This window comes from Ixodes scapularis, unplaced genomic scaffold (genome assembly GCF_016920785.2).
Source record: "Ixodes scapularis isolate PalLabHiFi unplaced genomic scaffold, ASM1692078v2 PGA_scaffold1__304_contigs__length_218370807, whole genome shotgun sequence".
Lineage (NCBI taxonomy): Eukaryota > Metazoa > Arthropoda > Arachnida > Ixodida > Ixodidae > Ixodes > Ixodes scapularis.
The window spans coordinates 44095469-44167557 of NW_024609846.1; the positions used below are offsets into that span (position 1 = coordinate 44095469).

General features: G+C 44.9%; 2 protein-coding genes across 2 annotated transcripts; both read right to left on the reverse strand.

Moving 5' to 3' along the window:
• Positions 1-17880: 17880 nt before the first annotated feature.
• LOC121046641 lies at positions 17881-40559 on the reverse strand. The gene is made up of 5 exons (XM_040501113.1): positions 40532-40559; positions 40214-40337; positions 37221-37363; positions 20478-20619; positions 17881-18172 (listed from the first exon to the last, which is right to left on the reverse strand). The coding sequence occupies exons 1-5, from the start codon at positions 40557-40559 to the stop codon at positions 17881-17883; spliced, it is 729 nt and encodes a 242-aa protein (XP_040357047.1).
• Positions 40560-45284: 4725 nt separating this feature from the next.
• On the reverse strand, positions 45285-47185 carry LOC120840396 (the record flags this gene model as incomplete). Its single annotated transcript, XM_042290496.1, has 1 exon — positions 45285-47185. A coding segment is annotated over one exon (1728 nt), but the record flags the coding sequence as incomplete, so codon positions are not given.
• Positions 47186-72089: the final 24904 nt, after the last annotated feature.

The following is a 72089-nucleotide window of genomic DNA, read 5'->3' on the forward strand; positions in this document are numbered from 1 at the left end:
TGACCCAAGGAGCGGCCAGGCTGTTTAAATCGACCGCAAAATTCGGTTTCTTAACCTATCGCGCTACGATATTGTGCCTTGCCCACAGATGGTGAACTTTGTTTGTAAAATTCGCAAAGAGCAAACTTATTTAAGGAAAAAGTAAAGAAAGATAAATGCTTAGCTCCTATGGAAACGCAGCGAAGCCACCGGTTTTCAAACTATACGGCGCCGCTTCGCACGAGAGACAAGAGATGGCACAAGCGGTCGCGATGTGAACTGCCGCCAACGAACGAGCATAAGCTGCCGAGAGCCGGCGTCTTTAGCAGACGATCGTTTCGACTCAAAAATGGCGCACGTTCCGCAGGCGGTGACAGTCACAGAAACAAAAACAGGCGCGGTAACAAGAAGGAACTGCAAAGCAGACGACATCAGTACCCCGAAAAAAACATTCAAAATATCCCAACAAACCGTTTTTTAATCGATTATCTGTCCATTCAATATGTTTTATTAGTAAGAGCGATAAAATAATGCATTGGCAACTGATATCAGAAAAGCTCGCGCCGCTTTTGAGTCGAAACGATCGTCTGCTTAAGACGCTGGCTCTCGGCGCCGTATGCTCGTTCGTTGGGGGCAGTTGGCATCGCTACCGCTTGCGCCATCTCTTCTCTCCCGTACGAAGCGGCGCCGTATTGTTTGAAGACCGGTGGCTTCGCTGCGTTTCCGTAGGAGCTAACCTTTTTTTCTTTCTTTACTCTTTCCTCAGGTAAGTTTGCTTTTTGTAAATTTTACAAAAAGAAATGCACCATCTGTGGGCATCGCTGCACAAAATCGTAGCGCGATAGTTTAAGAAACAGAATTTTGCAGTCGATTTAAAGAGTCTGGCCGCCCCTTGGGTCACCCAGTACAGAGGTTCCCCATTTTTGCACCCGCAATGCAGAGAAAAACATTAATTACAGAATTAATTCGACCCTCCCGCTTGTGTATATATTTAGACCAAGTCAGAGATTGATCCAGTAAAACACCAAAAAACTTATACGATTCAAATGGTTGAATAGAGTCACCATTTAAATTAAGTTCAAAACGAGGAAGCGTTTTTGCTGATAAATGGCATTAATGCCGATTTCGTAACAGATGGCTACATTACGCGTTCTCTTAAGGAGTTCTTTGTCGTGTCTAAGGCTATCTATAACTGATTATTTCAAATATTTAGGGACAACATTGAGATTTAGACGCAAATATCGGACATTCGTAAAGGTGGCTAGAGTTCCTGCACTAACTGCGCCATTATGACATTGAGAAGAGTAAGGTTCAACGCGCTACCTTGGGGCACCCCATGATGCAGTTCATGATGCATGGGGTCTCTACCATTTGTACACACTACGATGTTTCTCTATCGAAAAAGAACACTTGTATCCAGCGAAGGATACGTCCATGTACATCTTGTCGGGGAATGTTAAGAAGAGTTTGTTGTTCGAAAATGGGAAAATGGGCTCTAACTCGTGTTTCTTTTTCTGGGATCAACGTCACTTGAGGTGGAGTGTCTGAAGAACATCGAGTCAGGTCGAAACAGCTGCAGTAGGCAGGGCCAGAGACAAAGGTTGGTGCTCCGACGTTGAGGACGCGTATGTTGTAATTGTCCATGTACTCGGCATTGACATCTACACGTCGATCGCAATGGTCACTCTTCCAGAATGTGTGGTGTCCATTGAAGTCTCTACATATAATAAAAGGAGCAGCTACGTGGCGAAATATTTCAGCGAACCCAAATTAATTTATTGGAGTTTGAGGTCGATGTACACACCTACAAAAGTGAGTGAAGGCTTACCACACTGTATCCAACAGGCGACTAATTCTGGCATCTCGTTTGTCGAAGAGATTAGGTGTTTCGAAATCAGATTCTTCCGTACAGTTAGCATCGCTCGATTTTTACTTTTCTGTCGAGATGATTTGTACTGCACGTAGTTTGAAAGGCGAAAGTCATCGTCCACGCGTGCATCGGTTATTCCTATAATTGGTATAGCGATAATGCAATTATTGCAGAGGTGCAAGCGAGCTGGACAAGAAGGACGATAATCGTTCTCTGAATATTATTATTGTGATAGGTGTAGTATTCTGTTCAAGAAATCGACAAATATCACCAGACTTTTGGCGTAATCTGTTCGCATTGCACTGAAATATTTCTATATGGCTGCTCAAATAAGGCAGTGAAATACTCTTCATTCATGAATCTTCGAGAGGCCTTAAGTAATATTTCCATGGTGATTATGGCTCTTACCTGTGGAAGGTTGTTGGCTGCGAGCACGGCGCTGAGTATGACGCTTAAAGCTGTAAAAAACATCGGTACCAGTGAACGTGTGACGTCGATCGATTGCAGTGTCTCAAACTGATCCTCATGATGATCGCGTTGGCACATATTACTCTTCTGTGTTCGGGGTACTCGTATAGGCTGCTTTACTAAAATATGGCAAGAGAGAAAAGGGCAAAGGGCTACCGGCACTTTCCTCCTTACACTGAGTGGCTAGGAACGAGCGAAAGACCCGGATGAGCGCTTTGGACGCGTGTGTTTTTCCAAGTTCGGTTGTTTTCTTCCTAGTTTCCTCTATGTTATTTTACTTTCAGATGTAATTATACTAGCGGAATGAATGACACAATTCCCTGATCATCGGGACATAATTGTTCGGTTTTAGGCTTCAGAATTAATAACCAAAAGCGCAGAATATTATCGAAGAAAATATGTATCGCGCGCGAGATCCGACAAGGCAACTGCGGCTGCAATGTCGTCAAACTCCATCGCCTTCCAAATCACCAAAACCTCCGGCGGCAGTGGGGTGGGTCCGTAAATCGAAAATACATTTCCCCGACGGCATCCTATCGAGTGTGCTCGGAAAGTTTCGTAAATTGAGCGCGCACCGAATTTACCGCTGGTACGTCGATGAACATGAATGAGCTACACTCGCAAGGCGGGTGCAAGTTTTCTCGGGATAATCGCTGTTTTAGCTTGAAACTTTGCGTAACTTAATTTGTCTTAATTCTGATAGCTTGCGGTCGTGACATTGGCTCGATTTTATCAACTACAACGCTTAGTTCAAGGCTCATTTCCGCCGCCGGGTGTAGTTGGAAATTGTCGAAAAGTTAGTTCTATCGATTTTCCTGCATCGACATCTCCTGCGCGATGTCAGAGATCCGTGAACGTATTTTGACCATCACAACGCGACTGGGTTCCTATTTTGCAAATTCGTGCATAACGTAGATGGAAATAAAACTTCAATTTATATCGCTGAAACCTGCTTATGCATTGATTTCGAAACTTTGAATCATTGATCGACTCGCTCCGGCAATGGGCCAACCTCGACTTCGCTGTTTTCAGTTCTATGCAAGGGACACACTTGTCAGTACGGGACCCTCAATTAAAACTTTAATGACCATCTGCTAGCCGGAAGGCAGATGCCTTCGATCGCTCCTGCAATGATCTCATCACGCGCGTCCTTGTTTAGATCATATTTCACTGTTGGGGAAAACACGGAACGGCAAAACTATTATCGGTGTACTGCATCTAAAGCGACAAAGGACCTGAAGAGAAATTCAATCGCTGTAGACGTAAACGATATTTTGAGTACTCACCCCCGATTCCTATCGGCGGCGCCTTCAGTGCCGCTCTTCTTGGCAACGCCGCACTGGCGGTTGCCATAATGCGTGGCGAGCAACTTCCCCAATGAGTTGAAAAACATCATCCGCTGCCCACAGGACACAACGAGTCCTAAGTGGGATGCCCAGCACTTTAGAGCACCTAATCAGAAGATCCAACACAGGAAGGACGCCCCGATGAGCACTTTCACCAACGTCTGAACAACTGTAGCGCCATCGAGCGAGTGTCATGCATGTTACGGGGTCATGCTGAGTGGTTAGTGACCACTCAGCATGGCCACGGAACCTGACTCTCTCTAGCTGGCGCTACAGTATTAAAAATGGCGCTACCCACGACAAAATGGTCTATAGGACAGAGGTCTGATGTTCGGTCGCCTGGAGGTGCTCGACCAGGAACCATCGAGTTTAGGTGCGATGGAGTCTTAAATTTGATCTGGGCGTTTAGTTGGCGTTTTACCACGTCGGAATTCTGCGACCGGTGAGGTTGTTGAGACGCTTGTGCCTGCTTTGTTGATGTCGAGGGACGAGAAGGTGGTAGAGGTGGCAGCGGGCAGTGGCGGGTTACCTCCCGATTCAGGAAAGGATAACCAATGTTCTAAATTGGTCCATATAGGATTTCATAATTTTTGGCTGCAGCTGCTGAATTTTTGTTAGGACAGCCTGAAAACGAAGCGCAGTGATTGGCTCGACAGTTTACACTTTGGATTAGTCTTTTCCATGCAGTCCTTATAGCTATGTGCTCCAGCGCACACCTTGCATCTCTTTTGGCCGCGATAGTGTCTTGCGAGGTGCTCATGTTGTTTGCATTCAAAGCACTGTACCGGGGTCCCAAAGTACTTTATCACATAATGACTGGTGAAGCCCAAGAGGACCCGTGCAGTCATTGGGTGATTTTGTGGAAAGTGAAGCCGGACACATTCTGTTAGTTGTAGCCCCATGCTGCCGTCTTCTTCGTTTGAATATGCAACTTGTCGCTGGACTTCGATGGCGTTCTTCAGGTAGTCTAGCAGTTCGTAGTTCTAGTACTGGACGGGAATGTTGCTGACCTTGCCAACATTACGTGTGTATGACTCGGACACGGTCACTGTCACGTCGATTCCGACATGAGACTTCATCATAAAGAGTCCGTTCGTTCAGTTCAGCGTCGCCGTGTTGACCATGATTGTACCATCTTTTCTTATGTGGGGTGCTAGTAAATTTTCTTGTGATACTGTCGCAATTTCTTTCCCTCTTCTGTTAGAATTGATTTCTAGACAAAACAAAAAAAATAAAGAGGTTTTCTATTTTTTTGGTTTGATATGATCAGTGGGATTCCGGCGGGGCGAAGTTTCCGCTCTGTGACTTCAGTGGTCTCTTTTATCTGCAGGGGTGCCGTCATGGAAACTTATAGTTGGATGTTTTCTCCTCGTTTATTTGTTCCGGGGGGAGATTCACGCACTGTTTCTTCCATGTAACCTTGTCACTGAGGTCTTTAGTCGGCCATTGCGGTATTTGTAGTGATTGACCCGCTTCCACTGCCGAAATGTGGCTCGTGGACTGGTCAAGATTTGGTGCACCGGGTCATCGAACCGGGGTAACTCTGCCCAAGGTGGTCGCATTTTAGGCGGCAAGGTTGTGCCCGGTAAGAGCCCCGTACGGTCCAGTGACTAAAGAAAATGTTGAGGTAGTCAAATTGAGCAGAATAGCATAAAATTTCAAGCATGCAGGAAGAGCGGCAGAAAATTGTGCTGGCTCATCCAATTGTCGCTGTCGCTTTTCCACCTTGAAATTTAATTGTATAAAATAGGTTTACACGTTCCAGCTTCCAGGTGGGGCATACACATAACGCAGGGGAAATCGAAAAATTAACTTCTTGACGGAGGAAATTATAATAGGGCTGCGAAACTGAATAACTAAACGTTCGATTGGTTCGTTATTTCGCACGCTGTTCACTTATTTCTTAATTGAATGATCGGTTACAGTAGGCCTTTTTATGGAGCTGTCGCGAGCATGATGATCGTAGGGTAATTCATATTTTTAAACACATTTTATTTTTACGGTTTTTGCGGATTGAATGTTGCGTTTTAACAAAGAAGAACTTGTATTTAGGCTAGTTGGTGATTGTTGAAAATCATGGTGTAAGGTTCTCCCTTTTTTCCGTTGTTTTTTGCGCCTGACACCCTGATTTCCTACGTTTTAAACATTAGTGAATTTGGAACTAGCTCAGTTTCTTAGCTTCGAGCTATGTTATGATTGTGTAGTGGCAGTCTCGGTTTGTTCCAGACTCGACTCGGACGTTAAACTTGTCTGGAACGGTTGGTAAGAACACTAACGTTTTATTAACTTAAGATATGCCCAAATTAAGAATAATGATGAAGAGGCGATGTCGGCGTATATCCAGGCCGCTGGTCCCAAGTTATCTCGTCTCCGACTCGGCTTCCTGTGTCGTCCTGCGCCGCATTCTTTTGTACCCTTGCAGCGAGGGCTACCTCGCGGTGGCGTGAAGTGGTACTACCGAGAGGCAACACCGCAGCCGGCCGAGAGAGTAGTGTTTGCTGTGGATGGTGAGATTGCTATAGTCGGTTACAGGTTAAGAAGGTAGCGGGCCAAATGCCCCTTAAAGGGAATCATATATCCCTCCGCCACCTCTTCATCTCATAGCGTCCCATCGTTTCCGTGACGTCGCGGCCAACGCGCGAGGAGGGTCTTGCCTTTCTGTACATATTGGCTTTATCTTTCGACTTTGACTTAGCATTGTGTAAGCCACGAGTGGGAGATTACAGTTTTCCCCCTCCGATGGAAAGAAATACGACTTTCGGGGATTAGCTTCCCCCTCCGATCCATACAAGGGCTGATTTCAGGGGCTCGGTTCCCCCTCCAATGAATACAAAGGTCGCTTTCCTAAGAAGTGGGATCGGAGACAAGTTGGAATTCATTGAAGCGGAACAAGGAGCGTTTCCAGTGAACTCTTCTTTCGACCGCGGAGGGATTTGAAGCGGGCGCATCACGCTTGTGGGAGGAGCTTCTCCTACCTTCTTGACTTGTAACCGACTATAGGATATTATCCAACGTTATGCAATGGATATTGCGCGGAGCCGTGTAAGCGTGCGGCAAGGTCTGCCGACGATGCTGCGCCTGAGCCAAGTAACGTAACTCGAAGGTTCCGGAGGCGATCCAGTCGAGCGGAGAGGCGTTCTCCTGGAAGCCGCCGGATATCGGTGTGTACGTGAACACAAATGTATATAAGGGTGATTTCGGATAAGACCGACCAAAGGGTGGCTGGTCGACATTTTTAAATCAACTGATGTTTTTATATGCCATTGTCTAGTGTCTGGTATAAACGAATCCACACTCAGTTTTGACAAGAAAAAAGTTTGGAGACAGGAAAAATCGTAAGGCATGAAGAGGTGGACAGTTGCATTAACGCGCACTGATGGAGGGGGCACGTTTGAAAGTGCATAACTAAAAGAATAATGTTAGAAATATTCTAATACCTTTTTTTAAAAAAAAACTATGGCTACAGCTTACTTGTAATATGAAGTAATAATATTTATTTAAATTTTATTTATTTTTCTAAAAATGACCAAACATGCCTGTTCGAACGACAAATGGCAAGATTTGGAGGCATGTATCTCATAAAATAATTTAATCATTATGATATAATTTTCATGTAGTATTTCAATTATATATGGCTAATATTGAAAAAATAAAAATAAATAAGGTATCTGAGTGATACAATAGCCGGGATATATTTAGGCAAACATAGGAAAAAGTTAAACAACAAAAACCTCCAATGCAAATTAAAAAAGAAAACTCCAGTTTCGATTTTTTTTAGAATTTGGGTACCCGGTCATACTCTATTTTGCCATTCATTTCGATTAAAAATGTTGCATTATTTTATTGAAAAGGAAGACACAACTCCCCAAAGTAGGGTCCTTTTTCAAAGCCTACACTGAGCAGTGCCCTATACGAGGAGTGACTCTGAGTTCCAGTTTTGGGAAACTAACACACCTCTTTCATACGTTTTTATTCAGATGAGGTCACTGACAACTAGAGCAATCGGTCACACACTAAGAGTGAGGAGAAACTATATACAGGATTTTGCATACAGCGTACAAAGAGGTATCATGTTAGAGACTAGTGATTCGAGAAAAGGTGATGCAGTGTGAAGTTTTACTTTCCGGTATAATTTATATTTAAAATAAAAGAAAGAACTTTACTTCCACACGAAAAAATAAAAATAGAATACTAAAATAGTTTAGGTTAGTTATGTATTTCCGGGGACCAATCATTTCAGGTGAGCAGTGCCACCGCGCCGGACTGTAAGAGCTTCGATACTCTCGGTGTACGAATGGATCGTGGCAAGCCGAGATATTTTATCCTGCGCGAGGATAACGTTTCGTGATTCTCATATGGTGATCAGATAAAGATTATAAGCTATCACCAAGTAAAATAGTAGGTTAAATACCCCCGAACAAAACTGAGATAAATAAGATAACCCTGCATTCAAAATGAGCAGTCCTTGGGGCATCGAATTCGGCACTTTACACTAAGGCTTCTCTTGATGTACCCATTTAATAAAGTTTCTTCTAACCAGGTCCGACTGTCCGTGATACATATATGTCACAGGTTTCATCTGCTGATGACTTGCACAGCCGCCACGCGTGCCAAGACTGAATGCCAGGAAAGGCGCGCACCATAAGCCACTCTTCTTTTTTTTCTTTTTTTTTTTTGACGATACCGAACAAGTTTATTTTCGTCCAGATACGCAAAATGTAGCCAGTTTCTCGGATATAACGCTCACCATTGTCCTGGCCGTCTGAATTGCATTTATTGAACGTTCTCTCAGGTTGTTCAGCATGGCCTGGTGCTTCACGAGTCCGCCAACTCCGTCGCATGCATTTTCCCATGTCCAGATGCTAAAAATAACCACTGGGCTTGTGGCAATCGTTCTGTGCAAACTTGTGAAGCTGGTAGCGATTCTTAAAATGACTGGCGGCCCCGTCACTTACGTACGTCACGCGCGAGTATACCGACGTTGTCTTCAACCCACTCTGACTTTTTCTAGAGCCAAGCACATGAAAGCGACGTCGTCGCACAGATCTTCACTGATGATATCAACGCTGTTTGTAGATTTTCTTGTCGTCACTACACATGTAAATATGGTAACTTTTTTTTCTTTAATGATATGCTTTAACTTTGTCAGCAAGCACGATGTTCCAGTTTTCAGCAAAATCAAAATGAAAGACAATGCTCCCGCGCTGCATGCAGCTGCTTTTCATCGTAGCTCGCATTTATCTTGCATTTGTCGGATATGGTTGTGAAATATCCAACTTTCAACCGTTACTTGAACGACTTTTAGGCAAATCTTAAAGTCCAATGTTTTTTTTTTTTGTTGTTTTTTTTTTTTACAGGGTCGTCGAACTGCCATGTTGTAAGCACAATCTCTTCATCCTCTGGGATATGAAGTTCCACGAGTGTAAGACACTGTCCTTTTTGGAAGTGATCACAGTCTCCTTAAAGACACAGACTTGTTAGTGGTCGCACAGAAATGCTGAGCTCATTTCACCAGTGTTCAATGCTGAGCCTGTAACGTCCTCTACAGCGGCAATACAAAGGTAATAATTTGCGCAGCGCACACAAACGCACACTTCCTCATGTGGAATACATTTGACCCGTCTAGGGCGCAAGGAATAAAGTTTCGTTAGCCCAACGCCGGAATCAGGATGATTGTGTTTGCATATACGAAAGGCCTTTTGGGGATTGAGCGTGTCAGGAAGCGCTTTGACACGAACGTTTTCTCCCCGTTGAGCATGACAGAGATCATGTCCTTCTGGTTGGGACCTTGGCGCGAACATTGTAGTACGTTTTTCGTGAAGTACTCTAGGGCAGCAGACAGGCTCTCAGGGCTCCCGGCTCATACGACACGCCATTCTTTTCCTTACCTAAAACGTAAACACTGTCGCCATGTTAATCTTTCGTAGGTTAACATCAAGACAATGTTTACTCTCTATTGTATTTAGGCGGGGCTCGAGTAATTAGGGGTTCTGCTTTATGTCGGTGTGCCTCTTTGTGCCTGAGAGTATTGCCCGCGAAGCCAGCGTGTGGGATGACGACAGACACTACTGCTCAGAAAGCAGGCTTCGGTGGTCATATTTTGCTGGTTGAAGCGAACCCCCTCATCCTTGACAGCGAGTGGGGAAATGCGAAAAAATATTGTATCGACCGTTTTGCCAGAACTAGCGACGAATGTCGCCTCCTACTTCCGTCATCTCTTGCGCCATAATCGTGACTTTCGTGAGAAAATGATTGTTGCTAGCCATAGAACACTACCACGAAGAAAGGGAATGCTTGAATATGTTTTTATTCTAGATATAAGTCATGGATATATATATATATATATATATATATATATATATATATATATATATATATAAGATAGAGAGATGGAGATAGAGGGCAAGAGAGAGGAGCATATAGTGCCGTAGGAAAATAAAGTAAACAGTTCCCAGTGGCCGATGGCTGCAGGATCTTTTCTCGGATCAATGGTTCGTAATATGGTAGCTCTTTGTACACAGTAGTTTCTCCTAAATTTTAGTGTGTGAATGATTTCTATCGTTATCAATGGCCTCATCTGAATAAAAATATACAAAAGATGTGTTAGTGTTATGAACCTGAAACTCAGAGTCACTTCTTGTATAGGGCACTGCTAAGTGCAGGCTTTGAAAAAGGACCCTACTTTGGGGAGTTGTTTCTTCTTTCTCAATAAAATAATGCAACATGTTTTTAATAGAATGAATGCTGAAATAGAGTATGACAGGATACCCAAATTCTAAACAAATCGAGGGTGGTGTTTTTTTTGTTTTTTTTAATTTGCATCGGAATATTTCTTTGTTTGATTATTTTCCCATGTTTGCCTAAATATATCCTGACTATTGTATCACTCAGATACCTCATTTATTTTTTAAATAATAGCCGTATATAAGTATAATACTAGCTGCAAATTATATAATAATGATCAAAATATTTGATGAGATACATGCCTCCAAATTTTGCCATTTGTCGTTTGAGCAGGCATGTTTGGCAATATTTAGAAAAATAAATAAAAGTTAAATAAATATCATTACTTTACATTCCCAGCAAGTTGCACCCATAGCTTGCGTCTAAAAAGTGTTAGAATTCTACTAATGTTATCGTTTAGTTATTCACTCTCAAACCTGCCCCCTCCATCAGTGCGCGTTAATGCAACTGTCCACCTCTCCATGCGTTACGATTTTTCCTGTCCCCAAATAGTTTTTCTCGTCAAAACTAAGTTTGGATTCGTTTATACCAGACACTCGACAATAGCATATAAAAACATCAGTTGATTTAAAAATGTCGACCAACCACCTTTTGGTCGATCTTATCTGAAATCACCCATAATCAGTTTGCTTTAAATTTATTATACTCCTGACGAAATGTTTTCCGGTGTGGTTTCGACAGCAGTTCACATGCCTGCGGTCCACTAAGCAATGTCGGGTTCAACACTTAAAAAAATAAAAAAACACAGGAAACACTTTGCCCTTAATATTTTCGGTATGATAATTGTTCTCCTAAAATGATATATTCGTCGCTTTTTTTGGGTTTCAGGTTTAAGCGAAGTTGCACATAAGAGCAGAAGAACACAACCTTGGACAGGTGGTGATTCAGAATAGTGGAAACTACATTAAACTGATAATCAATGCTCAGACTCATTTTTTATGCAAACGTAGAAACGCGGCTCTACAACGCTGACGAACGAAATCCTTCTTTTAACTTCCGAAGGAATAAGCGCAATCGCAGTAGTCAGTATGGAAAATAGGCAAGAACAACGAGACATTTTCCTTCCGTGGCCAAAGTTTTAGAACAAGCGGGAAACTTCTCAAGTTTGCATTCCTCCCCAAAAAGTTGATCTATTTTTGTCGGAAGGCTTTTCAAACACTCATTCGTTTCCCTTGCTGTGTGCATATCTGAATATCCACCCCATGGGATCCTTTCGACCTCAGCAAAACAGTATATTTATATATAAATATTTAAAATACACCTCGAAACTTCATTGAGAGTCTCGATGTTTTGCAGGTATCGCTTCAAGAAAGCAAACAAAAAACACACCTAAAAAAAAATAAGTCGGCGGGGCTCATGGAAAGCTTCAGCGTATGCAAACAGCCTTGTTCTATGGGGCAGAGGCCGAGAGCTTCTTGGTCCCCTTGTGGGCGTGCCTCTGTGTTCCGCCCGGGTGCCGTGTTTGTCCTTTTATACTTTTGCTAAGTTTGTGTTTATAATGTTTTTGCCTGCCCCGTGCTTCACCGGAGATGGACAGCCAAAACAAATGCGGTAAAACCCCCTTTTTCTTTCAGGAGTCGTGCAATTTCCTTTCTGATTGCTTTCTTCGGTGGTCCGTGGTAGAATTTCTGTGGATTGGATGACAGTTCTGTATTCCAGGAACGTCCCGGCGTCGAGACAACAAGAAACGAAAAGAAAAAGCAGATCGAATGTCATGGAAAGGAGTGACCGTACAATTACACTGAAGGGTAGATTGCAGCCTGGCTTAAGGCGCTTTTGTGAGTTCAATTCTGTGAATGTTAAGCATTGTTGTGCGTCCTGAGTACATAGTTGTAAGTAGAATGCCGGCAAGGTAGCGCTTTCGATTTCTTTAAGAAACACTGCACACATGACACAGAGAGAAACGAATCTGGGAAGCCAATAAATACACCATGTTTAAGTTATGTTGTTTTAATGAGGGGACTTGCGGTTCTTAGTACCGTTATTTTATTATCTCTTCAACACAAGTCTCTATTTTTCTAGCTATCAAGCGAGCTTGGAACTTAGTATTCAGTCAATGGCGATTACGTTTAAGGCGCTACAACGAAGTGTTGCGTAATAAAAAACAGAAAACATTTTCTCGCAAACTCGGCTTAGAGTTAGAGTATAGCCGTGTGTAGAAAACAAACATTCCGCTGTGAGCCCGAGTTTGTTTTATTACTACAACAAATCTTTAATGTATATATTGAAGGAAGAAATGCACCTATTCTAAATCACGCAAAATCCAATAGAACAAATCAGTGAAGACGGCGTTTTTGGGAGAAACTTTCTGTGCCAGTTCTCGGAATTAAGATCGTGGTCGCGTAAGAAAGATCGCAGTTATTGCATTTCGAATTTGCAAAGAATTTTTACTCCCAAATCAATTTTATGCCCCGGATGACACAACACGCCTAATAAAATGCTATTCGAACATTACCCCCGAAAATAACTTTTGAAACAGGACGAGTTCCAGCCACACCGGTTTTTGATTGAGTGCACGTTTCTGCTCTCTGAATGCCTAGAAGTGCGACCCCAGCTATTACGTCGGTTAATTAATTCAAAGAAAGTTAATATAACTCCAGCTATTTCGCGTAAAATATTTACGCTGATGTAATTTTCATTGCATCACTTTAACTCATAAATAACCTATTGTTTACATATTACTTGATAGGCTGATGGCCAAACATTCGGGACGCGGACCTCGTGAAGTCAACAAAGTGTGGATTTGCACATGTCTCCAGCATCTGTATATGCAAATGCAAAAAAAAAAAGAAAAAAAGAAAAAACACGCTTCGAATTGATAGCAATAATTCGTTATTCAGCATGTATGAGAACTATTCCATATACGCGAAATATGGGTTAACATTACTGCGTAGCGAATCACAAATGAGTTAGCACATTACTTAACAAGATTTTGGTGCTTCTAAATCACAAACTGCAACTCAGAAAAAGAGGTAGCTCGGACACAAAATCGTCTTTATGTCGCGACATTCTCAGTCAAGTTAGCCTCAAACACCGACCTTTAGCATACATCTTAGTGTCTCACATCAACACATTTCAATATACTGATGGTTTTGATGGCAGCAATTCAGCGGCGTGAAAAAAAACATGGTGATTGCGTGTCTGTGCTTTGAAGAGTCATTGAGGGCTTACACAACGTTTGCACGGTTAAGTTTATAGCACACACATATGGCACACACAATCCGCTCAAGAAATAGTTTTTTTGCCGTAACGTGCGGAGTTGAGACTCCACAAAGCCTCGCAAGCGCTACTGAGACGTGTGAAGCCGACAAGCCTCTGCTTTAAAGGGACACTGACAGGGTATTTATGCTCGCCGAGGTTTTTAGTTGTACGTGACATATGAGAGCTCAACTACCCAGAACAGAATTTGCGGCTCGAAATTCGGTTTCTTTCCGCCCGAAAACCGCCGATCAAGAATTGGCCGGTTCGAGTCTCGCTCACTCTCTTTTTTTGCGGTCACGGGCCGTTTTCTAAGGTATCGATGCGACCACCAAATTTAATCAAAGTCGTGGGTCACTGAAGGCACACACTCAATATTAAAAATAGAAAAAAAATATGAAACCCATTTTTTGTGGCTTCTAAAAAGCTGTAATTACGTTGATTGAAAAAAAAAGTTCCACAGACAACCGGAAGCATTCTGTGCGTTCGTCGTTTCGCGTATCGTGGGACTCGCGGGGACGGCGATGGCAGCGGACGACGGGCGTGGGACCTCTATTTCAGAACTGTCGTTCGCGGTACCGGCGAATTCTGTCTACCGTTAAAAGAGAAATTTGGGACTGATCAAAAGAATTGGTATTCATCCCGTACGACACGCCCGGCCACCAAGCCGATTTGCACGAAGACGTCGCCGAGCCGTCGCTCCCTTCTCGTGGCTGAAGACAACGCTCGCGCAAACGTCAAGCACGACGTGTCTACTTCGAGTTGAATATGCACGCGTACGATTTCTTTACTAGGTGCGAATGTCCCCAAAGCGTGGTGCTGCCCGACTTCGACCCGGGAGTGCTTTTGCTAGAGAAAAATCGACAGCAAACTTTCCAACTTACTGTTTACCGGCTGAATTATTACTAAGGAAAGAGATCCACCAGAAACGAGATGACCCAGTAGCTCAGTGGGAAAGACGTCCGGTTCACACGCGGTAGGACCGGGTTCGATCCCCCGTGAATTTTTTTTTTTTTTTCAAGCATTTTTCGATGTTTACATATCTTTTTCTTTTTTACAATCATCACTGAAGAAACGAACAACAAAAAACAAACAACAAATGTTGTGGACGATACTTCGCTGAATTAAACGGTATGGGATTTCCGTTTTGACACCTGCGAACTCAATGTAATCACTTACCACAAAATGCAAGGAGCATATAAATCAGGTAGCGTCCGCTTTCCCAGGTGCCCGTAAATGTTCTACAGGAATTGTAGAACATTTTCCACTTTTTTTCGGATGCAGGACATGTGAGCCAGCTCTTCACGCAACATCTTGGGTTTATTCTTTTCGGACCCGATCATGGAAATTCACCACGGGCACTCACTACTCATTTCGAACTCCTTAATGTACAATACAACTCATCTTGGAGTACAGAACAACAATCGGAACAAACATAACTGCAAAAGAATCGCACGGCAAGCAGTTCCCGCACGCCGCATCGCACGCCGCATGTCGCGTCGTCTGCTACCGGAGAGGAGAAAAACAAAAAACAAAAAAAAAAAAACCGCACGGTCGGGTGTAGCCACGTGACTTCCTCCAGTCACTCTCTTCTCTCCACTTCTCCGACCTCCGTCGGGTTTCGGTTTCGGTTTCGAGCAGTTGCGTCTTTTGGCTTTATTAAAGAAATACGCTACTCTGTTGCAAAATATTAATTGGGTAGTCCTCCGACACCATAATGAAGCGCCTGGCAAAAAATAAAAATTTTTTTTTGGGGGGTGTCAGTGTCCCTTTAAGCTGAGGGGAAGCGAAATAAGACGAAACCTCCACAATAAGTTGAACCAGCAGAAGCTTTATTTACAACAACTAAAGACCAAGGTTTGTTCAATACCTGCGTCACTTCTCAGTGATCGTCCCACGCCCAAATGGAAAGCGTGGTAAGGACCCCTATATATATATATATATATATATATATATATATATATATATATATATATATATATATATATATATATATATGCTTCCTGACGAAGGCCGGACTCCGGCCGAAACGTCGAAGATTAAATCGTCCGTTGTTGCTGTTTTTCACTAAGGGTTTTTTTCTTCTCAGTTTTATACCCACGCCTTCGGCCTCCCGCCACCATGCCCGTTACATATATATATATATATATAGGGTGTTTTTTTAAGCTTAAGAGATTTGTTTAAAAAAAGCCGTGGAAGTTACACTTATGCCGCTTGTGGATGGGAGTTATACGGCCAGGGGTACATATTATAGTGGGCTAATCGTAACGATCAGTTGTCTAATTAATTAAAATTTGTTAATTAAATTCTTGATTAATGAAAATAGACATATGGTTCCAATTAGAAACTTGCTCAGCGTCATCGAAAACCACTAAATTAGTCATTTTCAGAAAGACGTTCGGCGCGTGAGAAGCGTAGGATTGTACTGAAGTAACCACTCGTGGAGCAGGTACAAGGCTGGGGCTAGATAAGAGACGGAAAAATCGAGCAGGCGCCTTTATCGCAACCGCTAGCATTTGTACCTGCTCCACGAGTGGTAACTTTGGTGCGCTACTACACTTCTCACGCGCTCAAAGTCTTTCTGAAAATGACTGATTTAGTGGTTTTCGATGACGCTGAGCAAGTTTCTAGTGGGAACAATATGTCTATTTTCATTAATTAAAAAGTTAATCAAAGAATTTTAATTAATTAGATGACGTACTGATTGTTACGATTAGCCCCTATAATATGTCTCCATGGCCGTATAGCTCACCCTCACAAGCGGCATAAGTGTAACTTTCACAACGTATTTTCAACAAATCTGTTAAGCTTAAAAAAAAACACCCTGTATATATATATATATAAGGGTTTTTTTCTTCTCAGTTTTATATATATATATATATATATATATATATATATTTGTTTTATACGCACGGAGAATTACATAAATTTAATTCCTAATATTTATTTTGATCTACGTTTCGTAAAACGCAGCCAAGTTTCTCACTCATGGACTATCTCCTGTTTCTGGCTGTTTTTGTGACCTACACATAATTGTAAGCAAGCGCACTTTACGCAAAAAAAAAAAGAAAGAAGTCCGATGAAGGTATTGTCTTGCGTTAAAAGCGATATCTTTTTTGTCGCAAAATAGACCGAATGCCGCGGTCAGGGCAGCCTATTGGTGCGACGCTGGCGGTGAAACCACGTAACATTTGAAGCATGATTTGTCTATGGTGTGCACCAATCACACTGTAGGTATGGCTTAGTCTCCAGACAATCTACCTCCTTTACATTATTGGTTTTTTATCTTATTTATATTCTCTAGTTGATGATGCCGCAGTCTCATTATTTTCGGAGTGACAATGAAATTTCCAACAATAATTTGTTGAACACTGTTATTTGACACCCACAACGCAGCTGTGTTCAACATGCTGCAGCAATATTTTAAAGATAAATAGAGGTCGTGAAACGTATTTATTCCACCCCAACAGCGTCGATTACTGTGAAGCAAGCTGGTGTAGGCATTTCAACGATCGGGAACAGAAGCGGAATTTGACATTGGGAGTTTACCGTTCGCAAGTCTCAAAGTCAGTGGAGAGGTGAAAAGTTAGGTGTGTTCGCTGCTCTACTGGGAACTCTTAGTTGTTATAAACAAGAACCATCCGTGCTTGCTTACCTTTTAGATATGTCACGTCTCTAACCTATGCCCTATTACTTATATATATTTTTTTTTAAATTATGGAGACAAGAAGACATGTGACGACTCTTTAGTGCCTTTTAGTCACAATAATCTCTCCAATGTATGTTAACGCAGATGCGCTTATTAGTAAGCGATAACTTGCTTTTAAGTAAGCAATCCCTCACTCGTATGTAAGCAGTCACGTGCTTATAAGTGAGCAATCACTTGCTTATAAGTGAGCAATCAATTATAAGTAAGCAATCACTTACTTATAAGTAAGCAGCCACTTGCTTACGAATTAGCGCCTTGTGGTGAGGGCAATTATCCTGTCGTGACAAAACAACGGCTCGAACATTCTGCTTTGCGTCAGGTTCGGTACAAGTTCTGTGTCCTCAGAAATCGCGATGTCCTCAAGGAGACTTCATAAGCACACGATTCGCTTCAGCTCGCCACGGACAGCACCCATGACTCATCATACTGCCTTACAATGAACTTCTCTTCACTCGAGCGCAGCCCCTCGCACGGAGGCCCGGTGAATTCGAAATCAACGTCAAACGGGAGGCTCCGTCTTCAGCAAACAGTTGGGGATTCTCTCAGAGCAAGTTGATGCAACCACGTCACGGCCAGCTGCCGCAGGAATTCCTAGGGCAGGGGTAACCGGCAGTGTACACGACGGATGTCAGGACAAGAAGGATAGTGGATAAAGTTCCGTAAGAACCGCGCATGCTGGCGGGTGTGGCGGCATCCGTGGCAGCAGATACGCAGGCTCCGTGGGCGTATGGTCCGCAGTGGTCCTCGATCAAAGGCCCCGAGATGCGTTCCATGTGCCTGGCAAAGAACTCGCTCGCCCGTTCTCCGCAGTCCCGACTCACGTGGAAGCTCTTGCACTCCACGAACTCACTGAAAGCGCTGTGCCAAGGAAGTATGGGAAACATGAAAAATGCTTTATCTTATAAGTATTAACACGTTGTTCGTATTTATTTAAATAGTATTCAATACGCCTCGCAAGTGGGCTCATTTTCGTCTTCTGCGCATGAGAAAGGAAGTAGCGCTGTCGTCAGAACGCCGAGCCCTGATTGGCTGATCGCGACCCCCTATCTCAGCGTTGTCTGCTCCTTTGCAACGTCGTCTGCTCGCAACGTCGTCTGCGCCTGTCTTACCTTTCCTGCGACTTTCGGAGCGAACTCGACTTCGCCTTTAAGAGAGGGCAGACGAAATAACTCGAGCAGTACGTTGTTTTTGTCTGAAACTAGCAGACGCGCATCAAGGAGGGAAGTCAAAGGACTCACTGGCGGGGTGTCCCTTTGCGCCGAGGTTTGTTTGCTTAGAACCGAGAGTGAGCGTGTTAGTGTCCGCAAGTTCCCTCCCAAATACTTTTTCCCCCCATTCGTGTGCGGCGAGACCCCTCACTCTTTAACGGCGTCGGCGGGTTGGCGCAGTTAACGTCGTCTGCTTTACGTCTGCTAGTCAAAGCGATGGCTGCTTTACCTTTCCTGCGTCTGTCGGAGATTCACCGCTTTTTCACCGGCGAGAGTCACCGTTGCCTCGGGAAACAAGGAGATAACAAGAGGAAGAAATTGACCTCTTAATCTAAAAGTGAGGTCAGCGATCAAAGTATAATACGGGAAGGGTTCACAAGGGTCGCGCGGGCATATTCCATTCAGCACGCCAGCCGGTCGTGGGCAGACGGTCGCCGAGTCGCGGAGCGCCTGTTAGGCCTAACTGCCCAGCTCGTTTGGTCGCGTTCGGTGGAATCGAGGCCGTTGGAGCTTTTCCCGGGTGTTTGTGGATCCAGCGTTCTTGTTCGTCGTGGTCTGTATCAAGTACTTTTTAATTTTTTCTTGCTGCTTGAAGTCGGGACGCGTCAGAAGCGCAGGTAGAAAAATAAACGTCCGTGGGTCGTCGCGACCGCGACGCTGTCGGCCATGCTGATTTGATCGTAAGAAATGCGTAAGACAGCTTCGGAGCTGCCGTAGGATTTCGTCGTAACCTGCGCAAAACTTACAAAATTTCGCTTCGTGAATACGAATTTGTTCTTAAGTTTTGTCTTACGCACATTTTTGGCGTAAGATCATTTCTTGAATCTGGCCTCTGCACTTTCGAAAGTCGCAGGAAAGGTAAGACAGACGCAGACGACGTTGCAAAGGAGCAGACGACGCACAGATAGGGGGTCGCGATCAGCCAATCAGGGCTCGGCGTTCTGACGTCACCACTACCCCCTGCGCCAGAAGCAGACGAACTTGCCTTCCGCATAGCGCAGAACCGACCAAGCACATATAGCGAGAGGTTAGGCGTATGTTTTTCCACGCAACCTCTAATTGAAGTGTACTATCTTGCGTCGGTTCTGTTTACCGTGTGCCCACGGCTTAAAGCCGCGATAACACCGCAAGTAGATTATGCAAAATACAGTCCGCAGGCAATGGCTGAGTCGTGTTTCCTTTTGTATAGGGTCACACTTCTCATACACCATACAAAAGACAGTCTGCAAATACGAGTCACCGCATTATTCGTATTTAGAATTCCGCGTGCCAAGTTTATCGATGAACTCATTGCCATGCGGCAGTCGAAGCATGGATCTTGCTCTGACTCGCGTTCGAATCTGTATGCACACTTTCTTTTGTACTTGCACTGCAACTTAGACTTTAGGCTGTTCACCGCTCAGCTTACAGGGCGGTAAAAGCTTCGTGCTTGGCGGACCAATCAATCGCCTGCCTTTTATCGCCCCACCGAGTTCCCTTCGTCAGAGTACGCGAAAAGAGCATGATAATGTGACGCAATACAGGCGGTTTACTGGCACAAAAGTCATTCCCTGCCAGCTTAGTGACGAAAGGAGTAGAGACATAAGCTCAAGCAAAAATGTGATGCATGTGTTATGCCACAACTTGCTGTCTCGAGGCTTCGTTGTGCAGACCACGCACCAAAAAGTTATTAAGCTATCGTTGAGCACGGCTTCTCACTGTGGACGATTCCATTTCAAATAGTGAAAACCAAAAGGTAATAAATAAAAAAAATTAACAAAATATCTGTATAATGGACAAAATTCTTGATTAGAAAAAAAAAATTAAACTCCAGTGGTTGTGGTCTCCTTTTTTAAAATGAGGCTTAGTCAAAACCGCAGTTATTGCTAAGGCTTAAACCGAGAACATTTTTTTTAATATTCAGCTAAAAGTGAGTAAAGTCGCAAAATGAGCAAGTGCGGCATGGTGGTGCTTACCAACAGGAGCGTCTGAGACCCCGGTCCACATCTTGTGTCTGGCTGACTGTCTTGGCGAGTTCCAGGGTCCTCCGGTAAGCAGGCGCGCACTTGGTCTCGTCCATAGTCACTTTCCGGTTGCATCTGGCGTGGCGGAGGAAGTCTGCAGAGACGGTAGATGTAGCCATTACGAAGTATTCAGTGCACTACTTACTCAAACTTAAAGTAAAGGGCTGAAAAAAAAGGCCAATATTTTAGAGTTTTCTTGTTGACGATACGAAGTCTTATTTACCACTGAGCTCTGAAAGAGCACGTGACTTTCTGTGATCGATAGTCTCTACCTGTGCAGCTAGTGAATGTCTCTCACATCCGCAAATCTGGAGACGATTCACATTTTCATTTCTGGATAGGAATTTTAAAACTGCTGTGTGCGCCATTGTAGTTTCGTTTCTTATCAGTACAAAGAGAAAGGGTACTCCGAATTCTGAGGTTACTTTACCCATTGCATCTTTATAGGTCATACGCAAAATTTCTGATAGGTATCTTCAACATGCCACTGGGAGCCGCCATAATGGAGGACGTTTGTCGTCTTCCATTGTGGATCAGGCGTGCCAATGTTGGGCGCACCTGCATTCAACTCAATCTACCTTTTATTAGGACAATGTGTTTTACATTCAAGTGCGTTCTGTTCAGTTTCGTCGCAAGAAAAAAAAAAAAGAAAGACGGCGGCAAGATTGTGAAAAAAAGAATGCCTGCAGCAACGAGGTCGCAAGTGTCGTCACCGAAGCAACAAAATTACCGTCCAAGCAAGTGAGTGGTCTTTATCAGATACGCTCTGCGGGAGGTTGGAACTAGACTGTCAATACGTGATCGTATTCTGGACCTACGACTCCCACTTTGCCACGACCAATGTTTTCTTGGTTAAAATATTGGTACGGGAGCCTTCAATATTGCAGAAACTGGATAAATGATCTTAAGTACATAATATGGTTCCTTTGCTTTTGAATATGGTCTAGGAGCTCAGCATTTTTAATACTTGTATTCGCAGTTGTGTGGCATGTTTTACGCGCGTACCATACCTTGCGTAACAATAAAACAAAAGTTATGGACGCCCACGAGCTCACGCAGTTTGAGCGCTGTTCACTGGTCCGCATGCACACTCCTCTCTTCGGATATGCCACAGAGATGTGTGCGTAGAACACACGACCAGAAAGTTTAAAAATAGTTAGAAACTCTTTGCAGAGTTCCTTCATTAGGAAAATTTTAATTAGATCATCAATGCGTGATTGAAAGCCTTCGCGAGCGACTTCATTGGCAGATGACGCTAGCGACACCAAACGCTCCTCAAGAAGCGATGACTCAATCCAACGCACCATCTTGGTTAATTCATAATGACGAATATGTAAATGAGTCATTCTTAAAAAAAAAAAAAAAAAAGTCAACAAGACAAAACTTTTAGTTAGAAGTTTCTTTGGCGCCAAAGTTCCTCGCGGACAACAAATGCGTCGAAATCTTAAGCCTCGCGAGCTGTCACCGACATGCCGCCGCGCCATGCATGCTGCGCGCTTCCCATCCCTCTATACAGGCTCTCACGCATCGGAGTGCCCTCGCTTAAACTGCGCTCAGAGACCGACACCCGAAACTCAAACCACGAAGTCTGGATTGACTGCGACGGGGAGAGAGCTCGATCTGCAGTGAAGCGCGCATGCTAATTGCCGGCCACTTCGGCGCCAAGACCACTCGCACCGTCCGGCTACTTGGCGGGGGGGGAGGGGGGGGGGGGTTGATTTGCAATCTGCCGGCGCCGCCGGACTTCCTGTCACGGCTCGTTTAGCGCTCGGGTGATTGAAGAGACAATTAAAACCACTCACTCCTTCCGCTATCCTCGGGTGAAAAGTAAACAATTAGACGTGCAGCGAGCGAATCTTGAGATTGGTCGGCTCCGATGGCCTCAGGAATTAGTTGCGTTGACCTAGATCGATATCTATATATATATATATATTTTTTTTTATAACTGAAGTTTAGTGGAGTTAACCAGTTAACCGGGTGTTTCAGCGAAGTCTCAAAAATCTCCATAAATGGAATGGTTGAGGTAAAAAGGAGCAGGGGACAAACTGCCAACCACGGCAAACATCAGGAATCGGAATAGCATACTAATAAGCTAGAGAATTAGCAAAATTTAGTAATACTTTTTTTAAATAAGCGAAGATGAACATATGGCTCCAGTTATAAACCTGCTGAGCATCATCGTAGACCACTCGATCAACTCATTTTTGAAGTGCGTAAGGCAGCTGTAGCATTTTATGATGATCCGAAAAAAAACTTTTTGGACGAATTACTAGATTCCGGTTTCCTATGGGTGCACATCTTTGCAGCGGTGGTCGCGCCCCCCGGAGGCCGAGACGCGCAACGGACGTGCGTCATACTTCCATCCAATGAAGGGCGGTAGCTTCGCGCCTCGGCCACCAGGGTGCAGGACCGCCGGCGTGAAACCTAGCAACGCGACCAAATTTTACCAGGTTGATTTTAACCGGAAACTCGAGCAGGAAGGGGAAAACATTTTCTTTACAGTGGAAAAATTTGGGGTTCTTGATAGAATGAGGATGGTTAAATAATATTACCAGCTGAGTTAGAGACTTCGCCTGTCCCTATTACTTTCTCTTCCACAGTAAAAAAATATTTTCCTCCTTCCCCAGTCGCGGGTTAAAATCTTGATGTGAAAGTTCGACCAGCTCGCCTGCGCACTGACGCTATTTGCGTTCAAATTGACCGTTTTTTTCTTCTTTTTTTTTCATCAACGTAAAATATTGCACCTGCCTTAGATCCCTCTCAAAAGAGAAGATTTTATGGGTTTCGATGATGCTCAGGGTGCTTCTAACTGAAACCACATGTTTATTGTCACTAATTAAAAAGATCATTAGTAAATGTCAGTTAACAATCTAGCTAATTAGTATGCTTTGCAATTCCTGACGGGTGCCGACCACCCTATTCTCAACGATTTTAGAAAGGCTTCATTAGACGCTTAGAGCAGCTTTGGATGGACGCCCACCTTGGTATCACATGACACTGTCGCCATTGCTAACCTACAGGGAAGGCACTCACTTGACCGAATGACGTTTTAGCGAACGCCCACGTTTCACCGAATGACACTTTAGCGAATAGTCGGACGCCGCGAAGCGGCGCTTTGGGGTGGGCCAAGTGGGTTCACATTTTTGTAATGAGCCGCCGCAGACTGTCGCCGCGACGCGGCGTAAGCGCAGCGCGCGAAGGGGGGGGGGGGGGGGGGGGGGTAACGCGCGCCCCCGTTATTCGCTGAAACGTCGATTCGCTCAAATGTGGCTGTTCACTAAAACGTCATTCGCTCATGTGATATGCACCCGACCTCCAGATTCTCGTCATTGGTGTGCGCTCTCTGCTGTACCTGCCACCACCGAAGCTTCGAAGCATAGTTTTCGTGTTTTTTTTTTTTTTCTTATCTACTTTAAAGTTACGTGGTTTTTATACAGGTATGTTTGTTTACAATTTTGGTAGCGTCTTGGGTTGCTCCAGACTCGAAGTTAAAAATTATCTGGAACGGTTGGTGAGAACACTTACGTTTTATTTAGTTAAGATATGGCCGAAGACGAGGAGCAGTCTTCGTAGTCTGGTGCCATTATGTTCTGAAGCCCCCCTGCGCAGTCTCTCTGGTGATCTTGCGCCGTATTCTCTTGCGCCGTATTCCCTCGTGCATAGGCTTACCTCGCGGTTGCTTGAACTCGTGAAATCGCGAGGCAATACGCACGACCAGACGAGAGAACAGTATCCGCGGTATTATACTTATACTTTTATACTTATACTTATACTTTTATACTTATACTTATACTTTTATACTTATACTTATACTTTTATACTTATACTTATACCTTTATACTTATACTTTTATACTTATACTTTTATACTTATACTTATACTTATACTTATATTTATACTTTTATACTTATACTTTTATACTTATACTTTTATACTTATACTTATATACTTATACTTATACTGTTATGGTATGTTATGTTATGGTATGGTTTGGTATGGTATGGTATGGTATGGTATTATATTTTATGGTATGGTATGCAATCTGGATATTGCGCGGAACACATGCAAGCGTGCGGCATGTTCCGCCGACGACGCGGCACCTGAGTCGGGTAACGTAACCCGAAGCTCTCAGGGGCAGTTCGAGTCGACAGGAGAAACGTTGTCTCGGAAACCGCTGTAGGTTAGTGTGTGCGTGACCACAAGCTTATAACAAATCTGTTTTACAAAAACAGTGAAAGCTACACTAATGCGGTTTGTGCAGGTGGGTCATATGACCAAGGGGACATACTATAGGAGGCCAATCGTCCCGATAAGACAAGTAATTGAATAATATTTGTTAATTAACTTTTAATGAGTGAGATTAGACATACGGTTCCAATTAGAAACTTGATGAGCGTCATAGGGAACCACTAAATCAGTATTTTGGAAACACTTTGAGAGCGTGGGAAGCCCTGTAGTGCGCCGAAGTTACCACTCCTGGAACCGTCACAAGCCTGGCGAGAGAAAACGCGGATGATAGAGACGGAAAAACAGCGTGGGGCGAATTATTGCACCGCGGTAACCTTGCTCGATGGAACTACACAAGCCTCTAATTATAACCATATGTTTATTTTCAATATTTAAAACGTAAATTAACATTTTTTTTAATTAGCCAAAATATCATTACACGTTCCATGACCGGGAAATCATCTTCATCTGGCCTCCAGTATCACAAATATCAAAATTATATTTCAGATTGATGCGCCAAGTAGTAACTACAGCACTTTCAAAATAGCGCTAAAGACCGCTTTTCAGGATCCGTTCGGTGGAAGGAGAGAATTGTGACGTAATATACAGCGATCTCAACATTTCCACACCTTCCGCATGTCTTACCTGAGCGGTTAAAAACGCTGCACGCCTTCCCGCATAAGCAGCAAGCGCAAGGCAGTTGAGATCTCTGGGTACGATGACTTACACCCGCAGATGGTTTTCCGGCTTTTCCCTCGTCCATTGATATTTTCCAGTCAAGGACATGTGACATCTAAATTCACGGGACAAAAATTAACTATAATTCGCCTCAAACTTTTTTTTAATTTTTTTCAGGAACCTTTTGAGCTTTTCTTTAGAAATAAACCTTGTGTATACGGTTGCTATAATCTCTCCCTCCAGTTAATCATTTATTCCAAGCTATGTGGTCGTCTGTTCATTATTATGCATCGATTTAACAAACCTCGATCCTCCCCCCTTCGCCCTCCCCCCCTCCCCCGTCTTCCCTTCTGGTCAAGGATGGGAAACAAGTGAGCCATTCCACTCTGTGAAAGTGAATGACCAGCGAAGCTGTTTAGCACACGACACAGACCCGCCCCGAGGAGCCGGAGGAAACTAGACACGCGCGACGGGACCGCCACCTCGGGAGAGCGGAAGGAAAGGGAACTAGGCACGCTAGCGGCTTGGAACGACGACAAAGAGAGGGTTGTGCGAGCGTAGACATGGCCGACGCGGGTCGCAAAGCGGCAAATTTTTAAGAACCCTTTATTATCTACCTGAACGCCTACTGATCTTGAAAATGGTGCCAGACCTATTGCTAAATTACCCAAGTATCAAGGAGAATGCAGAGAATGGTGTTCCACGTGCCGCACGTGTCGGCGTCTGCAGCAGAAACTGTTCTAAAGCAAAAGCCAAAAAAAAAAAAATTGCATCTTGCTCGTGCGTTCGTCAACGCTTTAGTTTGGCTACTTACATCGAATCTTTTATAGTGGAAGGCGTGCGCGCGCTGCGCGTCCGGCGCGTGTGGCGGTGAAGGCATAGGGTTTTTAATCACGGCACACGAAAAATCCACGGAACCCTAGCCATAAACAGCTTCGCTATAAAAATCGAAGTTGGGAAATAATACCCTACAAATAAACATACGATTCCAATTCGAAACTTGCTAAGCGCCATAAAACGCCTCTGAATCAGTCAATTTTAAGACGAGTTGAAGTACCGAAACGCGCGAGGGTGGCGGCGTGACGTTGTGCAGCAGGCACTCAACGCCGTGCAAGACCGGCGATGAGAGAAAAACGCAAATTATAATATTATCCGCGCTTTCGCAGTGTTTTTTTTTGTTATCTTTTTAACCTCAAAAATACACTACGAATCGCCAGACGCTCAGTCTCGGACCAAATGTAGCGCTAGCGGTTCGGACCAGATATGGCAAAGTTTCAAAGCAAACGGTTCTCTTACTGAGAGGTTACACCTTATAACTTATGAGTTATTTTCTGAGTATCTTGGTTAAGAACAGCGCGACAAAACAAGGATTCAGTAAAGACGACACAGACGACAGCGCTGTTTCGTCTTTACCTCGTCTTCGTTCTTGTCGCGCTGTTATAAACCAAGATGCTCATCAACCAACTGGCCCAAACATAGCTTTTAGCTAAGCTTGTTTTCTGAAACATTCAATGCAAAATGGGGCCCGTTCCTGGAACTTTGCGCCAGTCAACCCCTTGTATTTGAGAGGTTTCTTGAAATCGCTTACATTAGATGATAACGGTTTATTCCTAAACTTTGACGTTTGGTCTGTGCCGTTATGGGTACACTCTTAATCTGGGGCCGTCAAACGTCACGGTCATAGCCGTGACGTTCAAAGTTTTCAGGACTTAGCCGCGAACCGATCCGGCCCCGTCAAAATAGCCGTCTACAGCGTCACGGCTGCAGTTGGCCCTTCCCCTCTTTGATGGTGCGAATGGCTATTAGGTGGCTCCGTAGGCGGCCCTGTAATTTTTGGCGGCCCGTTTGCGCAGGGCCGGCAAAAACGGGCCGGCTATGCGCATAATAGCGGGAAAAAACACTCTGCTCTCCACTAGATGGCGGCAGTAGAGGCCGCCCAGTGTTCTCCGCGGGCGCAGCCAGCGTGCAAGGACGATGAATTTCGAACGTACGAAGTACGAATCTAATCGGAAGCATCTGCGGGTGAGATTTGTTTTCTTATCATGGTGATGTAAGCCTACGTTAGAGAATGCGCCGAAGCCGCGGGACAGTGAGTTAGTTCTTCAGGATGCTCACGTCGAAAAATACCAAAGGAATTCGACGCGGGCGGTGTAACCATGAGGAAACATGTGAATGCGATGGGTTCACACGGCCCGCTGATCTGGCGGCACGACCAGCACGACCACCCTTACTGAGCCAACTTGGCTGGTGCCGTTACTGCGGGCACAGTCCTCTTCAGCATAACCGACTGGGTTTTTATGTAGCTCACTAGCTAATAACGAATTAGAGTCCATTGCTAAAAGAGTTCCAACTAGTAACTTGTGTTTTCGCCAACAAAGGACAAGTGTGACCCTGTCCTGGATGATACAGGTATCTATACACAATATTTTTGCATTTTAAAAAGCACGTTTGGAATCGCCTCTTTTCATATTATTCAGATACCGGCTGGCGTAGCCGGTGGAAAGCGGAAAACAGGTTTACTTCGTTTCACCTTAGCATGGACTTACCATAACGGCTACAAGCGCGGACTTTTCGCGTTTGACGCCGGGTCGGCTGTGCACAAGCGCTCGTGGTGGGGGACAATTTTTAAAGTTATCGGGTCACAGTCGCAGCCCTTACGGTTTGCCTATGGTAAGGTGAGGCAAAGAAAGCTAGCCGGCTTTGCCTCGACGGTGGCCACCAGCGTTTTACAGCGACAAGGTGTAAATAGTTTATAGGGGTGTACTTTTCTCCTGCCGAAGTGTCCGCCGATAGAGCACGGCGTATACGGCGCACTCATCAGCTTGCCCCGTCCGAGGTATATAGTCGCGCATCTCGGCCGGCGTCGACAATCGCGTTGAGCAAAGTAGGACGGCCATACAAGGAACATTTATACTAAAATTGATGATGAATGAAACATCTAGAATACACTAAGTTTGCCCTTGTGCGTCCACCCTCGTTTGCTCACACGGCCGTCGACGTCGGCCGAAACGTTCTTTTTGTGTGAACGAGTTTATAAGCTTTTATCAGGCCGACTAAATTTAAGAAATGTATTGTATTAAAAAATATTTTTGAAAAAAAAAATCAAATTATCTGCTTTACAATATTCGACGCAGTTTAGTAAGGTCTTTACCCTGACTTGACCATACTTTTAAATTTAGTAAATACAGAAAGTTAATTGTTCAAAATCTTGGACACCATAATTATTTGAACATCAAATTTTATCAATTTTCATATTAAACTAAATTAGCTTTTTATGTGCAACGCGTAGTTTTTGAGCAACGATTTAGCCAGCGTTTCATAACGCAGCCTGTATGATTCAGCCATGGACCTGTAGATCCTGGCAAGTGGACAACCTCAGCTCCCCTGCCTCCAGGTGGCGTAAAAATTTACTGTTTTGTTCCCAGTCTTCAAACTGCCATCAAAGCTATAGGGTCTATCCATATGACGTCAGACTGCTTTTTAATGTCGAGTAACTACAAACAAGCATGGCCGCCGAAAGCAAAGTGGTAATCTTAATGACAAATTTCTTTTGCTTTTTTTGTCCGTGGAGCATATGAATAAACGTTATGTTAGCGGCCATGTTTGTGGCCGATGACTCAGCATCTAAATAGACTCTAACGTCCAGCAAGCTACTTTCTAAAAAAAAAAAGCTGTTTGATAAATTTTAGAACGCAGTTAATATACAAGACATGTTCTCTCTCCCTTATTCTCTTATAATAAAATGCTGAAAATTCTTAATCGCAGCAGCATCGTGCCTTGACGACAGAGGCAACTGGCCTTCGGACGTGCCGCGGAGACCCGTCTTGTGGCACGAAGCTCCGGCTGACTGCAACACACTTGGCTCGGAGAGCGCACCTTCAACTGCGGCGGGTCCTAGTTCGCGAAGTGTGTCAAGTGAAAGGAACACCATGCTTCCACCAATGCTTCAGCAAGTGATACAAGTTTTCATTTACGTTTCTATTTTATTGTTTGAATTTGGTATTTATTAGAACAAAGCACCACCTGTATCTTCAGCTGTGCTTCTAATTTAAACAAATAAATGGATTGTTTACCTGCGGACCCACTGTTCTTTTAAATGTTTAGAAACCATCGGTCTTGCCCTTGAGACAGTTCCTGTATATTTACTTTTCCCTAGAGCACTCGGGAAGTCAATCTCTAAAGTATACAAGTTGAGCTTGGCAATGCTTTTCCAATATATTTTGCGACTCAAAAATAAAGTTGCGACGGGACTATGTGCATGACGTCTCACAAGAAGACGTCAGGCTCAGTGGTACGTCACAGCTTTATTTTTATGGTGAATATTTGCTGTACTCCTCAATTCCCTGGCTTTCTTTGTGGATCACAGTCCTGGACCCTCTGAGATACTCTGCGGGGAAGTGGACGACGGGACATTTTTATAGCCAGCAGAAAACGGGCCACCTAGAAGACGGGCGAGCTAGAAAACGGGCCAGCTAGAAAACGGGCCAGCTAAAAAAACGGGCCAGCTAAAAAGCGGGCCAGCTAGAAAACGGACCACCTAGAAGACGGGCCAGCTAGAAGACGGGCCAGCTAGAAAACGGGCCAGCTAAAAAACGGGCCGGCAAGATCCAACTTGTCACGGCAAATTTTGGGGCCACCTAAAAAGGGATGGCAAACAGGCTGGCAGTTTTAGGTGGCCCCAAAACTTGCCGTGACAAGTTGGATCTCATTTAACACGGCTATAGGTGGCTCCCTAGGTGGCCCCAGATTAAGAGTGTACATTTGGACGGAGGCTGAGGGCTCGGAGATACGTAGTTCATTTTTGCGATTAAAAAAAAGAACACTTCAATTTTTTTTCGGGAGCCTCCCGTACACTGGAGTGTGTGTGTGTGTGTTTGTGTGTGTGCGTGCGTGTGCGTGTACGTGTACGTGCGTGTGCGTGTGCATGTGCGTGTGCGCGTGCGCGTGCGCGTGCGCGCGTGTGTGTGTGTGTGTGTGTCTGTTGCGGGGGGGAGCAAAGCTTGGTGTTGCCCCTTCCCCCCCCCTTCCCGGGTAAATTAAGACCTTTCTGCGTATGGCCTAAATAATATGTTATTCTAAGCGCTGATCGCGAGTATTGAAAATTTCATTGAGCTTACCGTAATGACCCGGCTGCGTAACGACGCCTGAGCTATTAGGGAGTTTTTGTAAGCGGTCTTCGCTGCCCCGTGACGTTCTCCGCAATCCGGGGCTCTGCAGGCAAGGCTAGCGTCGCGCATGCGCAATAGTGGCGTCTTCGTTCCGGAGAGCGTAGCGGAGGTGGGAAAACGCTCTACGAAAACTCCCTATTAACTTCCGTATTGAAAAGGTGCAATCAGCTGTGGGCACAATGCTGTCACAAATTACTCAAATTTCTCTAAAATGTAGCAGGATGTAGCAAAAAATTATCAAGTCGCCGGAAATATCACGCCAGTGATATTTCCGGCGACTTGATAATTTAATAATCCTATCAGAGCGAGCGGTGGTCGAATGTTCGTCCAACAGCAGTGTATGCGCCATCTTAGAATGTTTACAAATCTTCGATTCGTCGCATATTGCTCGCACAGCTTAACCTAACGTGAGAGCTATTTGAGTCTCTGTGAAGATGAGAGCGGCAGGGAGGTCTTTTTGTTATCCTGCCTTCATCACGAGCTTTTTGACATCGAGCGTGCACGCGCGGTCGATGCACGGCGGAAGACAACGATCGCGTGCTGGAAGCCGGATATCTGAAAATGTCGACTTGTTGTTTCCATTTCGTCAGCGATCGTATTGTATTGGGATAACCAAATGTACCTCCTAAACCCCCACTACAATTTCTCGTACACACGATTTCTTGCGCTTGTAAAAGTCACGCGAACCGACGGCGTCTAGTGTAAAGGGCGCAAAGTAGCATGCCGTTCGTCATTCACTGACGCCATTGTACCACCGAAGGTACAGTCACCGAAGTACCAAACAACCGTTGCAAATGCCTTCCTTTGTTCTTCTTTTATTCGGGGAATCGGTATGCATTGAAACTATAACTAAACATGGACATACCTCCCTCGGCACCAGCGGTGTATGTTTAATGTACACAGCGTTGTGCATGACGATAATAGGCTCGTTCGATTTAGCTGCACCCTCTGCACCAGTGCAGAGAAGTGTACGGTGGCGTACTTCCGGACGTATCTCAATGCACATACCGAAAGTGCACTGCCCTACACTTTTCTGCAGCAAGCAGCATGTGCAGGTAAATTGAACGAGCCTTTTCCGCTGTAGTTTTGGCAAGCCACCACTGAACGCGTTTTGCCTGCTGGACGCGTTGTACGCGCCCCATTGTAGTCGTACATCGCGCGCTAGCCGCATCAAACCAAGTCTCCCGTGCCTGGGAGAGCAGTCACGATGAAATTTGGATGTCAACAATGATGGCTCCGGGTGCGCGCCGACTGGCGGCAGCGCAGGTAACTGACGCACGAAAGGGTCTATATTATCCGGGCTCAAACTTCAATTTATCTGAATGGAGTAAAGCCGGGCTTAAAAGTTATTTAGAAAAAAAGTAATGAGACACAGTTTTATTTTTCCTTTTTCTGAACTGAACGTTTTGTATGTTTTTTCAATCGTTCTATGTGTCATACTTTTTTTTTTTCATTCCATAGCGTAGCGCTCAATCTTGTAAGTAAGTGGTACACTACAACGCCGCGATTAGAAATTTACTAGTTCACGGTACCTCGGAAATTGTAATTGACGACAAAATGTAATAAATCTGGTAGAGTTGCGACGGGAAAAAAAGATCTAAAGCCAAGTAGGGATGGTTTGCAATAAGCTTCGAGTGTATCTTGTTGTTATTTGTTTGTTATGGTTTTATATTAAAATCACTCTGTTCAGGTAGGCGTATCTTTCTATTGACGAGTTTTACCTTGTATTTGTTAATCTACTTTCAGGGCTTATTAGACCGCCAGGCGTTCTAAAAGAAATTGATTTGAAAGAGAAAGCTGGCGAGCGAACATGCCGTGACAGCCTTGAGCTCGAGCCGCTAGTGCCGTCTATTTCGTTGAAGTCGCCAATCGGCCCCGTTTCTTATTTTATTGCTTTCCTGATTTTTGATAGTTCCGCGTAGTTTGTGTTAATTACAATTAGCGCCGCCTTGACGTTTTGTTTTCAATCATGCCGGCTGAACACACGCAGAGGGATTGCTCGCTTTTTCCATCTAAGCTACAGCCCGTTTCGATCACTCATATACTTCTTTCGCAAGCGTGTCTGTAAATAGCACAGGAAATATCTGCCATGAAGATTTTTAGAACAAACTGATTTTCTAGATTTTAATATCTTGCTTGAGCGGAATCGAAGTTTCCGTGTAAGGTAGTCTAAGACGAGATTCGTTGAAACACCTGTTTGTTTACATCTCCTTAATTATAGTTCGCAAAGATGCGTATTTCTCGTCTGCACTTTTTTTTGTGTTATTTTTTTTTTACTCTTATATAGTTGTCTTCGTTCCCTTCGGTGACCCCTTGGTATCTTTAAATCGGACCGGTAGCACACTTTCGCACTGATTTATTTTTTTTTAATTTTTAATAAGCGATGTTATATATTTCAATCTAAAAAAGCCCGTGCGTCTCCTGGACCCTCATGTTTGCAGACTGTCTTTTGTATAATGGTATGAGCAGTGTAACCCCGGCTTAAGAGTAAGTTCTTTTGTTCGTTTTTTTTTTTCTTTTGCCATATTTCGTTCGTGCCGAAACGAGGATCCTATGAGAGCTAATGGAATTCGATATTACTTTGTATTACTGTTTGCAATCACCTCCGCAACTTTGTTCTGCAAACATCCGCGAGCGATTTTGGATATCGTCTTTCGTTGAGAGCCTCTACCGTACCTGAATAACCGTGCATAATATTCTTCTGGCGCAGTTTCAGCCTGCTGATTGAATCGAATCGCTTGATTCATAATGAATGAGTCTACTTCTATGGAGTTACTATTATTTACAGTAGAGGTCCAACCGGCGCAATGTGCGGTTTCAGATTGAAGCTGAAGGCAGCCAGTCTGAAATTGACATCCGGTAATGCATTTCTTCGGGAAAAAGTGGGTGCATATTTTCACTGCGCTTGATTATAAGAGCAGGTATCTCGAATAATGTGTGCGAACTAGATAGCTTGGATCAACACTCAGTCACGTGGACAAAAATATTGAGCGTTATGGCCTTTTTCTTTTTTTCTTTTTGTTTTTTTTTTTAAATTCAGGGGTTTAAAAATTGTGGTAAAATGGCTTCGTGCATGCAATTCTGTACACTGACCGACATTGTTGGCGCTAACACGGCATCAGCGCTTTTCTGCAAGATGTTTTACGTGCCAAAGCAACGAACATCACCTCTAAAATCAAGACAGACGTCAAGAACTACATACTAACACTGGATCAGCGCCTATCTGTACATGTAGACGATGAAAATAAAGTAAAGCAATGACTGTGACTTGCGATATATAACATTCGTTTTATGTCCTTTGATTCTCATGTATGGGCGCAAAGCTAAGTAATTCCAGCGTTCATAAGTCATATCTGCATGTTCCAAAACGATTAAAATGGGAAAAAGAGAGAAAAATCTTACCGCAGGATAAATTCAGCACACTATAAAAAAGAGAAACACCTTTTCTATTGTACGCACTTTAACTGTTTTACGCGTTTTAAATGCTCGTAAATGGGGGTGGGGTCTTTTTAGTGACACATATCTCTCAGGTTAACAATATTAGCAGCATCGAAATGTTGACACTCCTTGAACAAGTCCTACGTTCTTTTCTACCGTTATTCTTGCTTAGATTCGCAGTTTGTCTCACTTACAATGGAACATAGGACTGGACCCGGAATACTAGGAAGCAAAACGTCGCTCACTGATCGGAAAAATGCTGTAATTACGGCAAATTTCCTTTGATAATGTTTATAAAGTTAGGCATACTTTTCGCTACAACCCAAGTAAAAAAGGAAGTTTCTGTTATTTTCTACCGACGTGGGATGCGAAATGCACAGAAGCACCGCAAAAGAGGACTGCGGGCTATACGAAACGGCGGGACGAGGCGGGAAGGAGGAACGGAAACATCGCCACCTGCTGAGATTGGTCAGCGCCACGCCGGTGACCATTCTCGGCAGGTGGCGCTGTACCGGTCTCTTCGTCCCGCCGTCTTTCCTGGCCCCACTGACTGCTGTCTGCTTCAACTTGAAGCTGGAAATCCCATAGACACTCGCGCTAGTTGAACCTCTAGCCTACATTATAATAATAACTTTATGACTGCTTCAGGGCATATTAAGTGTGCTCTACGGAACAAAACTCGAGGCAAAGTTTCCCTACAAAAACTACACGTCGCACGGAACGAATATATGGGCCTCCTACCGTTTACTGCCATGACGAATTTTGAGAGAGGCGCATCAAAGTATTCCGGACGCATACATATACATATTATTATTGTTGATAAACATTTTGCGGAGAAATATTACGGGCACACGAACGCAGCGTTATGCTTTCTACATTAAGGTTATACTAAATTTTCGGCATTGCATTGCAATTAATCGAAACAAAGGTACATATTCGATTAAACGTTTCTTGTGCATCACCTAAACTTAGAAAAATATATATTTGAGAAAACATTAACGCTCGTGTCCCGTTTTGCTACACTCCGTTAAAAAAAGAAAAAAGCAGCTGGAGAGCATTTCCTATGATTTGACGTAGAATGTTGAATGTTGAATGTCATTGAATGTTGATAAGTTGGCGACAGGGTTAAAACGGCAGGGAGGTCTTCCAGTTGTCCTGCCTCCAGAGCGAGCTGACCTACCTTCGTCACGATTTTGGCGTCTTTTTAAGCTTCGAGCGTGCAGGCGCAGCCAAAGAAGCACAGAGTGCAACGAACGCGTGCAGGAGGTCGGGCGTATCCGAAAAGGACGCCGTTGTTGTCCTGTAAGTGACTATGAAAATGTGCCACCCATGAGCGGCGCATCCAAGGTTTCGGCTTCCTATAGACGATTCCATTTAGCGCTCTCTGGGCGGCACCATTTTTTTTTTTGGAATAGGATAGAATAGAATAGTTTATTCCAGGTTTCTTTCTTTTGTTTGACAGCAGCGCCCTCTCCATACATCCGGGAAATTCAGCGGGTTCGGTGGGGCAAAACGGGAGGTTGCCATTCTCCATCTTTGGGCTGTATCGGCGGGCTGTACGGAACATCGAACTCTTACTCGTGGCTGCCGCTGTGAAGTGGTTTGCGTTCTTAGAATAGTTATGGCTACTCCAAAATCACCCTAGAGCTCTCTGTTGTTCTACTTCGGTAAATGATCAACTGACATATCTTTTTTCCGTTACTTAAATAGCAGTTGAGTCATCCGGCAGTACTACCCTCAACTACTCCGTGTAGTGCGGCAGGAGAGCACGTTTTTATTTATTATTTCAGACATCCACTCATGGTCGCTAAAGGCCTACACCAGTACGAACGTTGTAGAGTAAAAAAGGTACAGCCACCGGATTCACTTTTCGCCGGGGAGACCGGCCAGTCTGACACAGTTTTCCCTATTTCTTTTTTATTTGCAAGCAGATAACAGCGCAATTGAACTCTGTCAGTCTTTTTTATCTAGCGTAGTAATTCACGATAACTGGCATACCAAAATCTGCGCATCTGCGCTTGAAATTCCCAAAATGACGCGATTTTAAACAGAGATTGTACGCCAGCCGGATGCTAGGTACTGCCCACTCGGCGGAGCAGACGATATCCGGGCGAGAGGGGGAGAGCATTTTTTTCTCTTTTTATCCTCTCTGCTATGACCCTAATGGAGCGGTCTATACTGCCTCTACGGCGCACAAATGCAGTGGCCAACCGAACAATTTTCGACCTATTCAGATGCGTTCTTGTTACCGGGCATGCGAAAAGCAATAGACGTGTAGCGTATGGCACGCTGTGTACTGCATAATACCTTCTCCACACCGAACACGAGGCTCAAAAAGGCGCGATCACACATCTTATGCCGTGACTGAAACCAGAGGGAGCGCGCTGGTGAGCGGGTGAATGCTCGACGTTATTGAATATGGGACATGGGAAGCAAAGAAAGAGGTCTTCCTCTCTTTTTTTGCGTTTCTTTCCGGACTAATGCACCGGACACATTGCTAACACATCGCGGAAAAAAATGCAGTATGCAAAGCACTGTCTGAGACATAATTCTTTCTTGTACGACGGCCACGTACGAAGCACACACACACGTATGAAGCATACATGCTTCTAAGATGTTTGAAACGTGCCCTCAGATAATTATGTGGTCGTGTCTTCAGCGAATATCGCGTCTTCTGTGCGATGGTTCAAGTCAATCACTTAAGAGAACAGCCCCAAGCTACCTGTTCTCTTAAACAGTCTTAAATTTTTTATCATCAAAACACCTCAGAGTATTCGTCTATTTGTCCCACGTGTACGTGTGTTTTGTTCTCCACAGATGCACGCAGGTGTGTGTATTTTACTCGAGAAAAATACGCCTGTATGTGTTTTTTAAGCACAAATTACCTTTTTTTAAAAATTTAGTTGTTTTTTTTTGCTTTTGCGCATGGGTATGTGCAGATGTATAGATATATTTATTATATCAATTTCCTCCGCTCTAGTCATGAAAAGACGTTGGAACCTAACAAATTGTAAACTCGCAGCTGTTTTTATGTTCGATGGTTTTTGTCACAAATGTACAGCTTTTGGCAAAAAAAAGTGATATGATTTGGTCTAGTTTGATGTATGGGCATGTGACGGCGTCTTTGGGAACTTCAATTATCTTGAAGGTGGTAATACCCGCACGTGAAAAGAAGGACCCCTACCGTCCTGCGTATCTCCCGGCAGGCAGACTTCGGCGATGGTTTCCTTCGCACCCGCCACCACTTGGTTGAAGAGCCGCTGAAGCGCGGCGTCGAAGCACTGCGCCGTGTGTTTGTCCACGCAGTCCACCACACGCTTCAGTTTCCTGCAAGCGAAACGAGTCGTTGCAGCGCTTCTCTTATCCGCGGCAGAATGCATTCTCTGACACTTTGCGAAACTATAGCCAGTAAGTAAGCCACGCTTACGAGCATTGCCACTCCAATCCCGGATTTTTTTTTAATTTTTTAGCGTAGAAATTCGTGATCGATCGTTGCGATTCGAAAATATGACCTCTTGAGCTCTAGATGGGATGTCTGGAATCTAAGATGATAATCTATCGCACTGTAGCACACCGTCGTGGCACCTCTGGAAGGCAAAAATCGTTTCCTGCAATTTCAAGATAAACCATTAGACACGAGGCAACCAGGGTAACCATGATTTTCAGCCACAATGTGGCTGAAGTATTCCTTCTCTGAATCGTGCTTTAGTTAAGCGGTTCGAAACAACCCCAGGTAGGAGGCTTGAGTATCTCGGCCTATAGGTTCCCGCATATTGTTTGTGACCGGGGAATGTTTCTGGGCCAATACATGGCACCCTTAGCTACCGTCGCGAAAACGCGCGAGAGTGACCAAGGACTCAATACCAGTTTAGAGAACGTTCAATGCTTTAACATTCAACACTCACCTACACCCCCCCTCCTTTTCCTCCTCTCCTGGCCCCTCGGTGCCACAAAATTTTAAACGTTCTTTTTCATTAAATTTTTGTCACGCCTAGGTCTGTACCTAGCCAAATAAACTAATACGTGCGCCTATCATAATCGAAACCATGAGACAGGGAGGAACAAAGTAACAGAGCTGCCTTTCTTATTATGCACCTATGTGCCCCATATTCCATACACCGTGTAAAAGGCCCATATAAAAAAGAAATATGGAACTTGATTATAGTTTTATCGATTAACTTTCCGATTTTAAGTTGTTTGAGACAATTTTTCATATGTTATACACGAATTATAATATAAACCACAGAATATTGTTGGTGTGGTGTGCCCTATCCGTTCAAACTATAGTTTTTTTATTATTATCATTGAATACAAGGGCTAAAGACAACGCCACTTACGTGCCATCTGATTGAAAAAGTAGGGTAGACAACAATAAGACGAACATCAAATGGGCCTGTGCAATTTTTCATAACAAAAGATAAAAAAATATAGCATATGTTTTGTTTTATATATAAGGGATATGATTAATATCGGTCGTGTTTTTTTAGTCCCGGAACTAATATAGATAAAGGGCATATATTACAGAACCCCTTATGGTTCTTTTACTCTACCCTACTGATACAACAAAGGTTTAAATTGCAATCACGGCTGGACGATGACCTCGGTCTGGCTAATTGCAGACTGCATACGTACCATCGGCCACAAATGATGCACGCTCCATAAAATATCGATCGCCGACACTCGATTTCGTAGTGAGCGTAGCGCCTAACCTAGGTATATCTTGGACGATGGGAAGAAAATCGCTTTTCTGACGGGTCGAAGTGCTCCGTCGTCTTAGATTGCCTCTGCCAGACAGGGTTGGGTTGACTAACTCTTCTTCGATAAAAACACCGTCCGAGCACGACATCATTGATCAATTCGGTACCCCACTTTGTTTTGGAGACGCTTATATATATAAAAAAAGAGATAGAGAGAAAGAGAAAGAAAGAGAGAACAAATAGTAAGTTCTAAATACCTGGCAAGAATCGGTAGCTCTAAGACAAAGGCACACGGCATGCTTTGTTGTCAGGATTTCTATTACGGGTCGCCCAGGCACAATGACGCAGTCCTTCGACCAAGCAAGAGCTCATGTACGTCCAGCAGCTTCTCTGAGCGCTACGGAGAATTCTCAATCGAAATAACCAATGTTAAAAGAAAAAATCTTTCGCCGATGCACATAGCAGATGAAAGGACAGATGGAGCATATTGAGAGCCATGCATGCATGCTGAAGCACCGTCGCACACACATGGACTCACACGCAAGCTTTTATTCTTCCCCAGAGAGGCATAGACCTCCTGTAGTATCCTTGTTTTTTGTAGGCAGCCGACAACAACAACAAAAATATTCTGAAGGTGGATTCACCAGCGTGGCCAACACGCATTCAATATAAAAGATACCAACCTGTCGCTGAATAAAAGCAATGTCACGCTATTTCCCTTTCTCAAAGAACTCTCTCCAGGCTATGCGCTGAAAAAATATGAAACGTTCAAGGTACCTCCGGGCAATATGTGCTGAAGCACCCTATCAGGCATTTTTCGGGTTCGACGGTCTTCGCAAGCTCTAGTATGTCTACATTTGTAAAACTTTCCGAAATATGAAACCTCAGTTTCGAATTTAATTAATAAATTGAACAATATCTTTTTCAGAAGCAGGCAGGTACGCAAAAGATGCATGAAGACTGATTTAGCTCATATTGTCCGTGATATACAGTGTCTTTGAGAGCTTTGATCTACACAATCTCAACTTATCGTCAATTCTATATGTGGAGTTTCAGAACAGCTGGTTCAATGATAGTGTTCGAAAAACGTCTGTGTGATTTTTTGTTGCCGCCGGAAGATTGCTTCACCGCTCTATTGTAACATCCTCCTTTGTCTTTCAGCTCGACAAAACCGACTATACACCAAAGTTCGCCTCATTTGCATTCATTCCTGCATTGACTGCTCTGTATTCATACTTTCGTTTAGCTCGAACATTTCTTCATGTAATTCTGGTGCAGAGAAATTGCTTTCTTCTTCTACTCTAGGTACGTGCATACGTTATCGCTGTATTACGGATGCGTTTTTTGAAGAGGTCTTCATGTAGGACGCCTTGCACGCGCAATTTTATAAATTTATGTTATTGCACTAGATGCGTGACCGTGTGATTTCGCATGGTTCAAACCTTCCAGATAACCTGATTTAGATAGGAATCACTCTCACCTGCAGACATGGTGAAGCTCAGGCTTACTGGTGACCAGGGTGATGTCTTCACCTTTGGTGACGCTCTCCAGGGAAGAGAGACATCGCTGGTACTGGTCGTTGGTGCACTGCTCCGACAATACAGCTGCGCCAGATTAGGAGTGAAAAACAGTGTGCAGGTTGTAGTTAAAAGTACAGTCACTCGAAGACTACGAGCGCTGCCAATGGCCACAAATTGCCTGTTTGTCGCTTTTTAAAGCGAGAACAACGCGCACCATAGAGAAAAATGTTTAAAAGGGACCGTGCAACAATATTGGACACGAACGTTTCCTAATTTACACAAAAAGAGAGTTTTCACTGATGTCATTTCGTCCACCATTTCGTTGTTATGGGCAGACTGGCGCGTGCAGAAGGCGAGCACTCCGAAGATTCACATTACACGCAAACTGGTAGTCCGCGAAAGCTCATAAGTTTCATCACGCGGACATCTAACAACAAAATGGCGGATCGACGTCATCCGAAAACTGGCGACGTGCGCGATCGAAAGCGTCGCTGTGGTTGGCCTTCCTCGATTGGCCGAATGCTGACTATGACGTCAGCAAAGGATTTATTATCGACGGAAATAGGAGGAAGTTAATAACTTTAATTTTGACGGTGTTGGTAGTGTTGCATTGAGAGCGCAATGATTTCAAGCTTCTACCATGCTATTTACAAACAACATCGAACTTGTTGTTAGCAAGGTAATGACGCCACGGGAGGGAACCATAGGAGGGCGCCACCAAAACATATCGCCGCTAATAGTGGGTCCCAAGTATATTCCACGCACCACCACTGGACAAGGAGCGACTTTTTAATCGCGAGATATCAAAGATAAACATTTTCTTTCAGTTTCTCCTTCGCAAACGTTGATGAGAAGGTTGGAGGGGAAGGGAAAGGGGGAGGGGGGAAGGGGGAGCGGGGGAGGGGGAGGGGGAGGGGAGAGGCAGCACTGTTGGTGCTGTCAACAATCCGGTCCCCACAATTTTGTCATCAAGCTTCGCGATCCCCCTGGTGAAAATATTCAAATGCGGCTCATGCTGTAGATACGAGGACTGCGTGAGCATTCAATTTGTACTCGTGACAATCAATGCCTCGGCATGCATTCGGTTAATGACTCGTGCTCAATCGCTGCGATGCCGGAAATAGCCGAATCTTAAACAATGCGTGGAACTCAGCGCGTGCCCTCTCATTTGCCGACCCCAACGCGTGGCTCTGTTATACGATGGCGGCATATAATTGGCTCCAGATCACGTGGCTGCTTTTTCTAGTTGCAAGTTGAGGGGGTGGATGCTGCTCGTTTTCCTTGATGTTTTCTGCAACGGCCGTCGCGTGGAAAAAACAACAAAACTACTAACGCGTGTCTTATGCCTTATAAATGCCAACGATTAATTTTAACCGTTATTCACTGAAAGTACAACAATTGATTCATCGCCCCTTCAAAGCGGCACTAGCGGAAAGTATCTTATTGTATCGAGTAGAGCCACTAAATTTACGCTTCACTGTAGCGACCCTTGAGCCATTTGGGTGATTAAAATCATTGTTGCCAGTTATCTCAGATTTATCTGAAATTGTGCTAAACGGTCTGCCATCTCGCAACAGTGTTAAAACTGTCAGCGGCAGAGCAAGCAGTATGGCCTGAGCGTCCTGACACCGCGTCTATGGCTCAGGGAGTCACATTTTCGAATATCAATGATGGACAATCACGTCTGCTCTGCACTAAGCACCATAAATGGCGGCGCTCACAAGAAAGTCGGGGAAAGGCCTTTCCGAAATTCAGTCTGGCCACTATGATCACTATCATCATCTGTGGTACGGCATCTGTGCCATACCAATGGCGGCCTTCTAGTGTCTGATAAAGGAAGACGTTGAAGATGCTCCTAAGCGGATGATGTGAGGCCTGTACATTCGGGGGTTCAGTACGAGGCGACGTAGGAATGGAACACAAGAGCTACGTAAGCACTGATTTCTAATAACTCAGATTCAATCAATCTGTGGGCGGCACACAATCGGCTTTAAAGCACTTTGGTGTACAGCATTTTTCGAGGCATCTGAGAGGGTTGGAGCTTTGTTGAGAATGCAGGTTCTTAGTCACCATCGAACTGAAAGTGATCGAGCAAGAACTCGCACTAAAAAAAATTCCTCGCGTGCTGTTGACTTGCGAAAGTGACGGTGCCGGTACAAGTTCATTTCCGCCATTGATATGGCAAAACCTAAACTGCTTTACGAACCACCAGATGGCACTGAATTTCGAAAAGGGTCTATTGATTTAGTAATTGGGTTAAGAGTTGAGCTCCTATCCTTTCTTTATCCGTGTTCAAGATATAGTTGTAAAGTTCAAGCTGATCGATTTTACGAGTTATTTATTTATTGGTGTTTTAAGTCTCGATGCTTTTCAGCAGAGAAAAAACACCATACCCCAAGACATTAAAGATGCTGCGGAAAAACATTGGGTCACAATGTAAGTTTAGTAAGAGCTCAGCTTACATATTGTATTAACCGATTGATACGGAACTTTACCATTTAAAATAAAATGAACAATTTTTTCGAAAACTTTCAAGTGTCATATCGTTTCTACTGGTGAACTAGATTATTAATTGTCTTGCTTATGGGAAAAAAGGGGCGAAAATATATTGCCCGACAAAACACAGTTTCAATATTTTGGTGTATAAATAGAAACTAACGAACTTTTGCGCCATACAAAAAAGTTTTAAAATTTCGAAACCTATTTTCTTGACAACTGATAATCTTCTACCTTCACGCAATCACAAAACAAAACACGCAAAAAAGTTATTTTTTACAGGTATTTGATTTAAACATTTTTTTTAGGAAAATAACGCGGCTGCTTTTCGTTTCGTTTGCTCCGTATCCTTCATTCGAGGCAAAGCGACATCACCATTTCCAGTTTCCCGCTTCCCTTCTGCTTTTTACTGATTACTGAAAATCCTCAAAGACAAAAGCTCACCCCTGCCTTTTCTTACACACAAACACAAAGACAAAAGAGCACAAAAACAGCAAGCAAATACGAGATAAGAAAGTACATGTGTTGCGGGAGTCGGTAAGCCCCAAAGAAATAGATGACTCGATCCGCTAATGCTTTATTTCTGCCCCCATTAGAGAAACTCGACTGTCAGACGATATGTTAGGACACTTTCGGAAACTAATTACGCGTTTCAAAAAAAGGTACTTCTCTTCAAGTAGCGAATGAAAGCGGGCAAAAATAAAGGAAGCTTACTTTCGCGTGCCGCCTCCAAGAGTAGAATCGATCCATAAATACCTAACTAAAATCACAAAGTGGACACTTCGTTGCGTAAGACCTGTGACTAGTAGAAGGCCTCGAAACCGGCGTAGGAGAAAAGAAAGCCTTCTTTGACCGATAACTCGGTTATAGATGATTCGGGAAAAGTTGGCAGAGCCAACTCGAAAAGTCATCGGATAATATATCGAGATCCACTTTCCTGGCTGCTCAAAGGGTACATTGGGACGTCTGCTTCACTTCTAGGGTAGGTTTGAAAAGAAATGTTCGGTGCTGTAGATGTCTGGGAAGTGCTTTATTTTTCTTAAGTCCTTATCATCCTTTGTTCTTAGTACAGTCGTTAGCAACAAAAAAAAAATGAAAAGAAGGACAGTTGATAATTTAAATAAATGAATTTTCTCGAAAGAAGCATGAGTTATACTTCAAGGAGATTAAAGAGACGGAATCGTTGTGAATTGAATTTGGAGCCCATTGTAACCTCGCCATACACACGCGGAAAAATCGATGAGCGAATCTGTAGACGATGCACATGAGCTCCACTAAAAATGAATGTGTCTAACTTAACCACAACTTATGAATAGGTTTTCGTGTCTCGGGGAAATATTGATAAACCCCGAAAAATAACCCCCGAAACGGTTTTAAAAAAATCAAGGAAAACCGAAAAAAAAAACACGATTCGAAGGCGGCGTGAATAAGAAAAGAAAAGCCAAGGTTCACAGAAAGAAAACATTTGCTATGGCTTTTGTTTTGAATCGCACCACAGTCAACAGTGAAATGCTCGCGGGGCTGAATCTTCATTATCTTGTTTCTTTCTCTAATCGGTACCGGAGCCTTTTCCCAGTATTCTAGTCACGTGAAAGTTCCTTCGAGGTTGGGGAATCTCCTACTTCTGCCCTGTCGTCTTTTACAAAAGCCCCAATAAACATGATTTTTTGACCTAACATCTAAAATACCGAATCTGCTATATATATATATATATATATTGTTCGAGGCGGGGTTTAGGCCGCACGTCCGGAAGCTTCCTGGCTCGAGACGACGTCCATTCCCCGAAGTGAAGAACCCAGGGGTCCAGTGGAGGTGGGAGACTTGGTAACGTAACGAACGGTTTAATTACATGGTAGCGATACAGTCGTCAAATCCGAGAGAGAACAACGGAGCAGCCTCGCGCTCCGCCTTATATAGGGTCCGTTTCTCCCTCACTCCCCGCCAGGGCAGCCAGTGCGATGCAGCAACCCGCCGTCAAGTGCGACGTAGCCAAAGTTCTCCGCAGTTAGGCCATGCCTCTCTCCCTTTCCCGAGCGCACCAACCACCACGCACACACACACGTCCCGCTAACGTCACGGGCGCGTTGAGACTTGTTGCCGCAGGCCCCGTCACGCAGGCGACGGTCCCGGACTCGTCTTGACTCGTTTCGCGCAGGCCCCGACAAGCGGGCGACGGTCCCGGACTCGTCTTGACTCGTTTCCGCAGCGTTGAAACTCGGAAGAAGGTCGCCGAAGGTTCCATTCTTAACAGCCCCTCCGGGGCCAGGGAAACCTCGAATGGCCGGTGGTACTATCGCTGGCCTGAAGAGGTGGGCTTGGAGTAGGCCTTGAGAAGATGCTGCAAGCACTAAGCAAACTCCCAAACCTCTCACAACGGAGGCATCAGCGGAAACGTCCCCCACAACACCACGCCACACCGCAGTCAAACGCTCGGAATCCGCCAGAGACCCGCCAGACTGGATTACGGATTACCAAAATTTGCCAAAACAATGCAATTTAAAATCTTAGGACAATTTCGGGTATCGAGACCCGCTGTCGCCAAAGCAAAACTCATTTTTCCAAAGAGGTCACTATGAACAAAATACAAAAAGACAAAACTTCGCAATTTGTGAGGTCATTTTGGGGTTTTAACGAAGTGTCTCCACTTTGATCCTCATTCCCGTGGATGACGAAAACCTCTGAGATCATCCCTACTCTTTTTGGTGATATCAGAAAAATCTGCTCAACCCATCGGCATTGCTGTTAAATTTGCCTTTCCTCTTTCTTACGCTGAAGTCATAGTGATCGATTTTCACGTGATTTCTAGACGTGAAAATGCGGTCCTTATAGCGCCGATAAAACAATCCGCCTTTTTCATGCCCTGTCACATTGGTCCTAGCAATCTCCTGAGCTGTACCGCGAAACCCTGACACACTAGGGTCGCTCTTCTGCTCAACTGTCAAAGACGCTCTGTCTACTCGTAACAGAGGACCAAAGTTACGTGACGCCGGAGCTACGAGAGATCCTTTAATGATCCCGTCTTCCTCCGCCTTTTTCGCCGGCGCGTTGGGACGGCGTACGCTTTCTGGTGCTACGAGGTCGGGCTGTTCTACAACCCGGACCCCCTCATCCCGTTTCTCTGCCTCCAACTCTGGGAGTGCTTGCTCCCCGTCAGCTGCCTTTCGCTCTGGATCACTCGTTAACAAAGGGGCGAGCTGACGCGATTTGGACCTCGTACATGACTGAACTAGTCCTCCTCCCAGTTGTTGACCCCTTTCGCGCAGCAGGAAATCTGACCGGTTAGAAAACAAATAGGGATACTCCAACGGGACTGTTTGCGAGACAGCCGCCTCTGTCACTAGCTCTCCGAACGGGCCAGTTATCCTTACTCTCGCCATAGGCAGACAGACACTGTGCTTCTCGAGCAGCTGCTTGATCCAAACTACCTTTCCAGTAAAGTCGGATGTCGTTACATACGACGGATGAACAACGTCCATCGTCGCTGCACTGTCCCGAAGCACCCTGCACGGCTTTCCGTTTACCTGGAGCTCGTGAAGATAGGGACGAAGAAGCTCCAGGTCCCTGTCACTACCGCTCACGTACGAGAACACAACCCGCGGTTTGTTACACCTGGCCGCTGTGTGTCCCGGCTCCTGACAGTTGTAGCACAGGAACGGCTTCCTTGCCTCGAACTGCCCTTTTTGGCTTTTCCGTGCCTCGTCTCCGTTCGAGGGATCTCCGCTCTTTTCTGGGACCTTTTGTCCTGTTTCTGGCTTCTCGGACTTTTTATCTCGCGAGCCGTTTCCCTGTTGCAAGGGCTTGCGCTGATCGCTCCGGCCGGGTTCGCTGTCCTCTCCGCTCAGCTTTCTACGCGTTGCGTACTCTTCGGCTAGCTCAGCAGCCCTTTCGACAGAGTCGACTCCCACCCTATCCTGCACCCAGAGCTTGACTGACTGCGGAATGCTACGAAAGAACTGTTCGAGGCACACACACTCGACTACCTTGTCGCGGCTTTCGTACACTTCCTCGCTCTTCAACCATTCTATCAAGTTGGTTTTAAGCGCGTACGCGAATTCCGAGTAGCCCTCGCTGCTCTTTTTGGATGCGTTTCTAAACCTTTGACGGAACGCCTCGGCAGAAAGGCGATACCGCTTCAAAAGGCTCGACTTCACCTTGTCGTAGTCGTCCGCGTCTCTAGTACTAAGGCGCGCGACTACCTCTGCAGCCTCACAGGGCAACAAAGTCAAAAGCCGCTGCGGCCACGTTTCTGGGGCGAAGCTCAACTTCTCACATGTCCTCTCAAAGTTAACTAAGAATAGGCCCACGTCTTCCCCAACTTTAAACGGCTGCAGGAGCTTCTTCATTTGATACGACTCGGCCTCACTTGCTCGTACCGGAGCCCCAACTCTACTGTTCTGCGAGTTTAATCGCTGTTGTTCAATTTCGAGCTCTAGCCTTTTTAGCGCTCGTTCCTCTGCCGCTGCAGCCTGCGCTCATTCCTCTTTCGCTGCAGCCTGCGCTCGTTCCTCTCTTGCTGCAGCCTCACTTCTAGCGTTCTGAAGTAATTCCCACGCAATTTTAATATCCTCTGCTTCCGCGCTCTCTGAAATTGCTTTACTGATCTCAGATTTCTTCATCTTTTGCTCCACCTCCACACCCAATTCTTCACATAAACAGAGTAAATCTGTTCTCAATAACCTCATTAGATCCATGATCGCTGCTTCTTAGCTTTGGCTTTGTTCTAAAACTTGTCGCGAGGTTGTACAAAAACCTAGCGCACGAGTCAAACACTAAGGATTCCCAGCAGTTCAAAATTAATTACCCATAATCTGAAGCCTGGCGAATCTCAAAGCAAAGTCCAAACGCTCACCCACAGATGTAGCACGATGTCGCATGGTCCGATCCCAACTGCTGCCAACCAGTTGTTCGAGGCGGGGTTTAGGCCGCACGTCCGGAAGCTTCCTGGCTCGAGACGACGTCCATTCCCCGAAGTGAAGAACCCAGGGGTCCAGTGGAGGTGGGAGACTTGGTAACGTAACGAACGGTTTAATTACATGGTAGCGATACAGTCGTCAAATCCGAGAGAGAACAACGGAGCAGCCTCGCGCTCCGCCTTATATAGGGTCCGTTTCTCCCTCACTCCCCGCCAGGGCAGCCAGTGCGATGCAGCAACCCGCCGTCAAGTGCGACGTAGCCAAAGTTCTCCGCAGTTAGGCCATGCCTCTCTCCCTTTCCCGAGCGCACCAACCACCACGCACACACACACGTCCCGCTAACGTCACGGGCGCGTTGAGACTTGTTGCCGCAGGCCCCGTCACGCAGGCGACGGTCCCGGACTCGTCTTGACTCGTTTCGCGCAGGCCCCGACAAGCGGGCGACGGTCCCGGACTCGTCTTGACTCGTTTCCGCAGCGTTGAAACTCGGAAGAAGGTCGCCGAAGGTTCCATTCTTAACAATATATATATATATATATATATATATATATATATATATACACCCGCCCCCCCCCCCCCTCCCATTCCCCTGAATCTGCAGAAAAATAAAACTTGATAACACGGAACCCTGTTTATAAACCAAGGGAGTGAAATTCACCTTCCTTTTGGTGTCATCACAACAATGGCTTCTTCCTTGTCACCGTTCTGTTCGCGATTTTAACGTTTTATTCGACAACGGCGCCCTTGTGGTGGGGGACGTAGAGACGCCATTTGCATTCGGAAATTCGGCGGTGTATTTTGTTTTTCTAAGTTCTCTCGATGAAACAGACTAACAAGCGTAAGAGTATCTTCCCTAATTATGATGGCACAGGTAAATAAACAAAAATGAAGATATTGAGAAATAAAACAAAATCTTCCACCTGTAAAAAATATGCGTTCCTAAAGTTGAAGTTTGGCCTGGTTGGATAAACGGACATAATAAAACCAAAAACACAGAGAATGCAAGAAAAAAGTAAAAAGGCTACCGGCAGGGCGCAGCGCTGTGTCCTGTCGGTTACATTTCCTGTCCTCATCTTCATGCTGCTTTTTTTTTTTTTATCATGTGTGCTCGTCAAGGCAAGAGTTATGAACCATTCACGGCGTCTATCTTGTCGCCGAGATGTATTTCTCCTGTCGAGACGAGGCCGGACGGCGATTGCTCGATAGACTCGAACACGGCGAGCTAAATAGTATATTGAAGCAGAGCATCAGCGCGACTTCGAACAGAAAAGAGGGGAGACAGAAAGCGCTGAAAGCAACTCAATTTGAATTACTGAATCAGTGTCGAAAACCAATAATTTCATTACAGATCGCGCCTAATTGTTTGGGGATAGAAGTGCAAAAAGAAAAAAAGCGGAAATAAACGAAATTTTATTCTCTTTTTGGTAAGCATTTTTTGTTTACCATATACAGCAAGTATGCACCTCCGCACTACAGCAATTCTCGACAAAATTATACTTGCCTTCATCATTATTAAAACCCGGGGAGCAGGGAATGTGTTGTAGGTGTCCTACGCTCGCGTTACAATTTACAATACTTGGTTGCGGGGAGCCTTTGGGTGGCTTGAGATGCGCTGCAGACACGGCACACTCTTTTGCACGGGGTTAATAGAATGATCGAGACAAGTTTGAATTTATTCAGGACTGGAATGTTCCGCGAGCATGTTCTAATCAAAGGTTTTCCGCAGGTTCTGCTTCTTCGGAGGATGCATGTAGGGCCCTTCATTCTTAGTGCTCCTGGACTGCTAGTCACCCCCTGTGATAACTGAGGTAATCGCGAGGGGAGGACAGTTATCGCGATACTTTCGCTATCAGCTGACTGCTCTCTGAAGGTGTGACTTCATACAATCGATCCGGTGTCCCTAAGTACGTTAGGACCCACTCCGTGATCTCGTGAGTTTCATTCGGGAGCCAGCTGCTCGCGCTAACGGTAGCATGCGGACTAAGACCGATATGCGTGTATAACTCACCGCCGGCGGCCGCCTGTGTACTGGGTATGCTGAACTAAGTATAACTCTCTGCCGACGGTCGTCAGCGGACTTAGTATGCTGAATTAAGTATAACTCTCCTCCGTGGTCACTTGCGGACTATGATGCTCGGCCAAGTATGCTGCACTACGTATTACTTACTACGGACAGTCGCGTGCCTCCGCTGCGACCGTCGGCGGCAAGTCACACTTAGTTCTGTTGATTGCATTCTCTTTCACCTTCTTGTGACGCCAAGCAAAAAAATATTAGAAGTTACCTTTGCCTTCAAAATATTGTAATGCCTGAAATGCAGTATAGGGAATTGGTGAGGGAATCGGTGAGGGAAATGGTGTGTCACGTGACGCATATTTTCCAGCTAAATTTAGCGGAGAAACTAAATGACTGTAATGGTCTTGTGACGTCAAGTCACATGACGTCGATTTCCCTCAAGATTTAGCGGGGAAACTGGATTGGTGCCTGGGTCGTAAGACGTTAATTTTTTACGCTAAATTTAGCGGGTAACTGAATTGGTGTGTAGGTCACGTGTCTTCAATTTGCCCAAGGTGTACAGGTCCCGTCAAGTAACGAGATGTAACGTGATGCTACTTTCCCCGCTAAATTTAGCGAAAAATGCACGAACAGATGGACGGACAGACGGACGGACGGACAAAAGTTTCGGATTGGTTTGCCTTGGCCCATAGGTAACAATTTTTAGTCACACTCGAGCGTTACAGTTTTTGCATGAAATACAGCCTATGGTAAGCACGTTGTGCGTCAGAATGTCTGACGGGTCGTGCAAAAAAACACAACCCATTGGATCAATAGCCGAATCCGGGCAGGGCACCGCCAAATCAGGCCGACCGATATGTTCGTGCGAAGCCGTGACTAGCCTGACGCCTTGTAGGATTTCGCCATCTTTCCGACGCGTCGCGTACGATCAGTCGGACATCTTATCGGGCATGTGTCTGGCGCTTTAATGGTTGAACCGAGTGCACCCGTTAGGCCACGGTCACACTGCTAAAACGCCATACGAAAGACACCGTCTGCGGCGTGTTTCGTCCTCGTGTGACGTTCAGCTGTCACATAAGTCATACAAGAAGTTACAAAAAGATCCATTGGTGGATTCTTAGGAAATTCGTTAGCATGACCCTTATAATTGCCCTTGGAGAAACGCTAACGCTCACCCTTTCCCTTTACTATTTTGGCTTTTTTTATTGCTTCCTTCTTTTTTGCTGCTGCCTTTTCTTTTTTTATTTGTTTCGGGGTAAGCGTTGGCGTTTCGCAGAGGGGAACGTCTGTGGCGTTTCCCGAGCTTCACGCTAACACATTTCCTAAGGATCCATCAATGGATCTTCCTGTATTTTGTTTCATCCCCTGTACTCTGCCTTTCAGATTACGTAAACTCCCTCGGAAACGGTCGTCCATATCCCCTCGTGGAAAGAACCACATCCATACCACTCGTGGAAGGAACCGCGTCCATCGTTCTAACTTCACACACACACCAGAGCTCACGCACCGCTGCTAGGGAACCCCAGAGAATAGAACAACCGGAGACAGCAGAGCGGCAACTGAGCACGCCCGCATTCCACAGCGCCGCGGCGCAGATAACAAAGCCGCAGTGCTGATTGAGGTGGCGTCATCGGAGAAGGCCAACGCTGGGCACAGAATGGACATGACGATTGCGTCAAAGTTCAGCTCAAACTCGACTCGAAGCCGAGCGCTGACGCAGCACTCGTTTTCAATTTGTGTCCAGCGTCGGCCTCCTCTGATGACGCCATCTCATTCAGCACTGCCATGGGAAGGGCGTGACGTCGGCCACGTAGTTTTACCAAGCAATTCTCCCGTGTTGCTCGTCTCTCACTCATCCTCCTCGCCTCCCTTTCAAACATGAATTACGTGTGGCCACTGATAGGCACATGGTTGCGTCTACCAGCTGAGCGGCACAAGGTTCCACCGTGGTTCTGTTCACGATTGCGGCAGCTGACTGCGCCTACTGCCTTTTATTTCGTCGTGTAACAATACATTTTCGCATTGTTTTGGCGCACTATGGCCTTAACAGCCGCTGCACCATTAAAACCCAAAACCAATCAAATCAAATATGTAACAATAAATTTAATTAGTTTTGTTTTTTACACGCCGTTACTATCGTGCAAGTTGATGCAAACGTTCTAGCTATGTGCGTAACTTAATTCAGCTTGAGAAATGTGTTTTGTTTTTATAAAAAAAATATTTAGGTATGCTTGCGAAATTTTAGAGCGATTATTCTGTGCACGCCCGCATGAAATATCTTGTGCAGCGTTCACACAATTGAGTTCACGTCATTCATGGTTTGGGGTGTTCTTGGTATGCACTGAAACCAACATTGAGCAATGCAGTTGAGTTTGACCAGGGTGTTTTAATAATATGTGTCGTGACCAACGTTGGATCAACTCAATTTGAAATAGCCCTTCGGATTTTTCGCTGGGGCGTGCCCGATGATCCTCGTTGGTTTGGCTCATAAGACCCTAAGATGCGAATATTCGCTTCGATTTACCTTAGTTCAGAGCGCAGTCAACTCAACGGGCTGATTAAGCCACTGAAGCAACGCCAAGAGCGCGATCCAGGAGTACACCTGGCCCGACTGTCGAAGTCATCAGTTACGAAGCAAACGATACTCCACTCTGATGAAGTCCACTCACTGTTGCCACAAAGGGCCGAAATCGATCGTTTGAACAACTCGGTAATTCTCGGAAATCCGTGACCACCACTTATATAAGCTCCCGTTAGTGCGAAGTTCAGGACGTAATCCAACAGGGGCATACCGATGAACGAAACTCCCCGCGTAAGGTTTCTGCAGCCGTTTCACTGTCTTGGTCTCGGCAAAGCCGCGCACTTTCGTTTACTAAAACTGCGCAGCGGCCTTGCTCGTTCTCTCGTCGTGGTTCATCGTCACCCATCAGGGTCTCGCACGCCGGTCTCACTTTCACCCCGGGCAGAGACGGCGCAGTTCTCCGGCGTGCAAAGCTGGCACATCGTGCACCGCGTCCGCTGTTCAAATTTTGTCAAGTAAAAACTTTCCGGACGCACGATGGACCGCGACGAGTTGATCGCAGTCCGTCGTCTGCTCGGTCTCTCCTCGGTGCCTCGCTGGCCTCGCCGCGTCCGCCTTGCCAGCCTCGCCTTCTCTTTGCTCACGTAAATCCTACCAGGCTGAAGCGAGCGCAACACTGCGGCCACATTCGATACAGCAAACCACCCAACTCGCACGTGACAGGGTCGCGTGCACCCCACTTGGGTGCGAGTATCGTTTAAACGTTTTATGGGTCGGCGTCAAAACAGTCGCGTGATACCGTCCTTGTGAGCACTACGGCTTTGTTATGAAGGAGGTGGCCCTCCTCCTCTCTGGCTCCACGCGAGCTGTGCGCGAGACTTTGACAAAAGCGAAAGGGCTCGTTTTGACGAAAACCCGGCGGTGTCTGTCAGTTTGTCAGCGCCGGGAAGACAGTGAGAGGTTGATGCGTGCTGACGTCAGCGCTTCGGACCAATGGCAGCATCGCACGCGTCACCCTCTCCGCCTCCATCTCCCTCTCTCCCCGGCGTTGAGAAACGAGAGACACCGCTGGGTTTTCGTCGACACGAGCGTCTTAATACTATCGCATCAAAACTGCCTGCCGGCATGTTCGAAGATGTACGACAGAAACATGCTTCAAAGATGCTCGACGCGTGTCGTCAGATAATACGGTCGTCAGGCTTGCGTCGAACACCGTGCTTTTTACATGATGTCTGCGCAGTGTGACTGCAGCTTAACGCTAGTCGAGCGATGGTTCGATTGTATTGGCCAATTCGTGATCCGATGGACTATTTTGATGTCACAGTTAGACGCAAGGGACGACGGGGACACAAGGCGCTGGCTTACGTGCAGTCTGTTTATAGACTATGGAGAAAAAACACTCGAATCTCCTAGATAAAATTTGCACACTTTTAACGTGAAACGTTCTTCCGCTATATGGTTGCCCCGGATTTTCTCAAGCCGCATTTCATAAAGCCGTAGCCCTATACGCCACGCGACTTCAGTTTCCCCTCTAAATTTTGGGGGAAAATTCACGCAACGTAACCTCAGCAACAATCCAGGTTCCACGCTAACTTTAGCGGGAAAAATGATGTCACACAACATTGCGTCGCGTGACCTATACATTACTTCTGTTTCCTCCTAGACTTAGCGGGAAAATTGACACATGATCTCAACATTAATTGAATTTCCCTGTTAAATTTAACGGGAAAAATGATGCCACATGCCTTCGTGTCACGCCTATACACAAATACAATTTCACCACTAGATATAGCGGGAAAATTGACGTCATGTGACCTACACATAAATTCAGTTTACCCGCTAAGTGTAGCAGGAAAATTGACACATGACCGGCCGCAGCCCGTCATTCCCCCTATTCTGCGGACGCAGGCCAACCCGACATGGAAAGTCAATGGCGTGGAGAGGAGTGAATGGGATGGAGGGGAGTGGAGACACCTGGAGGGACAGCTCGAAAAAAAATAAGCTAAATCAAGAAGGTTTCACTTTGCAACGAAATTTGCCCTGCAATTCTTTAACAAATAATGTTTTTTTTTTGTGTTTCTTTTTTCTTTTTGTTTTTGGTGCGATTCTGAAAAGACATGTAACGTGACGGACGGAGCGTACATTGGAGACAACGTGACCACGTAACGCCATCGTGTTACAGGACTCGGGATTAAATATTCCCGAGACGATCGAGTGTTTGAACGTGTAATTGTTCGCGGGATTTTGGCCAGAGCATAGGAATACCTTTTCCTCTGTTGTAAACAATTTTTTCACGCTTGATCTATGTAAAGACCTCAATATATCTGAACGTTTGCAAAGTAGCGGACAGCAAGAAGGTTTACAGGGTGAAAAATCGACATCTAGCGCTTTTGAAAAATTACATCGCTTTTTGTGCTTCACGAAAATAATAACGTACATTTCATTATTGGTGGTAGAATGTATGTGTGGAATGTCAGGCTAACATTAAAAGCATTCATCTTCCTGGTGGTAATCCTGTAAGCCTAGCCTAGGGCAACGACGATACTAAACTCGTGCATCAGAATGCTAAACCGGGATTACGCAGAAGCTACAACTGACAAAAATTTGGAAGCAGTCCGCGAGTAGTAAGGGTGATTAAAGAACAACAACAACGCAACAAGGAGGACAAATAAGGTAGAATTTGTGTTAGAGGCCTAGTCAGGAGAGATAAATTCCTGTTAGGGACACGAGAGAACGCTGTCGCGTCAAAGGTTATGCTTGTGTCTATTTCATTTCGGTGTATGTATGCAGGAACATGCCTTTCTGGTGGTGTATCATAACACACGAGAAAAACAAAACAAAAAACACACACACAAAAAAAATGCCGAACCAAAGTAAGAATAATAAAGTGCACAAATTTACCATAGTCTCGCCTTTTCTTAGCTTCACTTCGTACTTGAAAGAAATATTAGACGTGTCTGTGGATCAGGAGGCCGGAAACATTGCAATCTACAACAAAATCATATGTTCATCTAGATTAAAACTTGCCTAAGCTACCAGAGAGGTACACCGCACATATTCCGCTTTCGTCTATTGGGTGACTGCATGTACTCCAAACTGCCCGACCATCAATAATACTTGACTTCATCAAGGCTAAAACCTTACATTTCTCATCGTTCAGTCGACCTTTAAAGTCCTTGAGCGAAAAACACGTCAGCGACACACAAAGTACGAAAACACGTCGGCGACGCGAAAGGTACCAATGCAAAAGGTACCAATAAAATCGGCGCCAAACGTGCGACGCCAGAGAGCGCGCTGTCTTCGGAGGATATCCCGTTTACATCGGCTCTTGGGCTTTCGCCTTCAAGTTGTCTTAGGGATAGCCGTAGCCTCCTGTATACTCGCAAAGCCTGACGACGGAGTCATAGAGCGCCCGGTCGCAGATTTGGAGGTGCGAGGATCTGATAGCACAGAGCATTAAAGAGCCATTTCTCGGGGAACCTGGACGTCAGCGCACAACTTTTGCAGCGGCGAGGACCCAAAACACACTTGCTCGTTCGAGGGAAGTGTGTTTCGGCGTCTCGCCGCAGCGGGGCGCCCGTCACGTGGCTCTCCTCTCGTCCAATGTCTGCCGTTCAACCTTTTCCGTTTCGGTGGCCGCTTCTTGTGGCGATCTTCGAGGCTTTGTCAGTAAATTGGAGGCTATCGGATAACGCAAGAGACCCCGTGCATTTTCAACACCTCTTAGATAGCACACCGTCGTGCTGATTTCTCTGCGTCACGTATACGCGAAAGCTAGCTGTCTTTTTCTCTATACCGCTGTACGCCTCCAATCAGAACAAACATGTGCCGCTTGTGTTTTCGGTGCCATGTAAGTTGGCCCAATTATGCCCACGGATTCAGGAAAAAAAGAACGACGCGCGCTTATGCACCGTCAATCATGCCGAAAGATTTGTAGATTGTAACGTGGGCGTGGTGTACAGAATACCGCTGACATGCGGTAGGATGTATATCGGTCAAACAGGACGGTGCGTAAATGAGAGGATGCGCGAGCATGACCTGGCTTTGCGGTCAACACCTGGAGGACACTTGCCTCTTCATTGCAGAGACTGTCTGTGCCAGCCCAACTTTCAAAATACCACGATCGTGGGGAGGGCTCGTGAAAAAGCTGCGAGAGAAGTGCTTGAAGCGCATGCTATAAAGAAGGAGGTCACTCAAGGCTGCCTGAGCCAGCCGTCCATTTTCTGCACCAAAAAGAGAGTGATTTTATTGACACGTGGTGATGACTGACGCCACCGAGTGATTCAGTGTATTTTTGTCGGTGGTTGTTTGCTTTAGCTGTTTTTAAATAAATGTTCAGTTGAGAGTAAGCGCTCGTCCTGTTCGCCTTCCTTTTTGTCCTCGTCTTTGTTAGCGCTTTTAAATTTTATATCATGAACCAACTCGCCCGCTTCGCCACTTTAGTACAGAACAAACAGGAGCGTCGTTTGTTCCTCGCACATTGTCTCGCGTTGGAACGCCGGACGCCGGCGTTCGGCATTCGAACGCGCACGAACAGTGAGCAGAAACAGGGGCGGCCAGCCTTCGCGCCTACGCACTAATCACTCCAATCAGAGCTCGGCGCTCTCATTTCTTTTTCCTCCTCGCTTTCTCTCCACATAGACTCGCAAACAAAACAACACAAATGGCCACGAGGGAGCGTGTAGACTCTTTCGGCCTATGACGAACCGTGGCCTCCTGCACCCGCTGACCGCTCATCATTTCCTCTCGCAATAATCCGGCAGGCGCCAAAAGTTCCTCTGAGTTTCCCCAAAACTCCCGCCCCCTTTCGTCCTCTCCGTAGACACAGGTACATAACCGCACGCGCGTAAACTCTGGTTGCCCAGATGCCCACAAATCAGGACGGCGTGGAACAATCCCTGCTCCCACGCAGTTTCCTTCGAACGCGCCGCATGTCGAAGCGCCGGACAATCTGTGCCCCCGTTCTTCTCTCAGGTACGCAACCGGCGCGGCGGGGGAAAGCTCTCGCATAATTTATTCCCCGCTACTAATACGCCGGCCGGGCTCCGCTTCTACGCCGTCAGAGGATAAACATTTGTTTTCTCCCCGCGGCCTAACATCCAAGCCCCGCTCACCATACGAGCGTTTGGTCCAGGAATGCGTGCGGTGGAGTAGGAGGACAGGCTGAAAAAAACTCGATCAGTCAAACAATACCGAAGCCGTGCCGACTTTCGGGGGTTAGAGGGGTCAAGGGGACTTGGGGGTGATAATGGAGGAGTAAGGGAAAGGAGGGAAAGAATGAGGAATAGACTGCAGTAAAAAGTAAAAATACTGGCATGGTAACTCAGATGAGGGAAGAAAAAGGGACGGACAACACAAACCTCCAACACAGCTGTGCTTTATGTTCTCTGTCTCGTTTTTCCCTCGTTCCTGGATTATCATGTCAGTATTGAACCGGCTCGCTTTCACTAGAGCTTTAGTTTCAGCGAAATACTAAGATTTCTTCAAATATAAATAATATTATTTGCATTTGCATACGCAGATGCCGAAACCACGGGCAAAAAACCAATCTTTGTTGGCTTGACGAAGTCCGGGCCCCGAATGATTGGCAGATGGTGACGGAGATCCAGAAAACAATCTAATATAGATATATACAAAAATATTATCTAAATTGTTTACCTGCATGAATACATGTCATGCAAAACGTAGGTGCAGTGATTTGCAATCTACGCTATAAATGTCAGTGCTCTCTCTGCGATATGCATTGAGTAATGTGCGTATTCGTTTTAAATCATTCACCATAGTGACTATAGCGACCTGACGACTGACAAATGCACATTGCAGAAAACTCCACTGTAGTTTCCGTGCATCAAACTTTACAAAAATAATAATACCTCGAATTGGCTTTTGTTCTCCACTCTCAAGAGAAATGTAGAGTTAATATTGAAGTTAACCTATTTTTAGAGAAGCAACTTCGTATACCTTTTGGCTTCACGCACATGGATTTTCCAGCGCAGAACATACGCAAAAACAATAATTGTATTTAAAAAAAAAAAACACGTAGTGGAGCTAGAAAAACGTGAAATACGAAAACAAGCGGAGACGTTTCTCAAATCTATTAAATTAGATTGTCGCTAAATTGTAGCACATATTTCAAGTTTGTTTTTGTAAGCTTATCAACCGAGACTAAGCGGCTCTAAGAGGTTCTTTAATATTAAAGTAGGCACTTCAAGACCAAAGTAAACTCGCTCGAAATCTAGGTCCTCTTACGCATATACGGCAACGGTTAATCTTTAGTGAGCAAGTTTATTTTAGTGTTTTAGAATCACAAGGAAAGAACAATTTTTTTTTGCCGCATCATTATCATTCCAAACTGATAAAAGCATTAATGGAAAAAAAATTAATTTGCTAGACGTAGTCTTTTTTATTTTTTTATCGTTTTTTTTTTTGATTTTAAATTTGATTTTTCTGCGCTGACCCAAAATAGAGGCTTGAAAAAAAAAGAATCTGAAAAACAAGAAAAACAAAAACGACCAAGTTTATCTCCAGCATGTAGTAAAGCAAAAATTGTTCTAAATAATTAAAATCTTCCCTCAATGGATTCGTGGTATAAATCTGAATATTGAAATAGGCTTACGTAAAATTTGAATGTCAAAGAATCGGAAGCGGAAGCGCCTCACGCATTCAGGTGCGGTGTCGGGGCTTTTTCGAGGAAACTCCGGGCGCGGATTTTTCCCTTCGTGATAAACATTTGATAGTCGCCTGAGATACTTTTGAATGAATGAAAGAAACCCGGGAAAAACTAAACAGATAAAGTAAACAAGTAATCCAGAACACACACAAAAAAATATTTCATTAGCTTTTTTGGACCGTATACGAACGCACCCAGTAGTTTAAATATGGAATGAGCAAATGCGAAGGCGAGGATTACCAGGAGTGCCGATCGAAAAATAACAGATATCAAGAAATGGAGTTGTTACTGCGTGTGTCTTTTGAAATTTAATAGCCTCTGGACTCGATGCATGCAGTGCCCCAATAACTTAAGCGTTCGTTAAAATCCCACCTTTAATGACGCGGCTTTACAAAACCAAGCTAGGGAATTCTGCTAGCGGTGTGCACTCGAAAGGTTTTTGATGTAGATTTATTTCAATAACCCTGCAGGCGTACTTCAAATACTGTAAAGAAGAAAATAAAATCGCATTGGTGTTTTGGGTAGTAATAAAGAAAGTGGAACAAAGCATGGCTAGTCGAGAATTCTAGATCACTTGATTGTTTGTTAATATTAGGTTTTTGGGTAATTTACCTTAGAAGATGCTGCAAACTCTGGCCAATGGAGCCTAACATTAACAAATGCAAAATCACGCGCATAGCCCGCAAAGCCAAATTTACTACCGCTTATAATATTCACAGCACACTTCTGGAACTTGTGGCCTCCTACAAGTACCTAGGCATGATCCTAAGCGACGACCTTTCCTGAAAACTTCATATTAACTACGTGATAAACAACGCTAACTGAATGCTTGGCTTTCTCAAACGTAACTTTCCTCTAGCTCCATCATCATTAAAACTGACTCTTTATGAAACACCAGTAGGCCTAAGCTCTAATATGCAGATTTCATCTGGGATCCCTCAACCATCTACCTTATCAACTCATCTGAAGGTGTTCAGAACAGAGTTGCGAGTTTTATACTAGCGAACAATAACCGCACCGCAACCGCAACGTCAATGAAAAACACAGTATTACTTCCAACCCTCGCACTTCGTCGCATGGTTTTTCGAACCTCCCTTTTTCATAAAACCTATCACCATGTCCCTTATCTCAAAGCCGAAATGATAATCCCCCCATACTTTGCTTCAGCACGCCTTGATCGTCGTCACAAAGTTGGTGTACCATTTTGTCACTCTAACGTTTATTACGCCTCTTTTATTCCAAGAACTTCTAATGAAAGGAACCTCTTACCCGCATCTCTCACATCAATTACTGACCACGCTCTTTTTTGTACTTCTATTGTCAACCTCATCTTCCCTATTGTTGGAGTTTTTTGTTCATTGTTCCTTTTGTATTGTTATTACTATTATTCCCCACTCCCCTCTGTAATGCCCTTCTGCCCTAAGGGTAAAATAAATAAATAAATAAAAAAATTCCTAAATATTGTCTTCCGGGGAAAAAACATTCGTGACAAAAAAATCTTAGATAATAAAAAGGTGGACAATCCTATTCAAACGATATTCACGCGAGGGAGAAATGCCGGGGATTTCTCAATCGCGTGAATCAGTTTGTTTTAAGGATGGTTCGCCGTTAACCGATTTGGTGACAATTGTAGTGACCATTAAATTCGTCTGCGGTGGTGCAAAGAGTGAAAACAGCGAAATTAGACTGCAAATGGTGACGATACCCATGCCCCCGACACTATACATTTGCAGGTCTTAACCCTGTTCAAATAATCCATCAATACGTGCCGTTATTATATTTTCTTTGTGTGCTGAGAAACGCACTCAACAACAACCGAGGAACGCAAAATGAATCCCCCCACTGTGAACGGGCACTCGTTTTATGTTTGCAAAATCTCTGCCACAACCTAGACTGAAAGACGGTGGCTTGGAAAAGCACGGATAATGCAGAGCATGTACCAGCGTGTCTAACACGGTTTGCTGACAGCCTTTGAGAATTCAGAATTGGAGGAGCAAAGCAAAGACGCCTCGTATAAATCTGACGTCGTGTGAAAAAAAAAAGTAAGTTGTCGCAACGTCGATAATTACATCAAGAGACACTACACGCAAACTAGTTAAGTCAGGGACTTCTCGATATTCTAACCAGATCAAATTACGACAGCAGTATTCAGAGCTGAATTCCATAGAAGGTGTTCCCCGCTCGGTTACCGGTTAAACCCAAACAAGCTAAACATAGAAAAATCGCGGTTTTCGTTTGACAATGCTTTGCTGAATTATGCGCTGTTGTCTGCTCCTCAACGGAAGCCTCCGAACGCTAAATCTGGCATAATCTAATCAAGAAATTAGTCTTCAGATAGCGTAAGGTGTTCCGACATTAATTAATGGTTTTTGTTCCGTGTTCTGGAGTGAAAGGGGCAAGGGCGGCAGAGTGTGCACGTGTCCAATGATGTTTGCTGAGCTTTTTTTCCTAGCGTAGAATTTCGTGGGCTTTCAAAGACTCGCTTTCCTTTTATTTACAATGTCGATAAGCTTATTGAGAAGCAGGCGACGCGTCTACGGCGACCCACATCGCTGTTGCTTATGATATATATCGAATAAAAGAGAAGAGAAAGGACTGCAAAGTTTATTGCCAACAAATGCTGGTGAAACCAGGTGTGAACATTGTGAGTTGTGAAACAAACCTTCAAAATAACGCGTAAACTTCAAACAGTGAATTTCTTAATATGAACATATAAAATATAATTCACATTCCTTCGGTTAAAAACGAATTTGACAATACCCTAACAATGTAAAAATGGGAGCATATAAAAACGAGACTAAATCTGCCCAACATTAACAACCAAACTTCAGCGATCCTAAGGCCGGGTTTACGACGGGCTGAGGGTGCTCAGAGAGAGAGAGAGAAAAACAGAAGCATTTTATAATAAAACAAGATGAGCAGTGTAAGCGTGTCAACACCCTGAAACGTACGTGCATCAAAAGTATCATTAAGCTTTAGCATTTACAAAAAATAAGTAAAACTAGTGGACATCGTGCAAGTAATAAAAAAAAACTATTCCAAATATTTTGGAAACACCAAAAAAGAAAAAGAAGGGTACATACAGGCGTAGACACACACACACACACCTTCACAAACTCAGACACAGATGCACAGGAGTGACAGGACCACACACACGGACATGCTCGCACACACGCATGGGGACACGCACCGACACAGACACAAACATAGGATCAGGCCCACGCACAGACAAACACACGCGCTCGCGCGCACACACACAGACACAAAGTTCGAGGACCGGGGAACAAAGGAAGCGACTGTGTTAAAGAAGGTAATCCGAGACGTGGTTTTGGTTCGGGACTGAACATCATTGCGGCTACATCCAAATCGGAAATTGCGGGCTGTGGGCCGACTCAATCACGTATGAGCTTCCGAAATACGTGGAGAAACGTGACGAGCTTATGACTCGCGAGTCAGCGCGACATGTCAGACAAAGAAAAAGTCCTAGCTGATGAAAGGCATTAAGTTAGAGTCGTTGGGGGCCGAATCTTTCCTTCAAACCGTGTTCGGCGAACGGAAAAAGAAAAAAAAAACTAGAAAGAAAAAAACATGCTGATGCACATACACACACACAAATGCCTGATCGTAGACAGCAGTTTTAGAAAGGCAGGACTGCTCGGTCGATATACGAACCGTTTTATTTAGTGTCAGTATGAAGCGCAAGAAGAGGAAGTTAATTCATATCGTATTAATGACTATTAACAACCACAAAAAAAGTAAGACCACCGAAAGAAAGGACAGCAGGTTTTTCGCTTTTGATTACATTTTGATCAAGTCCTCTTTCTCTTTGTCTCTCATTCTGTGTCTAGACTAACCTGAGGGCATAATCCGAAGAAAAAGAAATCACAAACAAATGGGCTATACAGAAACAAAATGTACCTTACCGTGCGCTATGTTCGTAGTTTACAAGAGCCGAAAAGATATTAAAAAAAAATAAAAAAAACAACTTAATCTGGGCTCAGCTGCGAAGCATCAGTGAGCAGAAAAACGTTAATCTTGATTGCGTCGCTCGCGGCACAGAACTCGTATTTCGTTGTTATTCAAATAATCTCAGACAGGGGATGATGAAAACCTGAATCAGCCAGATTTCGAACGTGCATGAATTAAACTGTATTTCGGTGACACAATGTTCCCCGATGTTTTCTCTGCTAACGCCGTTCGCCCCATAATTTCCTGGCCGACTGCTTTCACAACGTGCTGACCGTGTAGAAACGCTTTAACAGTATTCGAAATCGGCGCTCTCCGCGTCCCATATTCAATCTGAGCGCATTACGTATCTATGTATAGTGCGGCTGCAGGTAACGTATACTCAAGAATGTTGTTCCGACAAAATGAACGCACGAATTATGACTTCCATTTTTGCGACGACACGGATGCTGCAACGCAACTATTTATCCTCAATCACAGTCTCAGATTGGCGTACATTTTACGGTAAAATGTAAAGGCGAAGACTCGGAAGGCTGAACTGTAAACGTCGCCACAAACTACCGCTGCTGAATAAAGCCTAGATCCCGGCGTCGGTTTCCAATTTTATAGACACAGGCTCCAAATATCGCCCGCAATAAAGCTAGGAAAATAAAGCCCCGGGACAACGGTAGATAAATGTTTCAAAAACCCGTTGACCAAGGAAACAACACCCTAGTCACTCTATATAGGACCCGTGGCGCAACCGCAGCTCGCTACCTTCCGAGTCGTAAAACTCGGCCGATAAAAAAAAGGAAAGTTATTCGTACAACAATATAAAAGACAAACTAAACTCAAACAAAAAAAAATATATATTGTGTCACCGAAAGGACGCGTTTTCTCAAGTTGGAAAAGAAAAATAAACTAGCGCCCCCCACCGGCACGCTGTGGTGACGACGTAGACTATACAACGTCCGGCTGACGGTTTTACGACCGGGTTACGGTGTCGACGTGCTGGCGCCGGTGTTTCTCTCTGAATCGTTTACGACCACCGTAGGCCTTTCGTCGCGAAGTAACTCCGGGAAGGTGGTGGTGACCGGTAAATTGCGCGACAGGGGGCCCGCCTCGCCGTCGTCGTCGTCGTCGTCGTCGCGGTGAACTATTGTTCCACGTGACCTCTTTTGTAGCCGGCCTTCCATTGAATTCGTCCTCCCTTCTCGATGGGTTTTCTTTCGGAGATTTTGCGGCGCATACGAAAGCCGCGTATAAAGGAAAGACATTCCTTCTAGTTTCTGACAAGTTGAAAAACGCAAAGCGTGGCGGGGCACGAGCTTCTTATTATCGCCGCAGCTGCGGCACTAACCGATGCGAAATTCGAAGAAGGAATCAGGAAGCAATTGGCGACGTGCGCGACCGAAAGCGTCGCTGTGGTTGGCCTTCCACGATTGGCCCAAAGGCTGACTATGACGTCGGAAAGGGTATACCATCGACGGAAATAAGAGGAATGAAAGAACTTTAATTTCGACAGTGTTGGCAGTGTTGCTTTGAGAGCGCAATGATTTCAGGCTTCCACCATGCTATTTACAAACACCATCGAACTTGTTGTTCGCTAGGTAATGACGTCACAAGGGGGAACCATAGGAGGGCGCCACCAAAACATCTCGCCGCTAATACGCCTCGCAAGTCATTTTCGTCTTCTGCACATGAGAAAGGAAGTAGCGGGGACGTCAGAACGCCGAGCCCTGATTGGCTGATCGCGACCCCTTATCTTAGCGTCGTCTGCTCCTTTGCAACGTCGTCTACTCGCAACATCGTCTGCGTCTGTCTTACCTTTCCTGCGACTTTCGGAAGTGCAGGTCTTTACGAGCGAGCTCGACTTCGCCTTTCAGAGAGGGCAGAAGAAATACCTTGAGCGGTACGTTGTTTTTGTCTAACAACTAGCAGACGCGCATCAAGGAGAAAAGTCAAAGGACTCATTGGAGAGGTGTTCGAGGCGCCGAGGTTTGTCTGCTAAGAACCGAGAGTGGGCGTGTTAGTGTCCGTAAGTTCCCTCCCAAATACTTGTTCCCTCATTTCGCGTGCGGCGAGACCCCTCAATCTTCAACGGCATCGGCGGGTTGGCGCAGTTAACGTCGTCTGCTTTACGTCTGCTAGTCAAAGCGATGGATGCTTTACCTTTCCTGCTGTCTGCCGGAGATTCGCCGCTTTTTCACCGGCGAGAGTCACCGTTTCCTCGGGAAACAAGGAGATAACAAGAGGAAGAAATTAACCTCTTAATCTATAAATTGAGGTCAGCGATCAAAGTATAATACGGTAAGGGCTCACAAGGGTCGCGCGGGTCGCGCGGGCATATTCCATTCAGCACGCCAGCCGATCGTGGGCAGACGGTCGCAACACGGTCGCCGAGTCGCGGAGTGCCTGCTAGGCCTAACTGCCGATCTCGCTTGGTCGCGTTCGGTGGAATCGTGGCCGTTGGAGCTTTTCCCGGGTGTTTGTGGATCCAGCGTTCTTGTTCGTCGTGGTCTGTTTCAAGTACTTTTTACTTTTTTCTTGCTGCTTGAAGTCGGGACGCGTGAGAAGCGCACGTAGATAAATAAACGTCCGTGAGTCGCCGCGACCGCGACGCTGTCGGCCATGCTGATTTGATCGTAAGAAGTGCGGAAGACAGCTTCTGAGCTGTCGTAGGAATTCGTCGTAACCTGCGCAAAACTTACGAAAATTTTGTTTCGTGAATACGAATTTGTTCTTAAGCTTTGTCTTACGCACATTTTTAGCGTAAGATCGTTTCGTGAATCTGGCCTCTGCACTTCCGAAAGTCGCAGGAAAGGTAAGACAGACGCAGACGACGCTGTGAGCAGACGACGTTGCAAAGGAGCAGACGACGCTGAGAAAGGGGGTCGCGATCAGCCAATCAGGGCTCGGCGTTCTGAGTCACCGCTATCCCCTGCGCAAGAAGCAGACGAACTTGCCCTCCGCATAAGCGTCGGCATTATAAGTAAAGTCCGGCGTTTTTGAAGCTATGAGCGACTATAGTTTATTACAGGTGAGCCGTACACCAGGAAAGATGATCGAGCTAATTAACAATTGAGCTAACACTGTCGTGACTTTTGAAGGAGATGATTGTGTATGAAAGAAAACATTATATCGCTCGGACATTCAGTAGGAATTTTTTTAAATGGCGTCACATAGTTCTGTATATGGGATTACCTAGCTTAAAGACAAACTGAGGCGGTTCTATATTTGAGGGTTAAGGAACAACGACTAAATCGTCTTCATTTGGCCTTCACGATCACGAATATTGAGATTATTTTTCAATTGGGTGCACGGAGGATGCAGAAAATCATTTTCAACTTATACCGCTGAAGCCCCTCCTTCCCGGAGACTGACGTCATACTATGAGTTTTGGGAATCTCCGCCCTCGCGCATCTTCAGCGGCACGCGCACTCTCGCTATTTTCAAGAGGGTCATAAAAATACGTCACGACTGGTGTCAGCGCGTGGGAATATACCTGGCAGGCTTGTAATTGCACGCGCTGCCCACACGAGAGACACGCGCTTGGCAGCCGAAAGATCTGGGTATGATGTAACGACATGGTCGAAGGTTTTTTGTGTTTTCTCTCCTTTAGTTACATCTTCGGCGAAAAGAAAGTTGATACTCAGATTCACATGATAAAATTGCGCTAAAATTACCCCTAAACTGAGACTAGAAGCTCCGTCTTTAGCGCGAGCTCGCTTGCTTCAGCAGTGCTTTGGTTGCGCGTACCTACGCGTTCACACTTGTGTTAGCAAGGGCAGAAAGTTCGCACAAGAACCTCTTTCGCTTCCTTTTAACAACAACCATTGCAAAAACGGATAAAAACAAAAGATCCTTTTGCGTATAGTTCACGTCAGCTTCATTCCCCGCGTAATGCCGAGCATGAGACATGGTTGATAACAACTCGAACAAGTCAAAAGAAGCGGCGCCAAAGCGTTTTTATAAATATATTTTGGTGAAATACCGGAATCCTTCGAGCTCTCTAGATACGCGGAGAACCATGTAATACGCATTCATGTAAAGCCTGGGTCTCACTGCATGATGCAAAAAACAGTCTGCACACTGATTCGAATGCGAGCCACAGCAAGCTACGAATTTCAAATGCCGCATGGAATGAGTACAAGCAGAAACTCAGCATGCAGCATTCAAACCCCGGATATTGCGGTGACTCGTGTTTGTAGAATGTATTTTGTGCGATGTATTAGCGGAGTGACCCCGTCTTAACTGATGTGAAAGCGCTGACACTCGTGATGATCTCATAATCGCCCGATGAACTGATTATCGTAATATCGTAAGTGTGAACTCCTTGGAGCAAATTATACGACGAAGAACTGAAGAACTTCGCCCGATGGCACGCTCGCTTTGCGTGCGACGGAGGAGCCACTGTAGGAATGCCCCGCGCAGAAGAAAAGCCGCCGGGCAAAATTCGCCTTTTTTTTCGAAGCCTATTCGCCCCATGAACTACAACTCTGAACAGCTTGGTATAACGTGGACGTGGAAACCAATTACCCGGTTTTGAATGAAGTATAATAGCAATCTTAGTAATCCGACCACCTCCGTTTCCAACAAGTATGGCCATAAAACAAATTAAACACTACTAAACGGTGATGGGAACTACGACTAGAGTCTAAGCCCTCCTTATCTCTACCATGAAGTGTACAATGATATGTGATGAACTTACAGAAAATGAACGTCAAGGAATGTTGTACGCGACGACAATTCTCAATGCGGAAACTTTGCAATTGTAAACTCTACTGGATCATCTTTTAGGCTTTACTGATTTTTTAAAAGAAGAGCCGTGAAAGCCACACTATTGCGGTCTGTGCAAGTAAGTTATACGATCAAAAATACATTATATAGAGTGCAGATCGTCACAAGAAGAGAAGTAGTTAACTAGCTGTTGTTCACCAATGTTTTAATGAGTGGTAACAGGCATACTGTTTCAATCTAAAGAAAATACCAAGGGGAGCGAAGCTGGCAGAAGAACTTGACTAGAGAGTTTCTAGTAAACCTCAAAACGGTCGAACTTCACCGGAGGTTATTAAGGTACTCTTTTTTGAATAAAGTGATTCGTGAACGTACCGGCATTGATAGGGACATCTACCTAAAACCCCCTACTTTTACTTCCCAGAGATTAGACCACTCGAAGAAAATACGGGAAATAGCATGCCGCACATCTGTTTTTCAATCGTCATTTTTCCCACGAACACTAAATCAGTGGAATAGACTCCCCGAAGCAGCTTCGGGTGAAACATTTGATTGTCTTTAAGTTGTTACTTACACGAGAATGATCCATGACTAATGTATTATTTTGCATTGTGCTGATGTTAGCAGCTTAAAGTAAATACATGTATGTTGTGTTCAATTATTATTATTTTTTTTTGTGATCGCACATTGTATCATTTGTAGCAGATGTCACCATGTTTTGATATTTTTTTGTATTTCCATTTGTGCATTTGTTGTGTTTGCATGTAAGTCACCCCCTACAATAATGCCCCCAGGGCGAAATGTAGGGAACGAATAAATAATAAACAAATAAAATGATAAACCGGCCTGCCGACGTTTCTCTAGTAGCCCTAGCTTCTCCAGGGCCTGCCAGTCGTAAGATGCGCAGAATTAGCTAGGTCTCCCAGTGAAACGTCGTCACGCTGTTCTGAGGTTTACCAGAAGCTCCCTCTTCATATAGCTGCAATCACAAACTTGCCGAGCGTCATCGAAAACCACCAAGTTAAACCCTTTTGGAGATGCTTGAAGCGCGTGGGAAGCGGAGAGTTACATTAAAGCAGTGGTTCTCAAATGGGGGTTCGCGAACCCTATGGGGCCCGCGAAGGCATTCTAGGGGTCCGCGAATCCCTGCCTCATCAGTGAAGCTCGAAGATAAAAGTTTGTATCTTTTTCTTTTAGATTGAGAAGAAACATTCCAATGGTTGGTTGGGTTTTCTCGTGTGCATGCCAGTAAGAGAAGTATACTTCGCACTAGCCATTAGTTGTATTTATTTATCAAGTCATCATCAAACTTAACCTGTTCTTTTCCAGTTTCCTCACCACAAACGGGGTCCCCCTTCATCTCCGCTGAACCACAAGAGGTCCGCGAAACATCACTTGTTGAGAAGCACTGCACTAAATTTGCCACCCGTGCAACAGGCGCAAGCCTGGAGCCGGGAGCCTGGAGCCTGGAGGGGCGAAAACATGCTCCGCGCGGATTTTCCGTCAATTGTCATTTGCGTTTTCGTACCACCAGTCTTACCCTTGTTACGCAAGTGGTGAATTTTTGCGCATCATAGTGCTTTTAATGCTCTCCAAGTTTTTCTAAATTTACGGAATCAGTCTGGTTTTCGATGACTCTGAGCAAGTTCCTGATTAAAGCCTCATGTTTATTTTCCCCGATTATTAAGTCCATTAACCAATACTAAGTTCGTTATCCTACTTACCGTGACGATTAGACCCCAATATTATGTTCTCCTAGCAGTATAACATATCTGCACAGACCATATGAGCGTAGTTTTTACATTCTTTAAACAGAAATTTGTAAAAAAAGTAATAGAATACATTTTGTATATCCTAAACCAATAGTGCTCAATAAATAGAGGTATTGAATGAAAAAGCTGAGCACTGAATTGCGTTCGCCATGGTATTGGCGAAATATTCATTCCAAATTTTATGTCAAAACCATGTACACAAATATTCAAAAACAAATTGCACGGATAGGCGATTCGTCGAAGAAAACTGACTTAAGTAAGCGAACCCTGACTGTTTACTTAAAAAATGAGAATGCACTCCCCTTTAGCGACCCATTTTGCAATTAGTTACGTGCTTAAGTCCTACGCGACTGGATGACCATTTTGCGAATGCCAACGTCCCAAACACAATAAAAGTATATTTTTAAACAAACTAAATATTTACAAGATCTCACGTAGTGAAGGCTTCCGAAACATTGTTGAAATGTCGTCCCGTAACATTTGCCATGGAAGGCAGCCTAAATTCATCATTTTGGAATTACCCGAGACTGCTGCGACGACAGAAAAACGACCCGAAGAAAGAAATAGGCCCCTTAAATGTTTCTTAGTTTATCAAGAATGTAAGGGGAGCTGCTGCCATGTTAGGTAAGCCAAGTAATCCTCAATCACTTTTTTGTAAGGTCCATCTTTTTTTTTGGGGGGGCGGGGGGGGGGGGGGGAGGAACTAGGTGATTAGACTCTTCTAAAATAATTTATTTTCGTGTTGACAAAAACCAAAACCAAATGACAAAAAAAACGCCCCGTTTTTAATTTCTTTTAGTTCGTAAGGAAGATAACTCCAACAATGTAAAAAAAAAAGTGTTCGACACGCTAAAGCTTCCGCTAATCTTGAAACATATTGATTTTGAACGAATAAAAAAGACCAAAGCCGCTGTAAATTCCAGCCATGTTGTGTTTTTGTTTCTAGCGTTGCAACATCGCAGTGGCAAGGCTGTTGTCATAATCGAAAACGAATTGTTTAAAAGTATTATTTTGAAGAAGAAAAAAAAATCAATTTTGCGTTAATTTATTTTGCAGTCACAGCGTTTGCTGCGCCTCATCACGGCGAAGTCGTTGGACATGAACATCACATTCACGCACCGTGGGATGCGTGAATAAAAGCGTTCGGAACAAAATAAACAACTGACCGTTTTTGTTCCGAGCGCTTTTATTTCGTTTTAATTCCGAAACACGTGAAAGCGCGTCTTCCAGCACGAGTTCTTGACATTGACAATGTTACGACACCATTTAGTTCCCAATAACCCTGAGACGAAGGAAAAATAAAAAAAACCGACAGTACAACGAAGAGACTTCGGTGTACTGTCCGTTTTTTTTATTTTTCCTTCGTCTCAGGGTTATTATGGATACCATTCACCAGCTCGCCTGTGTTTTTTTACCTTTCTTCACCATTTAGTTATCGGCTATTTATTTGAATTTTTCTAGAAACCGCGTGCAGTGGGCATCGGGTACTACAAAAATCCTAGGTATAAAGAGAGTTCTTAACGCTGTAGCCCATCTAGGGGAGTCCGAAGGGAGACACCATCCGGTGCGCTGGAGACAGCGCATCGGCCACTGGCTGAGTATTCCTTGTATCATCTGGCAACAGTAGATCTTATTACAAATATTACAAGGTAATTCTTTTACGTTTTCCAACCACCAACTTTATATTGAACTCCGTTTTTCCCCACGCCGACTGGAGCGCTAGGCCTTACACGGCCCCGGACTTTTGAGACGCTATCACAGGTGTTATTGTCAATACCCCTTTGATAGCATTCTCACATCACGGAGGTCAATAACTTATTGAACTCCGTAATGTGAAGACAAAAGAACAGTTTCAAATGGGTCACACTTTTGGATTACTGTGTGCATGAACGCGCTTGCGAAGGCGAACCTCTGTTAGCGAGGAGAGTTCCCCGTGAAAGGCAATAGTTGCCTCGTAATTCACCAAGATACCCGTGACATCAAAATTAAGCTTTTGTGGCTGCCGGATCACATGGAAGGTCGATGCATCGTTAAAGCCCTGCAAGCCTTCAGAACCGTGCGAAACTTCAGCCGCGAGAAATATCGGTATCCAGGGATGGAGCATATGGAGACTCTGAACCGAGAAGTGAATATCACACTTCACGAAGGCGTAGAGATCGTAAAGATACCACATTTTCTGAAGACCTTCGGGTGTCAGTACCTCGTCATTGTATCAAACGACCACCACTATGCCTTCAATGTGATAGAGTTGGGCACGTCCACCGCCAGTACAGGACGCCACGATGTTTTAAATGTGGGCGTTATGGACACACAACCGACAATTGTGTCACAACATATGCAACCAACATACTGGGACCAAAGACTCAAGACAATAACGACCGGTCAGAGCTGCTGATGGACGTCACAAATGCTTCCGACGCCTCTGGGCACTCCCCACCAGTTGCAGCATTTGCCCAGTATGGAGAGCCGGAATCTGCTGAAGAAACAGCCATCCAGTCACAGACGGCTGCCCCTAAGAAATAAGACGATTCAGGTGGCCTCAGTGAATCGAGTCCTACACCTGACGACGATGAAAAGCACTGAACGTCGTCAACGTCAACAATCATCGTCAAAGAAGTTGGAGGACAACAAGAAACAGAGCGCCAGGTTATCACAGCAGCCGTGGACACGGCAAACCCCTCGGCCGTCGAGGGATTGGAAGCAACAACTACAGCAAATGCCATTGCCGAGGCCCGCCCAACAAACAATGTTCCTGCTGACGAGGTACC

Excerpts from the sequence above, each read along its gene's own strand:
- LOC121046641 (XM_040501113.1), bottom strand. The coding sequence starts at position 40,559 with ATGACATCAGTGAAAACTCTCTTTTTGT. Across the intron at positions 20,620-37,220 it reads GCCGGGAGATACGCAGGACG|ACTTCCTCCGCCACGCCAGA; the intron begins GTAGGGGTCCTT and ends CCGTCTCTGCAG. Across the intron at positions 18,173-20,477 it reads GGTCTCAGACGCTCCTGTTG|CGCTTTCAGTGAGTTCGTGG; the intron begins GTAAGCACCACC and ends TCCTTGGCACAG.